At 46.4% G+C, this 69,711-nt stretch overlaps 3 protein-coding genes across 5 annotated transcripts; 2 read left to right on the top strand and 1 right to left on the bottom strand.

Annotated features, from left to right (window-relative positions):
- Positions 1 to 10,927: 10,927 nt before the first annotated feature.
- On the bottom strand, positions 10,928 to 30,282 carry ARFRP1 (ARF related protein 1). The gene is made up of 8 exons (XM_087720626.1): positions 30,148 to 30,282; positions 27,590 to 27,689; positions 26,006 to 26,093; positions 24,482 to 24,564; positions 22,451 to 22,532; positions 21,186 to 21,256; positions 12,956 to 13,056; positions 10,928 to 11,563 (listed from the first exon to the last, which is right to left on the bottom strand). The coding sequence occupies exons 2-8, from the start codon at positions 27,680 to 27,682 to the stop codon at positions 11,476 to 11,478; spliced, it is 606 nt and encodes a 201-aa protein (XP_087576752.1). The 5' UTR covers positions 27,683 to 27,689; positions 30,148 to 30,282; the 3' UTR covers positions 10,928 to 11,475.
- A 421-nt stretch (positions 30,283 to 30,703) lies between these two features.
- On the top strand, positions 30,704 to 41,121 carry ZGPAT (zinc finger CCCH-type and G-patch domain containing). Of its 2 annotated transcripts, none has more exons than XM_087720623.1 (7): positions 30,704 to 31,017; positions 32,578 to 33,332; positions 34,921 to 35,054; positions 37,545 to 37,706; positions 38,750 to 38,881; positions 39,005 to 39,425; positions 40,509 to 41,121. In XM_087720623.1, the coding sequence occupies exons 2-7, from the start codon at positions 32,716 to 32,718 to the stop codon at positions 40,645 to 40,647; spliced, it is 1,605 nt and encodes a 534-aa protein (XP_087576749.1). In that variant the 5' UTR covers positions 30,704 to 31,017; positions 32,578 to 32,715; the 3' UTR covers positions 40,648 to 41,121. The 2 variants fall into 2 exon arrangements, with proteins under 2 accessions (XP_087576749.1, XP_087576750.1); XM_087720624.1 differs by lacking the exon at positions 30,704 to 31,017 and adding an exon at positions 31,348 to 31,642.
- Positions 41,122 to 45,807: 4,686 nt separating this feature from the next.
- Positions 45,808 to 60,865, top strand: LOC148044773 (uncharacterized). 2 transcript variants are annotated; one of them, XM_087720622.1, is made up of 6 exons: positions 45,808 to 46,069; positions 49,050 to 49,191; positions 51,400 to 51,457; positions 52,909 to 52,996; positions 56,840 to 57,240; positions 60,075 to 60,865. In XM_087720622.1, exons 2-6 carry the CDS (start codon positions 49,085 to 49,087, stop codon positions 60,441 to 60,443), a joined length of 1,023 nt encoding a protein of 340 aa, XP_087576748.1. In that variant the 5' UTR covers positions 45,808 to 46,069; positions 49,050 to 49,084; the 3' UTR covers positions 60,444 to 60,865. The 2 variants fall into 2 exon arrangements, with proteins under 2 accessions (XP_087576748.1, XP_087576747.1); XM_087720621.1 differs by having other exon boundaries at positions 52,906 to 52,996.
- The last annotated feature ends 8,846 nt before the right edge of the window (positions 60,866 to 69,711 follow it).

Raw genomic sequence — 69,711 nt, 5'->3', positions numbered from 1 at the left:
TAAATAACTGGGCAGCGCCAGATAGTTGTTTAATAATTCTATCCTGCGCCTTCAAGCCTGGATTGAGAAATGATCTTTCTCAAGTATTCGTAATCCTTGCTCAGCGGTGACAGAAGAAAAAGTCGGACAGCCAAGGGAGCCTGACCTTGTTTGCGTGACTGGCTAAAAGTAGGACAGAGTGAGAAAGAAATTCTTGGTAATCCAAGTTGTTGACAAGCAGAGGCTGTGCTGCCTTTCTTGGTTTGGATTTTAGCAAAACTGTCTACTTTTGGGAAAATGGAAATGGAAAATATATTCCTGAAAGTCAAGAGGCAGCTAGAAGGAATAACAAAAATCCCTTAATCTCTCAACATACGAGCAATTCAACGGCAATTTCAGCCGGATAATATTATTTTACACCAGGCCAAATCTCACTCGGCTAAGGAATGTTTGAGAACTTCATCACTGGACAATTCAGTCCAGTGGTGGGTTTCAAAAATTTTTCGAACCTACTCTGTGGGTGTGGCCTCCTTTGTGGGAGTGGCTTGCCAGCCATGTGACCTGGTGGGAGTGGCTTGCCGGCCATGTGTTCTCTCTCTCTCTCTCTCTCTCTCTCTCTCTCTCTCTCTCTCTCTCTTTCCTTCCTTTTGTCTCTCTGTCCCTTTTTCTTTTTTTTCTTTCATCTCTCTCACTTTTTCTTTCTTTTTTCTTTATTTCTTTCTTCCTTTCTTTCTCTTTCTCTTTCTCTTTCTCTCTCTGTGTGAGTCTGTGTGTGTGTGTGTGTGTGTGTGTGTGTGTGTGTGTGTGTGTGTCAGTGGTGGATTTCAAAAATTTGACGAACCGTTTCTACCGAACTGGTGCGAACTGGTAGGAACCCACCTCTGATTCAGTCCCTGACAGATTTATAAATAGGATTAAAAATAAGATTTTGTGTGTGTGTGTGTGTGTGTGTGTGTGTGTGTGTGTGTTGTTTTTCAGAAGTGTCTTTGGCCTGGATTCCTTCCTAGGGATTGGTCCAAGGTCATCCAGCTGTGCCCAAAATAGGACTAGATTAGATTAGAATTCTTCTCTCAAATATTTCTTTTTATTCGACGTTTTCCAAACATTAAAGTCACAATTACACTTTTACAGCTCTCTGTTATCGGTATTTGTTTTTTCTGATTTCGGGTTTTCCATTTTCCATTCTATTATTTTGTACATATTCTTCTTTGTTTACTTTCTCATTTTTACAATGTATACATATCTACATTCAATATTTCCATCTCTATTGCTTTCTAAATATATGCCATCTCTTTTCATTGTGTTTGCTAGGTGTGCCTTATGCATTGATTTTACATCTCTTTTCAAGCCAGTTATACTACCTGTTCCATATCTTGTAGTACTCTGTTTCCTGTCTGTCTCTTAGTTCCAGTGACGTGCGGTGAGGTTTATGGCTGGTGAGGCAAAAAGAAAGAAAGCGGCTTTCAGCTGCCCCGGCACTATATCCGACATACCTTTTCCAGCTGTTTCACAATCACAGAGGATTTCAACTCTGCTCTTGCCTGCCATCATGAAAATGTAAAAAATGTAAAAGGAAAAAGGCAAGAGCTGCTGAGGTCAGGCTGGGCTAGCTGCTGCCAGAGTCCCCAATGGATGACTCTGCTTAACTGTTTAAAAAAGCCTCTAAAAAAACGCCCTCTACAGGAGGAGGCGAGAGAACCACGTGCCTCATCTACATAAGGAATTTTTCGGCTTTTAACCCTTGCTTAACTCTGCTCAAGTGATCATAAAGTCAGACTAAATGAGGCACGTGGTTCTCCCGCCTCCTCCTGTAGAGGGCGCTTTTTTAGAGGCTTTTTTAAACAGTTAAGCACTAAGCAGAGTCATCCACTGTGACTCTGGCAGCAACTAGCTCAGCCTTTTTCCTTTTACATTTATTTTTCTTTTCATCATGACAGTGGTGAGGCTCTGCCTTCCCTGCCTCCCCTGACTGCACGCCACTGCTTAGTTCCATTGTTAATTTGTCCATTTCTGAGCATTCTAACACCTTTTTAATGATTTTTTTAAATCATAAAAAAAATATTAGTAAGGATATCCAATATTTAATGCTTCATCTAATCACTGCTGCCAGAATTTCATATGCCCAAAGTTGGAAACTAAAAACCATTGCATCGAATGCAGAAATCGCAGATTAGAATTCTTTATTGGCCAAGGAATTCGTCTTTGATGCTCTCAGGGTAGAATAAAAAGACAAGATACGTTTGTCAAGCATCATAAGGTACAGCATTTAAGGATAGTCATTGGGTACAAATAAGCAATCAGGAAACAATCCATATCCATATAAATCCTAAGGATACAAGCAAGAAAGTTACAGTCCTGCAGTCATAAGTGGGAGGAGATGGGGGATAGGGACGATGGGAAGACTAATAGTAATGCAGACTTAGCAAACTGTTCTGACCCCACCCTTCTTCGCTCGTTCACAGACGACAGTCAGACAGACTTAAAAGGAAAGAACTTTTTTTTAATATAAATTTTTATTTCTCATATATACATTCACAGTTATATGATCTCATAACTGTTATTAATAATATGTGTTTGTTTGTAACAATTTTTCTCCCGTGCAATTGACAATATAATTGAAATTGTTTTCTTACCATCCCATAGACCCATCTTATTTTACAACAATCCTACTTCTTCTTCCTTCCTTCCCTCTTCTCTCCTTCCTTCCCTCCCTCCTTCCCCCTTCCCTCCCTCCATTCTTCTCTCCTTCTCTCCTTCCCTCCTTCCTTCCCTCCTTCCTTCCTTCCCTCCTTCCTTCCCTCCTTTCTTCTCTCCTTCTCTCCTTCCTTTCCTCCTTCCTTCCTTATTTTATTATTGCCATCATTGGTGGTAGAAGGGAATGGGGTGTATGGAGGAGGAGGAGGAGGAGGAGGAGGAGGAGGAGGATTGTGGGATTCTTGGCATTCTCTGACATTTTTTTTTAATTGAAGACGTTTCATGACCTGACTAGGTAACATCATCAGTGCTAGAAAGGAGTAGGGTTTGCTCTCTGTTTACATACACATGGCTTGCTCTGTCAGTGTTGGTGAGAGTATTCTTGGTGATTCCTTGATGAGGCTGTCATTTGCTTTAGATTGGTCGTTTCTTTCCTTTTTTAAAGTTTTTCTTATTTTGCCATTTTCATAACATGATATAATCCACATGTATAGTATTACATAGCCAACATCATATTATATTATTAAATGTTTACATCAATTCACCTTACCGTCAACTCCCAAAAGCAATTATTAGCTCTTCTGCTCTCCATACACCGTATTTGTACCTTATCCATCACTTTCTTCTCTCTCTCTCTCCTCTCCCTACCTCCCTCCTTTCTTCCCTCTGTCATCCTTCTCTACTTCCCCTTCCTCTCTCCTTCTCCTCTCCCCCTTTCCACTCCTCCTTTCTCTCCTCCCCTCCCTACCTCCTTTCTTCCGTCATCCTTCTCTTCTCTACTTCCCCTTCCTCTCTCCCCTTTCCACTCCTCCTCTTTCTCCTCCTCTCCCCCGGCTCTCTCTCCTATCCCTCTCTTCTTTCCTCTCTCTCCTCTACTTCCCATCCTTCATCTCCTTTACTGGGTATATTTCAGTTTCTGAGAGAGCTCCCTTTTATGTTGATGGTGTTTATAATTCCTTTTCAATATACATATTTAATTTTGACATTTATCTTCCTCCTTTTAAAAGAAAAGAGAACAAAAAAGTATACATATATAGTCATTGTACTTTAAAAAAAAAAACCAGGCTATTTTTGGCCGAGATGTAGACTTTGGTACATTTCCCAATTGTTCTCATCATTATATTTATATAATTATACATCCCTACACGCCCCCAATGTGTGATTCTGTCTTTAAATCTCAATAGTTTCCCATTGTAAGTATATTTCATGTTCCCTCTCCATTTTTCCATAGCTTTTTGGTCGTCTCTTGACTGGAATGTTGTTTAGTGCTTGGTTGTTGATCTAGCATTAATCTTAATGTTTATTTATCTGTTTATATGGGTGTTGATTGCAACCAAGGAAGAAATCGTACCTTAAGCCAAGAATTTCAAGGAAAATTGAAACTGATCCCAACCAAGTGACATGACAGTAACAGCAATAGCAATAGCAGTTAGACTTATATACCGCTTCATAGGGCTTTCAGCCCTCTCTAAGCGGTTTACAGAGTCAGCATATCGCCCCCACAATCTGGGTCCTCATTTTACCCACCTCAGAAGGATGGAAGGCTGAGTCAACCCTGAGCCGGTGAGATTTGAACCGCTGAACTGCTGAACTAGTAGTCAGCTGAAGTGGCCTGCAGTACTGCACTCTACCCACTGTGCCACCTCGGCTCACTCAGACTTATATACCACTTTACAGTGATTTATAGCCCTCTCTAAGCGGTTTTGATCGCAGTCTTCCAATATCTCAGGGGCTGCCACAAAGAAGAGGGAGTCAAGCTATTCTCCAAGGCACCAGAAGGCAGAACAAGAAGCAATGGATGGAAACTAATCAAGGAGAGAAGCAACCTAGAACTAAGGAGGAATTTCCTGACCTCGAGAACCATTAACCTGTGGAACAACCTGCCTCCAGAAGTTTGGGGTGCTCCATCACTGGAGGTTTTTAAGAGGAGACTGGTCTCCCTTCCCTAGCTTAAGAGCACAAAACATTTGCAGTAAACAGCCCAATTTTTTCCCATTACCTATTTCTGCAAAGCCTATTGAAGCATGGATTAAATTACACGCGGCAATACAATAACAATGACTAACACCATGATTAATGCATAATTATGATCAGGTGGAAAACACTCATTTGGGAAATTGCAGAACTGCATGCAATCTGAGATCACTGCGTTGGTCAGTCTCCCTGCTCTTGAGGCTGCAGATTTTCCTGGAACCTCATAGAAATCCTGCATCAGCTAAAAAAACCCACCTAATTTGGAATAAACAAGAGCACCAATGTGCTTCGGATATAATTCTCCTTTTATGGCCCTTCTGAAGTCCTTCGCTCAACAACTACCAGAACCTCTTGAAACTTTGGGGGAATTACATCTGTGAGCTTCCCTGGAATCTGAAACACAGAATTTTACATTCAGTCATTACCTGAAAAAAAATGGTCTTTTTCTTCCTTTGTATGCAGAAAATATGCTGAGAATTTGTAGCATTAATACACCTCCCGCTTTCCTTTTTTCCGCAGCCGGTGTCGGCCAAGCAGATTTCTTTAAAAAAAATTGCAAATTAGATTTTTGAATCAGAATAGAGCTGGAAGGGATCTTGGAGGTCTTCTAGTCCAATCCTCTGCTCAAGCAGGAGACAAGATCAAGGGAGGTACTAAGGCCACTCTATAAAGCCTTAATAAGACCACACCTAGAGTAATGCATCCAGTTTTGGTCACCGCACTATAAAAAAGATGTCGAGACTTTAGAAAAAGTGCAGAGAAGAGCAACCAGGATGATGAGGGAACCGGAGGCTCAAAGATACGTGGAAACAGAGGGAGAGAATCAAGATCAAGTGAAGTCTTAATACCACTTTATAAGGCCTTGGTAAGGTCACACTTGGAATCCTGCATTCAGTTTTGGTCACCACGATATAGAAAAGATGTGGAGACTCTAGAAAGAGTGCAGAGAAGAGCATCAAAGAGGATTAGGGGACTGGAGGCTGAAACATATGAAGAAAGGTTGCAGGAACTGGGTATGTCTAGTTTAATGAAAAGAAGGACTAGGGGAGACAGGATAGCATTGTTCCAATATCTCAGGGGTTGCCACAAAGAAGAGGGAGTCAAACTATTCTCCAAGGCATCTGAGGGCAGAACAAGAAGCAATGGGTGGAAACTAATCAAGGAGAGAAGCAACTTAGAACTGAGGAGAAATTTCCTGACAGTGAAAACAATTAATCAGTGGGACAGAAGTTGCCTCCAGAGGTTGTGAATGCCCCAATATTGGAAGTCTTTAAGAGGATGTTGGATAACCATTTGTCTGAAGTGGTGTAGGGTTTCCTGCTTGGGCAGGGGGTTGGAGTAGAAGACCTCCAAGGTCCCTTCCAACTTTGTTATTCTATTCTGGTCTTTTCTACTGAAAAGAAGGACTAGTCTTTGTTGCTCTTCTCTGCACTCTTTCTAGAGTCTCCACATCTTTTCTACATCGTGGAGACCAAAACTGGATGCAGTATTCCAAGTGTGACCTTCCCAAGGCCTTATAAAGTGGTATTAAGACTTCACGTGATCTTGATTCTCTCCCTCTGTTGATGCAGCCTAGAACTGTGTTGGCTTTTTTTGGCAGCTGCTGCACATGGCTGGCTCCTATTTAAATGGTTGTCCACTAGGACTCCAAGATCCCTCTCACAGTTACTACTGTTGAGGAAGGTACCACCTATACTGTACCTGTGCATTTCGTTTTTCTTGCCTAAATGTAGAACCTCACTTTTTTCACTGTTGAATCAGTGGTGAAATTCAATTTTTATTTACTACCGGTTTTGTGGGCGTGGCTTGGTGGGCGTGGCAAGGGAAGGATGCTGTAAGGTCTCCATTCCCTCCCCACTCCTGGGGAAGGATACTTCAAAATCCCCATTTCCTCCCGATCAGCTGGGACTCAGGAGGTAGAGAAGAGATGGGGCGGGGCCAGCCAGAGGTGGTATTCGCTGGTTCTCCGAACTTCTCAAAATTTCCGCTACCGGTTCTCCAGAACCTGTCAGAACCTGCTGAATTTCACCCCTGTGTTAAATTTCATTTTGTCAGATAGCTTATGCTGCCTGTCATCCAGATGACGCAAAAGGAGGAGAGGCATTTCTGTTTGCAACATAGTTCAGCATGATAAAATAAATCCGCTCAGATTGTGTAGGCTGGTTATTTATTGATGCCACCGGGGGGAAAAATGTCTTGGCAACAAATTAAAATTTCCACTATCATTCAGGTTTGCAGCCAAAAATTATTTCCACTTTCCAAACTTCCCCATTAGTACGGTATGACAGGAAAGGGGTTCCTTTGAACTGAGAAAAGTATTTTATTTTCTTCCAAAAATAAACTGAAAGGGAGCTAAATCTGGGGGGGAAAAAGGCTGACTCGCGCCAGATAAGGCTGAATGAAAATAGGTGATACACTCAGCCTAATTCGTATAAGGAAAGAAAAGGACATACTAATATTTAGTTTGACAAAGCCTGGATTGTAATTTTTTTTAATTGTCTGGAGCTTAGCGTCATTAAATCATTTTTAGTGTTATTTTTACGGGAAGAGATGCAAAATGTCAAGAGGACGTAATGGTGCTAAAATAAATCTGATTATATAATATGTTTCATTTGTTCTGCGATGTTTCATCAATGGAAAATTGCAGTGAAGTGATTCACCTTCATCATACCGTAAACTTCCCCCTTTCCTAGGCTGGAGATTTAATATTTTCAAGGGCACATTTTAGTCTCTTCTAAACAAGCCATACGAACAGTAGTATTTGTTTTAAATTAGGGACGGTCCTCGGCTTAACAAACATTCATCGTATGTTTTAGCCTCCAAAACCTAATCAGTGGTGGTATTCAGCCAGTTCGGACTGGTTCGGGCAAACTGGTAGCGGCAAACCGGTGCTATGCCATCCTATTTAGCCACATTTTCTAAGCCACGTGCGTGCGTGCAAGCTGCGGGCGTGAGCAAAACGCATGTGCGTGCTCACGTTTTCGGTGTGCGGTTGTGTGAAACCCACCTCTGCCCCTCATCATCCTGGTTGATCTTCTCTGCACTCTTTCTAGAGTCTCAACCTCTTTTTTTATAGTGTGGGGACCAAAACTGGATGCAGGATTCTAGCTGTGGCTTTATGGAGTGGTATTAGTACCTCCCTTGATCTTGATTGTTATGCCAATGCAATTTAGGATTGCATTGGCTTTTTTGGCTGCTGCCACACACGGCTGGCTCATGTTTAGCTGGTTGCCCACTAAGACTCCAAGATCCCTCTCCCAGTTACTTACTGCTATTATTAAGCCTGGTTTCACTCAGTCTATATGTGGACTTTTGGTTCTTCTTCCCTAAGTGTAAGACTTTACTTTCCTCTACATTGGATTCCGTTTTGATAGGGCCCAGAGTTCAACTCTGTCAAGGTGCGTCGGGAGCCGAGGTGGCGCAGTGGTTAGAGTGCAGTACTGCAGGCTACTTCAGCTGACTGCAGTTCTGCAGTTCAGCGGTTCAAATCTCACCGGCTCAAGGTTGACTCAGCCTTCCATCCTTTCGAGGTGGGTAAAATGAGTACCTGGATTGTTGGGGCCGATATGCTGACTCTGTAAACTGCTTAGAGAGGGCTGAAAGCCCCATGAAGCGGTATATAAGTCTAACTGCTATTGCTATTGCTATGAAAGCCTATCTTCTAGGGCCGTGATGGCAAACCTATGGCATGCGTGCCCCAGGTGGCAAGCGGAGCAATATCTGCCGGCACATGAGCCGTCAGCTCCAGCACGCATGTGTGTGCCAGCCAGCTGATATTCGGCCTTCCAGAGGGCCAGTGGAGGAGGGTGTTTTCACCCTCCTCAGACTTCAGGAAAAGCTCCGGAGCCTGAGCACCCCCCTCCCCCAGAAGCAGTGGTGGGATTCAGCCAGTTCGCACCTATTCGGGAGAACCAGTTGTTAACTTTCTAAGCAGTTCAGAGAACCGGTTGTTGGAAGAAATCTTTTGTTTTTTCCCACTTTACAGGGCTAATCCTGGAAGGAAAGAAGGAAGGAAGGAAGGAAGGAAGGAAGGAAGGAAGGAAGAAGGAAGGAAGGAAGGAAGGAAGGAAGGAAGGAAGGAAGGAAGGAAGGAAGGAAGGAAGGAAGGAAACATTCTGGTTTCTAGCCTAATCTTTATTGCCATTTACAGAAACTGCCTCTCCGGTTAGCCCTTATTACATTGTAACAGCTAAAGCGAAGCACGCATTGTTGTGAGTCATGTTGAGTTGGCCACGCCCACCCAGTCACATGACCACCGAGCCACGCCTACCCAGCTGGTCATTAGGGCAGAAAACCGGTTGTTAAATTATTTGAATCTCACCACTGCCCGGAAGCCAGAAACGAACCGTTTCCGAACTTCCGATAGGTTTGTTGGTCCCGTTTTCCGCTCTCCCCAAACTTTGGTGGGGAGGGCAAAAATGGCCTCCCCCAGCCCCCCCGGAAGAAATACCATGCTCAGCTCAGAGGCGAGCAGTGCGGCCCGCGTGGGAGGGGGTTTGTGCCTGGGGGGGGGGGGGCGCTCACACACACACTATTGTGCGTATATGCTCGCATTTTTTGCACCCAACAACAAAAAGATTAGCCATTACTGTTCTGGGTGGGGTATTAGCTATTCCTGGCAGCTTAGTATCCTCTGCAAATTTGATATGTTCCCCTTCTATCCCTTCATCTGTTTATGACGGTTGCACTTCTAAAACTGATGACGTTCCCCTGTTGGGTAATGAAACGTCTCCAAGAAAACGATCAAATTCCTCTTCTTCTTTCTGCCCTTTCCCTTCCTCCTACACTCCGCAAACACCATTCCTCTCTAAAACTGATGATGTGATTTTATGATGATGATCTCGGTTTCCGTTGGCCATTGGAGACTGGAGACTAAAACATAAGAACGGTTGCAGGAACTGGGTTTGTCTAGTTTAATGTAAAGAAGGACCAGGGGAGACATGATAGCAGTCTTCCAATATCTCAGGGGTTGCCACAAAGAAGAGGGAGTCAAGCTATTCTCCAAAGCACCTGAGGGCAGAACAAAAAGCAATGGGTGGAAACTAATCAAGGAGAGAAGCAACTTACAACGAAAGAGGAATTTCCTGGCAGTTAGAACAGTTAAGCGGTGGAACAGAAGTTGCCTCCAGAAGTTGTGGATGCCCCAACACTGGAAGCCTTTAAGAGGATGTTGGATAGAAACGGCATAGGGTTTCCTGCCTAGGCAGGGGGTTGGACTAGAAGACCTCCAAGGTCCCTTCCAACTCTGCTATTGTATTGTACTGTATTACATTATGCCAGGCTGACCATCTCCACTGCACAGAATGGGAGAGAGCTACAAATCCCGATCAGGTTCAGCACTGGACGAAGCTTCATCGGACCGTAATCTTTTTACAATCTCTTCAGATGTTGGAGCCTGGCAACATCTGGCCTTCCCCCGTTTATAAACTGGTTCCCAGTTAAGACTTTTTCCTCATTTAACCAGGATGACCAGAGAGGTCTTGGACCACTGGGCGGGACCAACTTGCTGCGGGACCAGAATTTGCATCGATACCGAAGAAACGGCAGGATAGGAGCGTGAAAGAAAGGATGCAAAAAATGAAAACGGGAGGGACCAAAATTAGAATTGTTTAAATTATTTTTCAACAATTCAACTGAATCGCTGAATTGTCCGGAGGCCAGTTGGCCGAGGCGAGTTGTCCCATTCTGCGACGAGAGCCAGAATGTTTCAACGTGTCCTTCACTAGCACTTGGCTTTTTTTTTCCCCTATTCACACCGTAGAGAAAAACAACAGAGCAGAAAAGAACAAGAAATCAGTTTTAATCCTCTGCACAAATATAGGAACCGAGATGAAAAAAGGACATAGAACTCCGGCAGTGATATCTCTCTCTTTCCTTCTTTCTTTCTCTCTCTCCTTCTCTCTCTTCTTTCTTTCTCTCCTCTCTTTCTCTCTTCTCTCCTCTTTCTCTCTCTCCTCTCACTCTTTCTCTCTCCTCTCACTTTCTCTTTTCTCTCTTTCTCTCTCCTTTCTTTCTTTTTCTCTCCTCTCACTCTTTCCCTCTTTTCTCTTTCTTTCTTTCTCTCTCTCTTTCTTTCTCCCTCTCCTTCTCTCTTCTCTTTCTTTCTTTCCTCTCACACTTTCTCTCTTTTCTCTCTCTCTCTCTCCGCTCACTCTCTCTCTCTCCTTCTCTCCTCTTTCTTTCTTTCTCTCTCCTCTCACTTTTTATCTCTCCTCTCTCACTTTCTCTCTTTTCTCTTTCTTTCCCTCTCTCCTCTCTCTTTTTCTTTTCTCTCTCTCTCTCTCTCTCTCTCTCTCACTGCAGCATTCGTGAGGTGTACATTTGCTATAAAAGAAGAGTCCACCCCACCCCACCACTGCCGATCGCTCCTTTTCCACACAAGTGCAAAACCAGATTTATGGAACGGCCCAGAAAAATCACTGGGAAACCGGATTTCTCCCCACTCCCCCACTTCCCCGTATTCCCAGTTTGATCAAGTAGCCCCAGAAGTCTTCAACTCCCGACAGGTTTAGAGTTTTGTAAAAAAAAAAAAAAGAGGGACATGTCCTGTAGATATTCGGAACATCGATCCCACTCCATGCTCCAGGAGGCGGGACAGAGCAGGAAGGAAAGGAGGACCCCTCCCAGTTCTTCTCGGAGGTTGAGGCCTCTTGTAAGACGCCGCGAGAGGACAAACGTCTCTTTGATTCAGGGAAGAGTGGGAGGTCGCAGGAATCTCCTTGAGGGACAGAGAGAGGGGGAAGGAGAAACGAGGAAGAGGAGGAGGAGGAGGAGAAGAGTCTCTGGAGGGACCAAGGTGTCTGGCGTGGCGATCCCTTGGTGGTCCCCCTATGTGATGTCCTTCTGCCTCGGGGGACGATGAATGTTCCTCACCACGGACCTGACCATCCACTCAATGCCTTCGTTGACGCCTTTCCTGTAGAGAGAGAGACACAGATGGGTGCAGCGAGGCTTCCAAATCACCTGTGGGATGGTCCTAGTCTTTTAAGAGAGAGGCCACCTCCATTTTGGGGGGATTCTAGATATTCGGCCTTCCCTGACGAGACTGTTGTTGTGGCCCACAGATGCGGCAGCAGATTCAGACAGTGAGGAGGTTGGGGAGGAAGATGGGCCCGTCCTGGATTCTGGGGAAGGCTCTGATGAGGGCTCTGGGTCGGAGGCAGAGAGGGGGCCAGGGCCGTCCCAACAGTTATCAGTGGGGCAGAAAAACAGCTGGAGCCTGTTCCCAGTGTGCGCATGCGCAGAGCGGCCAGGAGGAGGGAACAGCTAAGGAACAAGGGCCGACTCTGGAGTAAAGCCACAGGTGGATGGTGAATGGCCCCTCCCAGAGGGAATAAAAGAGGAGCGAAAGGGGAGTGGAGTTTGCAGGAGACCATGAGTTCAATTCATTAGGGTGAAAATCTGTTCCTGACTCTTTGCCAAGTAATTGCTACTACAGCGTGGAGTTTAGAAGATACCGGCCTGCCAGCTCTCCAAGCCTGATAAAAGTCTGTTGTTGTGAAATCTCTTGAAAGACTGTCGGCCAGGACTTTGCTGGAGAGGAATTCACTTTAAAACTAAATAAAAGGGGTTTTATCGGGACGAGGGGCTGGCTTCGTGGGAATCCTGGGTCAGAACGACTGTCTGGTTTTCTATGTCTACATTCAAATTTCCGGTAAGCTGCCCAGAGTTACTTTAGATAGTCCTCGACTTACGACTACACTGGAGCCCCCAATTTCTGCTGCTCAGTGAGACATTGGTTAAGTGAACCGTGCCCCATTTGGGTGACCTTCCTTGCCACTGTTATTAACTGAATCACTGCAGTTTAGTCACCCGGTTGTTAAGTGAAGCCGGCTTCCCCGTCGACTTTGCTCGTCGGAAGATCGCAAAAGGGGATCATCGGACCCCAGGACACTCCAACCGTCATAAATATGAGTCAGTTGCCACGTGTCCTGAGTTTTGTTCACGTGACGAGGGATGCTGCAACCGTCATTAAGTGTGAAAACGATCATCACTTCCTTTTCAGTGCTGTTGAAACTTTGGTCATTAAATGGACTGTTGTAAGGCGAGGACTACCTGTAACGGATTTTCGTCCCCTACTTAACAGCAATCAGATGGTCGTTTGTCGGGGTGCTGCAGGGGCGTATTCCTGCCGTGGGCTGGACTAGAGGACCTCTAAAGCCCCTTGCAAGTCTTACATTCTTGGATTCTAGGTTCTTCCAGAATCCAGGCCAATACTATTTGAGTAGGGGTCCCAAAAGAGTGAGTTGTCCGCCTTTGGATCAGGCCTCCCCAGCATCTCCCCATGTTCTCCTCCCCCGATACCTACCCAGTGAGGGCCGAGCAACTTTGAGTCAAGCAGTCCCTCTTGCCAATTTTGTTGATGCAGTCGCTGAACGCCGTCTTGATGTCGGGGATCGAGAGGCAGTTCTGGAGGAGGAGGAAGAGAAAGGAAGAGTTAGTGACGCCTTGGGAAATCTATTCAACCAACCTCTCTGAACACGTTGGACGCTTGGAAGACCTCCGACACTCCGCTCCCTGTTGGGAAAGATGGAGGGTAGACTCCGGTAGGCCTGGACCAGTAGTGGGATTCAGCCGGTTTGCACCTATTCGGGAGAACCGGTTGTTAACTTCCTAAGCAGTCCGGAGAACCGATTGTTGGAAGAAATCTCCATGTTTTTTCCCCCGACTTTACAGGGCTAATCCTGTAAGGAAGGCAGGAAGGAAACATTCTGGTGTTGTTTCTAGCTTGATCTTTATTGCCCTGCTTACAGAAACTGCCTCTCTGATTAGCTTTTATTACACTGTAACAGCTAAGGTGAAGCGCCCATCGACCTGAGTGACATTGAGTTGGTCATGCCCACCCAGTCACATGACCACTGAGCCAAGACTATCCAGCTGGTCATTAGGGCAGAGAACCAGTTGTTAAATTATTTGAATCCCATCACTGGACCTACAACTGCAATTGCAATGGAACCTACCCGTTGCAGGTACTCCTCGACTTACAACTGATAGTGTTCCGACGACGGATGCCCAAATTGAATCATGAGCCTCGAGCCGAGCTTCAAAAGAAATCCAGTTCTTTATTAGGAGCTTCACATCGGCACATTCCCAAGTGAAGCCAGCTCTGACCCCACGTAATTTACGGCCAAGTTATGACCCTGTTTCCCCCTCCTCCCCCTCCCAAGGTGTATCACCAATCATGGGGCAATTTCTGGGTTGTACAGATCACTCCCCTCCGGGCCTAAGTAAGCCTGGGATACAGCCTTGAGGGAGATAAGTCTGGAATGTGCACCTGACTTTTGCTGCCCTGCTGTTTCATCAGTTTCCCACCCACCCCTTTCCGATGGCAACTCGAGAGCAGACCAGCAGATGGACCAGCCAGAAGTGGCACGCACAGCCCTCTCTGCGGGCGTGCATGCTGTCGCCAGCTGCTCTTCTGGTTCCCGGCGTGCCAGCCAGCTGGTCTTCATGGGCAGCAGAGTGCCAAGAAATAGTCAGAAAATGGCCCGGAAAACCATCCCCAAACCCGGCCATTTTCAGTGCTGTTTTTGGAACTGCTTTCAGACTGTTTTTCAGCCATTTTCAGGCTGGTTTTTTTGGGACCGTTTTTGCTCCGAAAAATGGCCAAGGAATAGGCATGCTGATCTTCATGCGCGCCAGCGCACTAAAAACCCTAAAGACCTGCTGGCTGTTGTGTGCGCATGGACGCACATTTCGGTTTGGATACTCGGTGCCGAAAAGGTTCGTCATCACTGATTTAGCCCATTCTGTGTAGAGCAGAGGTTGTCCAAACTTGGGAACTTTTAAGACTTGTGGACTTCAACTCCCAGAATTCCCCAGCCAGCTATGCTGGCTGGGGAATTCTGGGAGTTGAAATCCACAAGTCTTAAAAGTTCCCAAGTTTGGACACCCCTGGTGTAGAGCAAGACACATTGATCCTAACTCGGGAGCCATTAATTTAACTTTCTTGCTGCTTTGGTGACATTGAAGCTGGGATCTGTCTCATCGTTTCCATCCTCAAATAACTTCCAAGTATCGAGACGTCACGCTGGGACGCAAACTACTCGTGGCTTCACCTCAAACAACTACTTAAGCCTCTGAAAGTAGGTTTACTGCCTGGCACAGAGCAAAGAAACACGGAGGCACGGAAACCAAAAGCAAATAAATGCCAGAATTGGCACAAGTCTTTTGACGTCAAGGTCGAGAACAGAGGCGGTTTTACTGCCAACTCAGAAGATGCTCTCAGAAACCGTCTGACTTCTAAGAAACGGCAACAGAAAGCAAAACCTTCCCGAAATGAATGCGGGCAAGTCCTCGACTTATGACCATTAGAGAGCCCGACCTTTTTGGGGTTAAGGGAGACCTTTCCTGGCCCCCGTGGCTGTTGAGTGAAATCACTGCAGTTGATAAAAGTTGGTTAATCTGGTCGTTAAGCCTCCCCCGTTAACTTTAGCAATAGCAATAGCAGTTAGACTTATATACAGCTTCATAGGGCTTTCAGCCCTCTCTAAGCGGTTTACAGAGTCAGAATATTGCCCCCAACAACAATCCGGGTCCTCATTTTACCCACCTCGGAAGGATGGAAGGCTGAGTCAACCCTGAGCCGGTGAGATTTGAACAGCCGAACTGCAGAACTGCAGTCAGCTGAAGTAGCCTGCAGTGCTGCATTTAACCACTGCGCCACCTCGGCTCTTTGCTGGTCAGAAGGTCGCAAAAGGGGACAGCAGGATCTGGGCACACCACCGTTGTAAGTGTGAACTGTTGTAAATCAAGGATCATCCCTATATTGCCATTGTGTTTTTAACCCATTAATGATCTTAATCCACTCTTGACTGGTTTGCCTGTTATTTAAACATTAAAATACAAGGGAAAAGGGCAGAATTAAGTAATGAGTAAGGTAAAGGTTCCCCACACACATATGTGTAGCTGTTCGCGACTCTAGGGGACGGTGCTCATCTCCGTTTCAAAGCCGAAGAGCCAGCGCTGTCCGAAGACGTCTCCATGATCATGTGACCAGCATGACTAAGTGCCGAAGGCGCACTGAACGCTGTTCCCTTCCCACCAAATATGGTTCCTATTTTCCTACTTGCATTTTTTATGTGCTTTCGAATTGCTAGTTTTGCAGAAGCTGGGACGAGTAACGGGAGCTCACTCCATTACGCGGCACTAGGGATTCGAACTGCTGAACTTCCTGACCGACAAGCTCAGCGTCTTAGTCACTGAGCCGCCGGGCCACAAGTAATAAACCGCACTGGAAGGAAAGAAACATGAAAAGGGAGAATGGATTCATCTAGAAATGTCACCGTGAGCAAGAACGTGACTCACAATTAATTACGTTTACACAACATAGCAACAAGGGCCAAGCTGAACTTGAAACCCAGCGACGTTTCCTAAGGCACTGGCTGGACGGCAACGTTACACGACTCTGAAATCCTTTAGTAACCGAATTTCTGTTTCCAAAACATTCGTGCTGAATTAGGTAACAAATGTTTAAAGCATGGGTAACCAGGCACGAAAGCAGTTTTACTCATCAATCGGTGGAAAGCAGATTACGCCCATCTTTTTATTCAAGGTCCAGGAACGATCTCTTTAAGTTGCGTTTTGAAGTAAAGTCTTGCTTAAAAAAAAAAAAAGAGAGAGAGAGAGAGAGAGAGAGAAAGGGAATTTTGGGACTTTCTTGGGGTATTTTTTCCCTTGAAGAGGTTCCGCTTCTCAGATCTAAGATGGTTGCAGCATCCTTCTCCTCGCCACCCCACCCCACCGGCTCTCTCCTTCCTTGGATTTTTCCCTTGAAAAAGTTTCGCTTCTCATCCAAGAAGCTTCTTCGGTTCTGACTGAATGGCGGCAAATGGAAGGATTCGCTGTGTATTCCTTGCAGTCTTCTGGTTGTTAGTACTCTCTTTGAGAGTCGCTGAGGCCCCTTGGAGGTTTGTCTGTGCCAGAGGTTGGTTCCTACCAGCTCGGCCGAGTAGATAGTAACTCGGCCGCTCACGGACCCAAACCGGTTTTATTGTCAGCGGCGCCATCTTGATTTTTGGAATAATCTCCATTGCAGAAATGTAGTTTTCTCCCCCTTTTGTAACATTCTGCGCAAGTGCGGGCCTTTTGTGGTGTAAATGCGCATGCATTTTTGCACTGAACTGGCGGTAATGTTGGTAGCAACCCAACCCAATCTGGAACGATCTCCCCGTTGAGATCCGGACCCTCACTAACCCTTCCGGCCTTCCGCAAAGCGACCAAGACCTGGCTGTTCCGGCAGGCCTGGGGCTGTTGAATCGTCCAGCCCCACCCTCAGTTGTGAATGTTGTGTTTTTTTAACGTTGTGTTGTTTTTATATGTCCCTCCCTCCCCCTTTTTTTATTGTAAGCCGCCCTGAGTCTCTTTGAGAGTGGGCTCCCGAGCTCCACTTTCGGCTGCGACAGCCTCCTGCAACTGTCTGCCAGTGAAAACGGGCTCCCGAGCTCCATTTTCAGTTGTGACAGCCTCCTGCAACCGTCTGCCAGTGAAAACGGGCTCCCGAGCTCCATTTTCAGTTGTGACAGCCTCCTGCAACCGTCTGCCAGTGAGAACGGGGTACCGAGCTCCATTCAATCAATCAATCAATCAATCAATCAATCAATCAACCCTGGTCTGTGCCCTCAGGGTCACCTGAATCAGAGTGCGGATCGACTGGGACACCTTCTTGGAACTGCTGAAAGGACCCTGTAGTAGACAGGAGATAGTGGCGGGGGTTCATATCCCTCCCCCCCCATTGAGAGAGGGACGTTGGATCTAAACGTGAACAGCCTCCTGGACCCCTCTTTCCAACCAGTTGTCATCTCAGTCCAGAGTGTGGTCAAAGCAGACATCTATGTTAAAATTGAACAGCTCTCTCTCCACAGAGGAGGAGGAGGAGGATACAACCCCACCAGGGGTGGTGGTCACTTACCTTCCCTACTGGTTTGCAGATGTGCATGCGCTTTTGGTGGGGGGAAAAAACGGCCTAAATGGGATGCCGTAGAGCCGGGGTGGGTGGTCAGGGCAACCTGCGATTTCTGCAACCGGTTCGGTCAAACCGATCCGAACCGGTTGAATACTACCTCTAGGCCCCCACCTATCTCCGGTTTACAACACAGTCCTTTCAGCAGTTCCAAGGAGGTTTCCCACCCATTTGCACTCTGATTCAGGTGACCCCCGAGGGCACAGACGAACCTCCAAGCGGCCTCAACGACTCTCAGAGAGAGTACTAACGACCAGAGGACTACAAATAATACACCGTGAATCCTTCCATTCTCCACTATTCAGTCAGAACCGAAGAAGCTTCTTGGATGAGAAGCGAAACTTTTTCCAAGGGAAGAATCCAAGGAAGGAGAGAGCCGGTGGGGTGGGGGTGGCGAGGAGAAGGATGCTGCAACCATCTTAAATGTGAAAAGCAGTCCTAAGTCATTTCTTTCAATGCCTTTGCAACGTTGGTCACTAAATGAATTACCTATACATGCTGTTTGCTAAGCGACTGAATTTTGATCACGTGGCCTTAGGGATGCGACGATGGCCGTTAAGCGCGAGGACCGGTCGTAAGTCACGGCGTTCAAATGCCCCTGTAACTTTGTTCGCTAAACAAACGCTTGAAAGTCAAAGGCTATCTGTACACAACATGAAACATGCTTTGACGCACACTTTGTGGTTTGTGGCTTTTCCAGATCAATTGAAAAGGAGTTCCTAGAGTTCGCCGAGGATGGGTGGGTGGGTGGGATTTTTTAAAAACACAACTACCACTGTAAACACAACACAGTCTTAAACGTAAATAAAAGGTGAGTCATGTGTCTGGTGCGTTGTGCAACATCCTGAGTTTATTAATAGTGGTGCGTTTGATGTTTAAATATTTGGAAACGGCAGGGCCTCCTTCCTTTTTTCACATATGTTTGGTGGTACACAAAGAATACAACTCTTTGGAGCCGGAACGGTGCAAGAGGGTGTGAAGAGCCAGACGCAACAGCCAACTCTATGGCATCAAACGGTAACGTTCCTTTGCAACAGAGGGCCGGCGCCCCCTGGGGGACAGCACCCGCTACTGCAGCTGTTAAGTGCACAGTAAAGGCGCATAAGGTTCAAAATTGGCAACATCTCGTCATCTTTGCAACAGGGTCAAGTTTACACTCTGGACAGAGAGGGCCTCGGGTTCGAAAGAGGGGTCAAAGAGGGCGCTTGGGTTAAAACTGAACGGGTTTCTCTCCACAGAAGGGGAGGGATGCAACATCGCCTGGCTCTTGTTTAAAACCCAGTCCTCTCAGCAAATGTCGATGGAGAGTCACCCAGGTCACGGGTTGTCCCAGTGGTGCTTTTTTGGCAAGAGGCAACAGGACTCACCATGGCGCATCACACCAGCCATTACGTCAACTTTGCTGGCTGGAGAATTCTGGGAGTTGAAGTCCACAAGTCTTAAAGTTGCCAAGTTTGGGAACCACTGCCCTAGACCAGTGGGCCTCAACCTTCCTAATGCTGCGACCCTTATAATACAGTTGCTCATGTTGTGGTGACCCCACAACCATAAAATTATTTGATGTTTTCTGTATTTTTTTCGAAAATATGTCTTTTCCGATGGTCTCAGGCGATCCTTGTGAAAGGGTCGTTCGACCCCCAAAGGGGTCGTGACCCACAGGTTGAGGACCGCTTCTCTAGACTGTGATCAAGGGGTATCCATAGAAACATTGGGATGTAATCAGTGGTGGGTTTCAAAAATTGTTCGAACCTACTCTGTGGGTGTGGCCTCCTTTGTGGGAGTGGCTTGCCACCCATGTGACCGGATGGGAGTGGCTTGCCGCCCATGTGACCGGATACGAAGATGCTGACGACACTTGTCAGAACCACCTTAAATTATCTCACACACAGCACTGGCATGCATAAGAATATGATGTAAACTTGTTTTTTAAAAGGCATCTTTGGTTTGCGTTAAAACAACTTCAACACACGCAACGTTCTGATTGCACCACAAACGCAGTAGTCATCCTTACCTTTCACAGAGGCACTGAGTTTTATAAATAGGAGCATGATAGTGTAGAATAATCACATCCAAGGACCACTGGTGGGTTTCAAAAAATGTTTGGAACCTCTTCTGTAGGTGTGGCCTGCTTTCCGGGTCCACTGGTGGAACCTCTTCTAACTGGTTCGGTAGATTTGACGAACCAGTTCTACCGAATAGGTGCGAACTGGTAGGAACCCACCTCTGGATGTAATGCAGAATCCGTGAGAGAAAAACTTTTTTTTTTTTTTACTATTGTAAAACAAGGAACTCTCTTCAGTGATTTCTACATTAAAGCAACCACCGGCTATGAATCAATATCTTAAGAAAACCACCAGAAAAATGAGGTTACTTTAGTTAATTCCATAGAAAGCTGTTTGGTTTCTGCTTCAACTTTTTCATTTGTGTTAGTTGTGAAGTCGTATCCGACACATCGCGACCCCATGGACCACGTTCCTCCAGGCCTTCCTGCCCTCTACCATCCTCTGGAGTCCATTGAAGCTCACGCCGGCTGCTTCGGTGACTCCATCCAGCCACTTCCTTCTCTGCTGTCCCCTTCTTCTTCTTTTGCCCTCCAGCATGAGGCTCTTCTCCAGGGAGTCCTTCTTCCTTCTCATGAGGTGGCCAAAGTCTTTGAGTTTCCTCTTCAGGATCCGGCCTTCTAAAGAGCAGTCAGGGTGGATCTCCTCTAGGACTGACCGGTTGGATGTCCTTGCAGTCCAAGGGACTCAATGCAGGCGCCTTCTCCAGCACCAGAGTTCAAAGGCCTCCATTCTTTCTTATGCTCACCCTTCCTTATGGTCCAACTTTCACAGCCACACATTGCAAATGGGAAAGCCATAAGCCTTGACTAGACGCACTTTTGTTGGCAGGGTGTGTAATCATTACTTCTGTTTTAAAAAAAAAAAACCCTCATAGAGCCATCCTTTACAGAGATGGGTGGCATATAAAATTTAAAAATAAAGATGTGTGTGTGTTAATTATGCACACACACATCCATCCATCCATCCATGATGCTCTCCTTGTTTGTAGACGGAAAAGCAACCTGGATCTATTAAAATAAATACAGGTAAGGTAAAGGTTCCCCTCGCACACATGTGCTAGTCGTTCCAGACTCTAGGGGGCGATGCTCACCTCCGTTTCAAAGCCGAAGAGCCGGCGCTGTCCGAAGACGTCTCCGTGGTCATGTGGCCAGCATGACTCAATGCTGAAGGCGCACAGAACATTGTTCTCTTCCCACCAAAGGTGGCTCCTATTTTTCTACTTGCATTTTTACGTGCTTTCAAACTCCTAGGTTGGCAGAAGCTGGGACAAGTCATGGGAGCTCACTCCGTTACGCGGCGCTAGGGATTCAAACTGCCAAACTGCCGACCTTTCTGATCGACAAGCTCAGCGTCTTAGCCTCTGAGCCACTGCGTCCCTAAATACAGGTACCTTTTAGAAAATAATAATTTTTGTATACTATTTGTAACCAACTGATACACTTTCTATAGCATGTAAAGAAGGATGTTTTAATAAAAAATAATAATAATAATTTTTGTAAAAAAAAAAATCACACCTCTATATCTTGTTTGTTAGCGAGAACCAACAAAGGGACGCCTTCCAGAACCTCATTGGTTATCATCTTTTCTGCAAAGAAGCAAAAGAGAGAGAGAAACATCAAAAATCCAGGCTGGATTTGTCCAAATAGGTTCTGAAAATAAGGTTTATTGATTCTGATCCCACCTTTATTACTATATAATTTGAGTCAAGGCAGAGGACAGACATAGTACTTTTTCCGCCTGCTGTTTTCTCCACAACAATCCTGTGAGGTGGACTGAGCTGAGAGGGGACAACTGGCCCAAAGTTACCCATGCAGCTTTCATGACTGAGAAGGGACTAGAACTCACCATCTCCTGGTGATTGGCACTAAAGTCACTCAGCCGGCTTTCATGCCTAAGGCGGGACTAGAACTCATAGTCTCCTGGTGATTGGCACAAAGTCACCGAGCCAGTTCTCATGCCTAACTAAAGAGGATTAGAACTCATCACTCCTGGTGATTGGCCCAAGGTCAACCAGCCAGCTGTCATGCCTAAGGCAAGACTAGAACTCACCATCTCCTTGCTTTGTTCAATTGAATTCCCTCACTGCAGGGAGGAAAGCATTAATAGCTGGACACATGTCAAACCCTAAAGGTCTGGATTTCTTGCTTAAGTGTGTTTTCTCTGCTAGCAAAGTCTCTCTCTCTCTCCCTCTCCTCCCTCTCCTCTCTCTCTCCTCCCTCTCTCTCTCTCTCCCCTCTCTCTCTCCCTCTCCTCTTTCTCCCTCTCCTCCCTCTCCTCTCTCTCTCCTCCCTCTCTCTCTCTCCCCTCTCTCTCTCCCTCTCCTCTCTCTCTATCCCCCCTCTCTCTCTATCCCCCCTCTCTCTCCTCCTTCTCTCTCCTCTTTCTCCCTTTCCTCTCTCCCCCCTCTCTCTCCCTCTCTCTCCTTTCTCCCTTTCCTCTCTCCCCCTCTCTGTCCTCTCTCTCTCTCTCCTCCCTCTCTCCCCCCTCTCTCTCCTCTCTCTCTCCTTTCTCCCTCTCCTCTCTTCCCCCTCTCTCTCCTCTTTCTCTCTCTCCTCTCTCTCTCCCTCTCTCCTCCCTCTCTCCTCCCTCTCCTCTCTCTCTCCTCTTTCTCTCCTCTCTCCTCTCTCCCCCTCTCTCTCCCCCTCTCTCCTCTTTCTCCCTCTCCTCTCTCCCCCCTCTCTCCTTCCTCTCTCTCCTTCCTCTCTCTCTCCCCACCTCTCTCTCCTCTCTCTGTCTCTCCTCTCTCTCTCTCTCTCCTCTCTCTTTCTCACGCACTTACCAAAAGCTCGCTTGGATTCCGACAACCTTTCCTCGTCGGTGGAATCGATAATGTAAATGACCCCATGGGATTCTGCATAATACTGAGACCACATAAAAAGGAAAACAAATCAATTATAAAACCCCAAGTAATACCACAAAGGGTACGTTTTGAATGTTTAAAGTTAAATGTATGCTGAATTTTTGAACGGTGTGACTGTAAGCTGCCTAGAAGCATCTCGGCAAAATGAGCAGCATAGACAGACAGACAGATGGAGGAGAGAGAGAGAGAAGAAAGACAGATAGATTCAAAGAAAGAGTAGAGCCATCAGCATTCAAAATATCTTAGAACAGGGGGGGTCCAGCCCTGTCAACGTCAAGACTTATGGACTTCAACTCCCAGAATTCCCCATGCTAGACAGGGAATTCTGGGAGTTGAAGTCCACAGCTCTTAAAGTTGCCATGGTTGGAAAAGATATTCCCTACTTACAAGAACTTCTAATATTAAAATATTGTTAGATCAACACTCCACATATCAGCAATATGGAATAACCCCCGGAATATGGTGAGTATCCGAAGAAGGAATGGTAAAATTAATTAATCACAACAGAGCTGGAAGGGACCTTGGAGGTCTTCTAGTCCAACCCCCTGCTCAAGCAGGAGACCCCACACCATTTCAGACCTCTAAGTAATAACTTAAACTCATTAGCTTATTAACATAATTAACATTAACTAAGCCAGGGGTAGTCAACCTTTTTATACCTACCGCCCACTTTTGTATCTCTGTTAGTAGTACAATTTTCTGACCGGCCACCAGTTCCACAGTAATGATGATTTATAAAGTAGGGAAGTAACTTTACTTTATAAAATTTACAAAGCTGAGTTACAGCAAACCCCCACCCACCCCCACCATGAAAACTGGAACGCCCACTAGTGGGCGGTAGGGACCAGGTTGATTACGGTTCCACCACAAAACCGCGTTCGACTAAAGCGTGCTCGACGAAACCACGTAGCTGACGTCATCAACAGGGCGACAACAGCGCGGAGACAGAAGCACGCTGTAAACGCTAAACCTAAAATTAACCCCTAAACCTAAACCTAACCCTTAACCTAACCCTAATCCTAACCCTTAACCTAACCCTAAACCTAATCCTAACCCTTAACCTAACCCTAAAGCTAACCCTAAACCTAACCTTTACCTTAAGTTGAATCGGCTTGCTTTCAAAGCGCTATTTAAAGCGCCCTTCTTTCTCCGTGCTGGCTGTTGTCGCCCTGTTGATGATGTCAGCGACGCGGTTTAATCGGGCGCGGCTTAGTCGAGCGCGGTTTTGTCGTGCCACGGTTGATTACCACTGAACTAAGCTATGCCAACATATCTGGAGAATATCGCAATAGCTAACAGCCTGGAAAAAGTCAACATTTCAATGCCTCTAAAGGGAACTATACAGAGAGATCCTTGACTTACAACTGGCTGTTTAGTGACCATTTGAAGTTCTGATGGGGTCTAGCTGGATTTGGATTCAACGTTCCAACGTTCACGCCCCTCCCACTGTGGTCATGTGACTTCTTGAAGCGCATTTTATGATGTTTTTAAACCCAAACTGATATTTTACGTCCGGTTTCAGAGCTTGTAGGTCTGCATATATTCTCCCCTTATTAGAGAGATTGCCAGGGAGGGCAGACAATGTTTATCTAGGCTTTCTCCTCCTCCTAACCTGGTTACCATGTATGCAGTGGCAAAGTTCTGTGCTGCTGCAATGTCCATACGAAAAAAATTGGCTACAGAAGTATAGTACCATCTTGTACCAATTATCTGGACATACCTTTAACAATCTTTGGACCATAATGTTGTTATCCACTTTTAATGTCAATACTTTTAATTATATTTTAATGTTAGTATTTTTAATATATAGTGTAAAGACAAATGTATTTTGCTGGTCTTTGACCGTAATAAAGATCTTACTATGTCCGGTTTCAGCAAAATTGCCTCCGTAATGCATTGTTGATTTGTTTAAGGACCGTGTAATTCCGCGGTCGTATCTCTCCACCCTACCTTGTCCCAAAGAGACTGAAGTTCGTCCTGACCTCCGAGATCCCAAAACATCAACCGAGCTTTTCCAGCGTCTATGGTCCCAACTAGGAGACACAAGCAGACAATTCAAAATGTGCACGTATTTTTTTTTCTTCTGCAATACAACTAATTTAACTTCTTTGGGGTCGACCCACTCTACGACAGAGGCATGCGACAGAACGTCTAAAGAGCTTTGGAGATAACAGATAGTCCTCGACTTACAAACGGTTGGTTTAGTGACAATTCAAAGTTCCAAAACGAATTGGAAAGGACCAGGGAAAATTCTGCTGGGACTTTAGGCTTACTACCACCAGAGGGCGCATGAAAGCCTTAAGTAACTTGAAGATGTGTGGACTTCAATTCCCAGAATTCACCAGCCAGCCACGGATGTAGTAACTTTCTTTATATCAATCTGCAGGGCTTAAGCGTAATTTAAATCGTTGACCACCTAACCCTTAAAAGGGATAGAAAGTAGGGATGTAAGAGTGCGTGGTGTTGTGGTCCGCCAGTGGCCAGCAGAGCTGGCAGCAGATTCGGACAGTGAGAAGGTTGGGGAGGAAGATGGGCCAGTCCTGGAGTCTGGGGAAGGCTCTGTGTCGGAGGCAGAGGGGGGGGGGGGCAGCTGCCTTCGGAGTCAAACATCAGTGAGGCAGAAGAACAGCTGGAGCCTGTTCCCAGTGTGCGCATGTGCAGAGTTGACAGACAAAGGGAACAGCTAAAGAACAGGGATCAACTTGGGAGGAAGGCCACAGGTGGACAGTGAATGGCCCCTCCCAGAGGAGATAAAAGAGGAGCGAAAGGGGAGTGGAGTTTGCAGGAGACCATTAGTTCGCTTCATTGGTTTGTTAAATGCCGACTATAAAATTTCCCTCTCTTTCTTTCTATTTTTCCCTTATTTAAAATACTTCCATAATTTATTTTTTAAAATCTCTTATTGTGTCCTTTTTCGAAGGAACGATCAGTTCAGACAAACGAAGAGTAAGCCATAGCACAGTCAAGCAACCACGAAGAGCATTCCCAATAACATGACTGGAAAAGCCACTTGTATATAAACAGACAGCAAACCCCACTCCCCTGTAGCACTGATAATATTACCTAGTTGGGTCATGAAATGTCTGCAAGAAAACAACCAAGCTCAGAGGGAGCACCAAGGACCTCACAATCTTCCTCCTCCTCGCACTTCTTTCTAGCCCTGATGATGTTACCTAGTTGGGCCATGAAACATCTGCAAGAAAACAACCAAGCTCATGGAGCACCAAGGACCCCACAGTTCTCCTCCTCCTCCTCTCTGTAAACTCCACTCCCTTTTAGCACTGATGACATTACCAAGTTGGGTCATGAAACGTCTGCAAGAGAGCAACCAAGCTCAGAGAGTACCACAGTATTGATGGGGTTAATTTTTTGTCTCCTCATCATCTGTCGGATGACCACCAGAGCTTTGGGCAACACCAATCCAAGGCAAATGTCACCCACTTGTATTCTCCCACTCTTGGGCATTCGACTTACTGTTCAAACCGACAGTGGTTGTGATTTTGGATAAGCTCATCCCTTTGTAGTTCTTGTTGAATCTCGTTTTTGTCTGTTCAAGAAAAGTCTGGGGGGAAAAAAGGAAACATAAAAGAAAACTTGGGCATTTTTTATATTTGTTGATTGCTACGAAACCGAGACCAAAATTACTGCAAATTCTGGATCTTGAGATTAAGCAAAGAGAATCTTGCTTCTGTGGCCCCGCCAGCATCCAGCAGAGCTGGCACAGATTCGAACAGTGAGGAGGTTGGGGAGGAACCTGGGCCAGTCCTGGAGTGTGGGGAAGCCTCCGATGAGGGCTCTCGGTCGGAGGCGGGGGGGGGGCAAAGCCGTATGCCAGTTATCAGCTGCCTTCAGAGCCAGACATCAGTGAGGCAGATGAACTTCGGGAACCTGTGTGCGCATGCGTATAGTTGCCAGATGAAAGGAACAGCTAAAGAACAGGGGTTGACTTGGGAGTAAGGCCACAGGTGGACGGTGAATGGCCCCTCCCAGAGGATGTAAAAGAGGGGCGAAAGGGAAGTGGAGTTTGCAGGAGACCGTTAGTTCCCTTAATGGGTTCGTGACTCCGAGACTCCTTGCCAAGTTTTGCAGATATCGGCCTGGCAGCTCTCCAAGCCAGATAAGGTCTGTGACTGTAAATCCTCCCTTGAAAGACTTTGATAGACGTGAATGAGCAGAATTCAGAGTCAATTAATAAAAGGTTTTTTTTGTTGGGACAGGGAGTTTGCTTCATGCTTTTGGGAAGCCTCGGTCAGAATATGCACTACATAAACATGACGAAATAAATACATCCATACAAAACTATGCATATACCCACATATATTCTATGACACAGAGAAACATCACGGTCTAGTTCGGATGTATACATGTACATGGCGAGAAAAATGAATCTTGTGAGTTTTATCAGATGGATGGCACAGGGAACAAGAATCTGGTAGTCCTGCTAGAAATACTTGGAAATCTTCACCCAGAAGGGAGCACCACAAACACACCGTAAATTGGGTGCATGGGGGTCTCTAACAATGCTTCAAGTCTCTAAGTGCATAGCGCTTATAAGCAGCCTCCTGAATAAGGGAGCTTCCTGTAATCTTCTCCGCTGTCCTCACCACTCTCTGTCTGGACTTTCTATCTGCTGTCCTCACCATTCTCTATATGGACCTTCTCTCTCTGAGGCGCTGCTGCCACCAAACCAAACAGTGATGCCGTTTGTTAGAACGCTCTCAAGTTGTGTCTCTGGTCAGGAGAGAAGGGGAAAGATGTGCTCTCCTCATCCGGCACAGGAAATGCAGATGCTGGTTTGCACACAGTCAATGAAGTCTCATGAAGTCTTGGCAATTTAAACATTTTTTTTATTATTGTAAAATTTTCATTTGAGGCCCTTAGTGGGACAGCCTCTTTACCTGCAGGTGACACCCCCTAATGGAATTAGAGATGGGAGAAATTTATCTCATGCAGGAGTTGGAGATTTCTACTTTGTGACTCGGAATAAACCAATACAAGCACAGAGAGGGGGGAGAAGTGGAGATTTTCCCGTTTCTACGGACAAGCCAAGATACACACCGTTTTTCCAGCATTGTCCAACCCCAGGATTAAGATGCAGTATTCATCTCGCCGGAACATATACTTGTAGAGCCCCGAAAGCAGTGTGTACATTGTGCTCCTGTAAACAAACACAACAACATTGGCAAAAAGGATCCTTGTTTCCCCCCGATACTGCAGGAATTTCCCTCGTAAATGAAAAGAAACAGAAGTTTTTTTGAGGTTCACCAATTGATATAATAGTTATTTTCCCAAGATTTTCTAAAATGATGAAACTGCGTGAGCATAGTATTATGGTAATTTATATTTATTTACTTATTTGTATCCCACCTTCATTATTTAACTGAAGGCAGCAAATATATCCAACACACCTTCCTCCTATTTTACTGACAACGACCCTGTGAGGTAGGGCTGAGAGAGTGAGTGACTGGCTCAGAGATGGCTTTCAGGCCTAAGGTGGGACTAGAACTCACAGTTGCCTGGTGATTGGCCCAAACACCCTGCTGGCTTTCATGTCTAAGGCAGAACTAGAACTCCCAGTCTCCTGGTGATTGGCCCAAAGTCAGCCAGATGGCTTTCATGTCTAAGGCAGAACTAGAACTCCCAGTCTCCTGGTGATTGGCCCAAAGTCACCCTGCTAGCTTTCATGTCTAAGGCAGGACTAGAACTCCCAGTCTCCTGGTGATTGGCCCAAAGTCACCCAGATGGCTTTCATGTCTAAGGCAGGACTAGAACTCCCAGTCTCCCGGTGATTGGCCCAAACACTCGGCTGGCTTTCATGTTTGAGGCAGAACTAGAACTCACAGTCTGCTGGTTGAATTGGCCCAAAGTCATCCAGCAACTTTCATACCTAGAGTGGGACTAGAACTCACCGTCTCCCACTTTCTGGTGCCTTTAACCACTTGGTCTAGGCAGAAATGGTTGTACCAGTATTATAACTTACAACCCGTAACTTAGAAAGGTAGTAAAACTGGGTGCATCTCACTTAACAACTGCCTCCCTGGGCAACGGAAATTCTGGTCCCAGAATCAAGGACTCCCTGTAATCTCGCCCTTCAAAGAGATCTTCCTTTTTCACACTAGAAAAATCCCACCTTGCTTTCACGGAAACGACACAGACCTTTCCACTACTGCAATGCGCTCTACATGGGGCAGCCCTTGAAGAGCATTCGGAGACTTCAACTCGTCCAGAATGCAGCCGCGCGAGCGATTGTGGGTGCACCTCGGTACACCCACGTTACACCTATCCTCCGCGAGCTGCACTGGCTACCGATCGGTCTCCGGATACGCTTCAAAGTGCTAGTCGTAACTTATAAAGCCCTTCATGGTATTGGACCTGGGTACTTGAGAGACCGCCTGATGCCAATTACCTCCCAAAGACCCGTCAGATCTCACAGGGTCGGCCTCCTCCGGGTTCCGTCCACCAGCCAATGCTATCTGGCTACTACCCGGGGGAGGGCCTTCTCTGTAGCAGCTCCGGCCCTTTGGAACGAACTCCCCGCGGAGATCCGGACCCTCACCTCTCTCCAGGCCTTCTGGAAAGCCGTCAAAACCTGGCTGTGCCGGCAGGCCTGGGGTTGATGAGTTCCCCTCCCCTCTCGACTGGTATGGCTGTGTGATTTTCGTGTATTTTAATTATGTGTACTGTTGTTTATGTTCCCTTTCCCCTTTGAGTTGTTCGCCGCCCTGAGTCCCTCCTGGAGAAGGGTGGCATACAAATAAACCAAATACAAATACAAAATACACTAAGTGCGCAATCGAACTGGAGGGAGATGTTGCGTATATATACAATCAGAGCGCTGTATACATCGAAGCAGGCACAATGGGCAGCGGGAGCATCCCATTTTCAACTGCCGTGTCCTGGGATCCTGGGATCCGCATTGGCCAGCAGAGTCGATGGGGAAAGCCAGATCCACTTCACAACCAGGTTACTAACTTAACAACTGCGGCGATTCACTTAACAACGGAGGCAAGAAAGGTTGTAAAATGGGGCAAAACCCGCTTAACCAAAGTCTCGCCTAGCAATGCCCTCCCCCCATTGTGGATGTAAGTCGAGGACTGCTTGTACAATAGGAACAAATATATATTATCCCAGCAAGAGCCGAGGTGGCGCAGTGGTTAAATGCAGCACTGCAGGCTACTTTAGCTGACTGCAGTTCTGCAGTTCGGCTGTTCAAATCTCAAGGGCTCAGGGTTGACTCAGCCTTCCATCCTTCCGAGGTGGGTAAAATGAGGACCCGGATTGTTGTTGGGAGCAATATGCTGACTCTGTAAACCGCTTAGAGAGGGCGGAAAGCCCTAGGAAGCGGTATATAAGTCTAACTGCTATTGCTATAGCAAGGAATTTCCTGCTATTGGCTGTATTATGCATGCAAATGTCTTGGTCTTTCAACGTCCTCTGGGAAGTTTCAAGAGGGCGCCTGAGCATGCACAGAGTGGTTTCCTTTGCCCCAAGCTGCTTCTGGATCCCTCCCACCCAGGTGCCTTTCCCACCTGCCAGATGGGGATTGTAGTCCCGCCTTCCCCGCTAGGGTCCGTGAGCCCCGCCGAGGCGGGAGGGCGGCGCCGGAGGAGACTTACCGGGCACTTTACAAAGAGGGGGCGAATTCGGTTAACGGCTCCTGCTCGCCTTCCTTACGGGTTCCTTCCTCAGTCCGCCCCGCTCGTGCGAGGCACCCTGGGAAATGGAGTCCCGTCCCCGCCGGCGACGGCGTCCCGCGGGCTGTAAAAAACCACGATCCCCGGGAGCCTCTGCGCCTCCACGCCACGCCCTCTCCCGCATCGCCGGCCACGAACCATAGACAAGGAAGGAAAGAGGGTGGCGGAGCCACTTCCGCTCGGCTTCGCCGGGCACGAACCATAGACAGAGAAGGAATCAAGAGGGAGAAGGAGCCATTTCCGATCGGATTCGCCGGGTAGGAACCATAGACAGGGAAGGAAAGAACGGAGGAGGAACAATTTCCGGTCGACTTCGCCGGGCACGAACCATAGACAGAGAAGGAAACAAGAGGGAGAAGGAACCATTTTCGGTCGGATTCGCCGGGCGCGAACCATAGACAGGGAAGGAAGGAACGAAGGAAGGAGGGGCCATTTCCGGTCCTATTCGCCGGCCACGAATCATAGACGGGGAAGGAAAGAAGAGGGAGGAGAAGGAAGCCATTTCCGGTCGGTTTCTCTCTATGGTCATGAAGGCCTCTACAGGAAACCAGAAGCGGAGGTGGATCCCGAGAGCCGTCATGGCGGACGTTGGATACTGAAAGGGGAAAAGCCGACCGTCGTTGAGGCGGGGACGTCGTGCCGGTGGACCGCTTTCCCCTCGCTTGGCGTGGCGCGCGACGCTGATCTCCGGTCGGACCCCGTCCAGGAACCCAGGACTACAAAGCTCATCCCCCTCCCTCCTTAGTGGACCCATATGGCTGTGGATGATGGGAGACGAATCCATCGTCCTGGGTGGGCTGAGACTTCCCTCTTTCTTGGTCTGAGTGAACAGCAAAGGAAAGGAAGGTCTAGCTTGGAACGAGGCCTCTTCCTATCTGCTCGCAAATTCATTTATTTATTCATTTATTTATTTGCTGGGGCGTTTCCTGTTGAATTTCTGCCTGGCTCACAAGGCAGAAGCTGCCAGCCCTGAAGAATAAAAGGGAGGGAAAAGTCATATTTCTTTTCTCTGCCCAGAGAAACCAGCTGGAGTTGCCACCTTTTCTTTCCTGCCTCTGCCCTTAATATCAGCTGCAGAGATTTAATTTATTAAGAGAGTAAGAAATATCAACTGCAGAAATATGAATCATATCAGCATTTTTTACCCCTGTTGAATTTCTGCCTGGCTCACAAGGCAGAAGCTGCCAGCTCTGAAGAATAAAAGAATATTTCTTTTCTCTGCTTGAAGACCAGCTGGAGTTGCAACTTTTCCTTTCCTGCCATTAAATATCACCTAGGAAAAAATTAATTTATGAAGAAGTATCAACTGCAGAAATTTTAATCCCTTCGTATCAGGAATTATTTCATTGGCTTGTTCGTTAAAAGGCACACACCGTTAGCAGCAGAAGAGAGGGGGGAAACTATAACTTGGTTCCAGGTGTTTGGATTTTCTAACCTGGTTTCCTGACAAAAATGGTTTCCTGACTTGGTTTTTCCTTAGAAATTTTGATCTGTTTTTCCTGAAAAGCCACTTATTTCCCGAGTCGTAATACTGGGACAAAGTTTACTGCAAATTTTCTGCCACTTGAGAAGATAGAATAAATATCTTGGTGCTTTTTAGATGCATAATTTCCCAATGTAGGTTGTCCTGGATTTACAATCATTTGTTTAGTGGCCGCTGGGAGTTACAACAGCACTAGGGGAAAAAAAAGACTCGTGAACAGGTTTCACACTTATGACCGTTGCAGCATCCCCAGGGTCAGGTGGGCGCTTGGCAACTGGCATGTATTTATGACAGTTGCACTGTCCTAGTCTCACATCACACACACACACACACACACTCCCTTTGTAACCTTCCCTTCTGAGATTCGAACCCTCACCACCCTCCAGGCCTTCCGCAAAGCCCTTAAAACCTGGCTCTTCCGACAGGCCTGGGGCTAAAGAGCTGTTGCCCCTGTCTCGAATGGTATGACTGTCGTGTGTTTTAAATTATGCATTGTTATGTTTCGTTTTTTAATTTTTTTTGTCTGTATCCCCCTTCCCTGGTTTGAGTTGTGAGCTGCCCTGAGTCCCCTTCGGGGGAAAAGGGCGGCATATAAATATAATAAGAAAGAAAGAACAAGCAAAATCAATGGGGGAAGCCCGATTTGCTTAACAACCGCAGGATTCACTTAACAAATGTGGCAAAAGAGGTAAAATGAGGTGCAATTAATTTAGCCTTGCTCTGCAACAGAACCGTTGAGCTTAATTGTGATCGTAAGTTGAGGACGACCTGTAATATTGTTTTGTAACCCACTCAAATGTGCAGAATTTTGAAAGGTTTTCCTGGAAAGTACTATAAACCTACTGACAATTATCTCTTGTTTCTTGTAGCGCGATGAGCTTGGATTGAAAACAGCAGCCGCCATGAACTCGAGTGTGTGGTCCTTATTGTTGGATGACTATCGTTATTTCTCTCTGGCCTGCTAAGCTGAAAATGCGCTGAGTTCTCAACAGAAAAGAAGAGCAGCCATGGACGAGGTGAGCTTGGAAGCCGCCATTCAGACCTACAATGCTCAGTTACAGCAGGTGGACCTGGCTCTGGGAGCCGGATTGGACCCAACACAACAGGCCGATCTAATCCAGCTGCAGGCCGATTTAAGGCAGCTGATAGAACTGACCGAAGCCAGCCTCCTCTCTGTGAAAAAAAGCAAGCTTTGTTCAGTTTTGGACACCGAAGCGTTTTCCACGCCCTCATCCCTCCATCCTCAGCAGAGCGGTGGGGAAGCAGCTGGCCGCCCGAACGCCGATGACGAATATGCTGCTTTTAAGGAAGCCATTGAAGAAATAGGGGAAGAGGATGGCCCGTTAAGGACTCAGGAGGACAGAGACGGGATGGGTGATGAAGAGGAAGAACAGGAGGAAGAGGAGGAGGAAGAAGAAGAAATAGCCAGCGGGATGAAAGTGAAAGCTCCTTACTACAGTTCCTGGGGAACCCTGGAGTATCACAATGCTATGATCGTAGGTAGTGAGTGCTTGGAAGATGGAGGGCAGGGAGTTAGGGTGCTCTACCTCTACCCAACTCACAAGTCTCTGAAGCCTTGTCCCTTTTTCCTGGATGACAAATGTCGATTTAAGGAGAATTGTCGGTAAGTAGATCGACTGGTTGGGGAGGGCGGGGTACCCTGGTACGCACCTCTTTCATTTTGCGGAAAGAACCTATGTCGCGTCAAGGCCCGCGGCCTGTTTTCAGCCTCCCTGGCCTCCAGCCTCCTTGTGGCCAGCAAAGTGCTGCAGGAGGCTGGGTAGGCCGAAAACGGGCTGTGTGGGGGCCACACACCCCAGTGCAGCTTGTTTTCGGCCAGCAGAGTGCTGCAAAAGGACTGGATTGGACTGGATTTCAATTATGAGGCCTCAAATAAGTGCCTTATCTGGATAGAAAACAAGCCACCTCCTATGTTAATACTACAGTTTAATGCCGGATTTTACACACTGTAGGACCATTTAATCTACAATCACCCACCTATAATTGATAGCCGTTTCTATTTGCCATCCTGGAAATTGACCTCTGCTGTTAGAGCTTGCATTATCGCGTTATATATGCTGTTGTATTTTTATTCTTAGTTGAACAATAAGAATACAATAGTATAAGTGGCTTTTCTGCCTGGAAAAGCAGTTTACTATAAATTTAGAAATAAAAGAGCCGAGGTGGCGCAGTGGTTAGGGTGCAGTACTGCAGGCCACTTCAGCTGACTGTTATCTGCAGTTCAGCGGTTCTAATCTCACCGGCTCAAGGTTGACTCAGCCTTCCATCCTTCCGAGGTGGGTAAAATGAGGACCCAGACCGTGGGGGGCGATATGCTGACTCTGTAAACCGCTTAGAGAGGGCTGAAAGCCCTATGAAGCGGTATATAAGTCTAACTGCTATTGCTAAAAAGTTTAGCGGAGTGTGAAGAATAAGTAGTAATGTTGACCAGGAATATCTGGTAGAAGAGAGAGGGAAATGGTAATAGTGAAGAACTCTGGAAAGAAAGAAGAGAAGGGAAAATAATGCATCTTTAGCCTGTGTCAAATGTCCACCATGCCCACCCCTGGCCACACCCCCATGCCACCGCATCCCCACACCCCCCCCCCCCCCGTCCTCCAAGGTCAAACATAACCCTGATGCGGTTCTCAAATTGGTTTTGACACCCCTGATCTTCATGATAAGATTGCTCTTTTCCTGCTTAGGGAATCTCTGTTGAGGTAATGCTCGACTTATGACCACAGTGGAGGCCCAAATTTCTTTTGCCCAGCAAAAAGGGTTGTTAAGTGAATTTTGCTCCATTTTACATCATTTCTTGCCACAATTATTTAAGTGAATCACTGCAGTTGTTAAGTTAATTACCTGGTTGTTAAGTGAATCTGGCTTCCCCATTGATCTTGCTTGTCAGAAGGTCGCAAAAGGTGGTGATATGACTTGGGATATTATGACCGTCGTCATTACAAGTCAGTTTCCAAGCATCCAAATTTTGATCATATGCGGGACGCTGCCAATGGCCAATTTTCCGAGGAGGCGGGGAATGGACATTCATCAGCTCTCCAAATCTGGGTCATGTGTTCCGCCAGAGAGGTCTGTCGTAACCTTCAATGGTTGCTTAGGGTCTGGTCGTAGGTCGAGGACTTCCTGTATAAAGCTACGGTGTTTGGAAACCAAGGCACTTACAATGGACTCTCCCTTTGTGGTCTTCATGGCAGGTTTTCCCATGGGCAAGTAGTATCCATTGAGGAGCTGCGCCCCTTCGAAGAGCCTGACCTCAGTTGTCTAGCTGTGGGATCAGCCTGCCTGGGGAGGCACCAGGATGGGATCTGGTATGCTGCTAAAATCACAGGTGAGGTCGTTTTCGGCATGCCCCATGGGTTTCATTGTATGAAGAATCTATGTTGTGGCCTGCCAGACTCAGACGATGAGGAGATTGAGGAGGAACTTGGGCCAGTGCTGGAGTCTGGGGAAGGCTCTGATGGATGCTCTCTGTTGGGCGCAGAGATAGATCCAGGGCAATTCCAACATTTCCCAGCCACCGGAGAGGCAGCTGTCTTAGGAGGCTGATTTGAGTGAGGAGGAAGAACAGCTGGAGCCTGTTCCAGATGCATGCATGCGCAGGGCTGTTAGGAGAGGAGAACAGCGGAGGACAAGGAGACGACTCGAGAAGCAAAGCAAAATGCAAAATCCCCCTGACTGGGGAATAAATAGAAGGAAAGGGAAGTGGTGGTTGTAGGAGACAACAGTTAGTATTTCTGAAGATTTTGCTCATTGTGTTATGTGCCTCAGAGACTGCCTGGACTTTTTGGTGGGTGAATGCCATTAATTCACAGGAGATAAATAAAGAGGCAAGGAGTCTGTTTCTTGTTTCTGCTAAGGCTGCATCAGAACAGTCTAGGACGCTGGCAACCACACCTGGGACAGGTAGAACTCTGGCCTAGAACTGAGCACCCCTTAATTGCATCCAGATTTGGTGGATTATTTGCTCTTTTAGGAAATCCAGAGGTAACTTTTTCCCCCTAGCTTTGCTATTGTATTCCAAGTTTGTTTTTTTCTTTAACGTTTCCTTGGCTCATTGATTAAGAAGCTTTTGGAGACCTGAGGCAGCCCATTTCTTTGCCATCCTTTTAACTCAGGGTTTCTCAAACTCAGCAACTTTGAAGTCTTTTAAAATCCCAGAATTCCCCAGCCAGCCAATCCCCTGGAGAGTTTTGAGTTCTATCCTGCCTTAGGCCCAAAAGCCAGCGGGGTGACTTTGGGCCAATCGCTCTCTTTCAGCCCAATACACCTTGCAGTGTTGTTCTTATTGTAGAGAAAATAGGAAGAGAAGGAAGAAGTATTAGATATGGTACCTCAGTACTCGTCGTTTATTGGTTTATTGAGTTACAAAAACAATGAGTACCAAACACATTTTCCCATAAGGAATAATGGAGTGAGTCACAAGACAGCCAAACGCCAACAAGCTCTAAATTGTGCGTCGAGTATCAAACAAACAATGAGTACCGGGACAAAAAATTTGCATCAAATTGCATTGAGTAGCAAATTTGATGTGTTTTCAAGCAATTGAGTAACAAGGTACATTTGTATATGCGCCACCCTGAGTTACTTATAGAAATCATTTAAGGTGTTAAACGGACCAATGACGATGTAATGAACAATTGATATACATATCAATTGATATACAATCAATATACAAGAGCCAAGGTGGTTAAATGCAGCACTGCAGGCTACTGCTAGATCAGCAGGTCAGCGGTTCAAATCTCACCGGCTCAGGGTTGACTCAGCCTTCCATCCTTCCGAGGTGGGTAAAATGAGGACCCGGATTGTTGTTGGGGGCAATATGCTGACTCTCTGTAAACCGCTTAGAGAGGCCTGAAAGGCCTATGAAGCGGTATATAAGTCTACTGCTATTGCTATATGATCTGAAATACTTAACCACTATATGGACTAATAATGAATAATGGAAAACTATTTTTGGAACTCTGGATGATTGGTGACATTATGGTCAATTGAAAATATGAATGTATATTATAAATTAATGGGAATTCTTTGTTTTAATCTCCGCCTTTTCTCCTTGGAGATAGGTGATATTATAATACTTTAAAGACTCCTTGTTATTTGATAGATAAATATGAATTCAAGGAAATAAGGATTGTTACAAATGAAAGAATATTAATGGTAATTTGAACACATAATGCTCAATAACAGTGAAATATCCACTTACGTTTAATGCAAAACCAGTGATGTTAATCTTAATCTTAAGAATTGATGCACAAAAACTTGTAACCAAACGACATGCTGGATAAAATGGAGAAAAGTTGTTTTTTTTCCTTCTCTTGCTTTGTTTTGTATGTGTTGTTTTGTTTAAAAAGAATAAAAATATATTTTAAAAAAAGAAATCATTAAGATGGAATATAAATAATGTGAATAATCTTCATTCTCGTCCCAAAGGTGCTTTTTTCAAGAGGCCACTGGGCTTTCTGATTTTTCTTTGAAGATGTTTCGTTTCTCATCCGAGAAGCTTCTTCAGAGCTGAAGAAGAGAAGGATCTGAAGAAGCTTCTCGGAGGAGAAGCGAAACGTCTTCGAAGAAAAACCGGAAAGCCCAATGGCCTCTTGAAAAAAGCACCTTGGGGGACAGCCACAACTTGGATGACGGAGAAGTTCCATCGACCAGTGTTTCTCAACCTTGGCGACTTTCAGTCCTTTGGACTTCAACTCCCAGAATTCCCCCAGCCAGCTATGCTGGCTGGGGGATTCTGGGAGTTGAAGTCCACAGGACTGAAAGTCGCCAAGGTTGAGAAACACTGCCATAGACCATTTTCGTTCTCCTTTCTCAGACATTGACAGCGGTTATTACACAGTGAAGTTTGACTCGCTGCTCCTGAAGGAAGCGGTAGTGGAAGGGGATGGCATCATCCCTCCACTCCGTAGCGAGGAGACCTCTTCTTCCTCCTCCGAGTCCGAAGGCGATGAATTGGATAGCTCTGCGTACGCTAAAGGTAAAAGATAAATGGGACTCTGCTTTCCTGACTTTCCCACTGCCCAGTAATTACTTGTGTCAAATTTCCTAACAATGCCTTAATTAATTCATAATTATTGAGTTTTAAATACAAAACCAGTGATTTCTTAGGTGTTCTGTTAGGTAAACTCCCCGTTGGGAGAGCGAGTGCGTTCAGTGAAGCGTTGTGAGAGTTGTGCTGGAGAACACACAAACCAGCATACAGAGACACTGCAGTTTAAATAGGCTTTTTACTTTCGTGGAAATAGAGGTATCAGAGTCCATCAAACAATCCAAGTCATACATGGATAAGACAGTCAGTCATCAATGTCTTTCAGTTAAGGGATAATCCAAATAACATAGTCCAGTATCATATAATCAGTTCGGTACACAAAGTTTGCTAGCAGTTGCAAAACTTACAATAGCTCACAGCACTTCCAGCTTCCAAAAACACTCAGATCAGCCCAGCATCTAACGAAACAGAGAGCTAACAGTCATTCTGGCTCCCTCTTATGGCCGATTGAGGAAACCGCAACCAATCACATTTTACAGTATGATTTAAAGAAACAGGTACAACCTTGTGACATGATTTATATATTGCCAACCCAACCGTTAGATTCTATTCCTAATATTCCTAGCTCTGCATACGCTAAGGGTAAAAGATAATGGGACTCTGCCTCTGCTTTTCTGACTTTCCCACTGCCCAGTAATTACTGTGTCAAATTTCCTAACGATGCCCTAATTAATTCATAATTATTGAGCCAAATTCCTCAGCCAGCATCTTTTAAGATGGGTGGACTTCAACTCCCAGAGTTCCCCAGCCAGCGTCCTTTAAGACGGGTGGACTTCAACACCCAGAATTCCCCAGCCAGTGTCTTTTAAGATGGGTGGACTTCAACTCCCAGAATTCGCTAACTAGCATCCTTTAAGTTGGGGGCACGTCAACTCCCAGAATTCCCTGGCCAGCATCCTTTAAGATGGGTGGACTTCAACTCCCAGAATGCCACTTTCTGCCTCTAATCTCTCTCTCCCTCCTTTCTCCAGTCATTGATGGCAGCATTCCAGAGAATGGAGAAGGCACATCGACCTGTCTTTCATCCTTCGGCAGCTGGGAAGCCCATACGCGCGGCATTGGCTCCAAACTTATGGCCCAGATGGGTTACGAGCTTGGTAAAGGTAAGTGTGGGTTGGGGTGGGGGATGAGGTGTACACCCCCACAGAGGCCCTGCCCTCCAATGGATACCCCAGGTGCGATTCTTCTTGTACACACGCACGCCCGTCTCCCTCTTTCCCTTCCAGGCCTGGGCAAAAATTCAGAGGGTCGGATCGAGCCAGTATTAGCCGTCGTGCTCCCCAAGGGGAAGTCGCTGGACCAATGCGCGGAGATCTTGCAGAAGAAGAGGGAGGGGAAGCTGGATCCATCCAAGCCCAGGAAACGGAGGGCGAAAGGGAAGACCGCGGCCCGACTCCGCCAGCAGATCCCGAAACCCCGACGGAACGTGTTTGATTTTCTAAACGAGAAGCTGCAGAGCCAGGACTCTGGGGGGCAGCCGGGAGGGACGCTGCCTCCGCTGGAGAGGAGCAGCAAGGAGATCTACCACGCCAGCAAGAGCACCAAGAAGGCGCTGAACGTCCGCCTCTTCCAAACCGTGGAACAAATCGAGCAGACTCAGAGGGACATCCGAGGGATTCGCGAGGCCTTGGCGCGCAACGTCGGGCGGTAAGGAGCGCGCCTGCTGGGCGGGAGAGGGGTCGTTCGGCTGACCTCCGCTGATCCTGCGGCAGGGAATTAACACCCATCTCTCGGGTCTTCCCGCGTTGGATAGGCAGGCGTGCAGGGACCTGCTCCTGGCAGGACAAGTGGTGGTAGTTGCCACAGACGTCTCTGCCTTTAATCAAAAGGGCCTTTAAACCCAGGTCAAACCAAGGTCCAGATTTTCCCCAACTGGCAGACTCTGCTTGTGGCTCGCTCAGATGAAGGTTTTATGTGGGTTAGCCGGGTGTGGAGCTCCAGATCTGTTGGGTTAGTTCGTGATTTGGTATATCGTGCAAACTAGAGACTACCGTATTTTTTTGGACTATAAGACCCACTGCTGTATAAGACGCACCAAGATTTCGAAGCGGTAAATTAGAAAAAAAAAGTTTTTGTCCTCCCCGGCCCCCAGGAGCACTATGAAGGCTTCAGCAGGGCTAGAGGAAGGGGGAAACGCTTCTGTTTTTGCAAAAGACGGCCCGTTTTTACCCATTTTTCACAAAAATGGGGCGCGGGGGCAGGGCTTCAGGAGGCCAAAAATAGCTGTATTTGGTGTATGATGAAGTGGATGTTAATTTTACATCTGGTTCGCCGAACCGGTAGTTGCAAGGACTGGCTGGCCACGCCCACCCTGCCCTTCCAGGAGTCTCCACGCAGCTCTGGGAGGGCAAAAAACAGACCTTCCAGAAGTCCAGAAACGAGCCCGTTTTCGGCTTCCGGAGCTCGGGGGAGGCCGTTTTCACACTCCCGGAGGCTCAAGAAAAGCCTCCAGAGCCTGGGGAGGACGAAAATGCCCCTCTCCCCCGCCGTGGTGCATGAGGCTGAGTAGGCCACACCCACCATGACCACGCCCACCCAGCAACCGCGGAGAGAACTGGTTGCTAACATTTTTCAGTCCCACCTCTGGGCCCATCCGTCAGAACTTTGAATCCCGGTCGTAAGTCCTCTTTCTTAGGTCCGTCCCACATTTGAACAGTTGTTGCAAAGTGGCCAGTTGTAACTCGAGGCCTACCTGTCCCAATCTCTCTCTCTCTCTCTCACGATTTCTAGGCACACCATCGCCACCGCGAAGCTGGAAGAGAAGCTGTCGGGCGCCCACAAGAAACTGGGCGAGCTGCGGGCTTTGGAGGCGAGTCTCCAGCAGGAGCAGAAGAAAGCAGACACGCACAAAAAAATGACCGAGTTCTAGGTTTTTCTCCGTGTCACACAAAAAAAAGGATATTTCAGTTTCAAGATGGCTGCTGAGGAGCTGCTGCAGTGGAAAGCAATTCCTTTCTTCCGGCTTTCTTTGCTCCCGTTGGACAAGCGGGCTGGATTTGAACTGGGAGCTTCAGAGAAATCTTCCCCCCAAATAATAGCCCCAGCAGATTCAGAACTGGCCTGATTCAGGATGGTTTTCGGTTAGGACAGCTTTACAACCTATGGACTTCAACTCCCAGAATTCCTGAGCCAGCGTTGCTGGCTCAGGAATTCTGGGAGTTGAAGTCCACGGGGTCCTAGAGTTGCCTACTCCTATGTTATATTCTGCCTATCTCTTTGATACTTGGTTTCTCCAGGATTTCTCTATGGTTGCTTGGGGACAGATGGCCTCTTTCCCCCCCATTTTCGCAGACAGGAGCACTACTATGGAGAACGGAGAAAAAATAAAATGAGAAAAACCCTCTCTTTTTTTTTTGGTACTAACATTAATCTGTTTGACCAGCAGGAGGCGCAATGATATTCTTGCACAAAGCAGTCCTTGGGTTGTGTTCTGATCTAGGCTTCCCAAGATCATGAAGCCGACTCCTCGTCCCGATAAAACCCCTTTTATTTAATTTAAAGGGAATTCCTCTCCAGCAAAGGCCCGGCCGACAGTCTTTCAAGAGATTTCACAACAACAGACCTTGATCAGGCTTGGAGAGCTGCCAGGCTGATATCTTGCAAACTCCACGCTGTAGCAGCAATTACTTGGTAAGAAGTCAGGAAGAGATCTTCACCCTAATGAATGGAACTAATGGTCTCCTGCAAACTCCACTCCCCTTTCGCTCCTCTTTTATTCCCTCTGGGAGGGGCCATTCACCATCCACCTGTGCCTTTACTTCCAAGTCGGCCCTTGTTCCTTAGCTGTTCCCTTCTCCTGGCAGCTCTGTGCATGCCCATATTGGGAACAGGCTCCAGCTGTTCTTCTGCCTCACTGATCTCCAACTCCGAAGGCAGCTGTTGGACGGCCCTGGCCCCCTCTCTGCCTCCGATACAGAGCCTTCCCCAGACTCCAGGACTGGCCCATCTTCCTCCCCAACCTCCTCACTGTCCGAATCTGCTGCCAGATCCGCTGGCAGGCCACACAACAGGTTGTGTCGTTTTTCACTTCATTTATTTATTTGTTTACATCCCGCCTTCATTATTTTTTACAAATGAGATAGTGAATGTATCCAATGCATGCCTTCCTCTTCCTGTTTTCCCCACAACGGTCCTGTGAGGTAGGTTGGGCGGAGAGAGAGGAGTGGGCCAAAGTCACCCAGCCGGCTTTCATGCCTAAGGCGGGACTAGAATTCACCGTCTTCTCTTGATCGTCCCAAACTCACCCAGTTGACCCAGGCAACCCTTTTTGTGACAGTCATTAAGCAAATGATGCTGATGATGAAGTGACCAGTGGAGTCACTAAATTTCCTAGCAGAACAAGGGGCCAGTGGAACAGCTTGCCTCCAGAAATTGTGGTTGCTCCATCACTCGAGGTCTTTAAGAAGAGATTGGACAGTCACTTGTCTGAAATGGTGTAGGGTCTCCTGCTTGAGCAAGGGGGTGGACTAGAAGACCCCCAAGGTCCCTTCCATCTCTATTCTGAGGTTTATCTGGGACACCTGAATCAAGAGTTCAAATGGGTGGGGCCTTCTTGGAACAGCTGAAAGAACTGTTTGACCTCTCATTCAAACCAGGGGTCCTCTCTGTCCAGAATGGGGCCAAAGCAGCCATCTACATTAAAATTTAACAGCCCTCTCTCAACAGAGGGAATAGAATTAGGATTAGAAAAGAATGGAATGGAATAAAATAGAATAAGGAATGAGATGGAATGGAAAGGAAAAGAATAGGAATTGAATGGAATAGAATAGAATAGAATAAGGAATGGAATAGAATAGAATATGGAATAGAATAGAATAAGGAATGGAATTAGAATAGAATAAAGAATGGAATAGGATAGAATAAGGAATAGAATAGAATATGGAATGGAATAGAATAAGGAATGAAATGGAATAGGATAGAATAAGGAATGGAATTAGAATAGAATAAGGAATGGAATAGAATAAGGAATGGAATAAAATATGGAATATAATAGAATATGGAATGGAATATGGAATAGAATAAGGAATAGAGTAGAATAAGGAATGGAATAGACTAGAATAAGGAATAGAATGGAATAAGGAATGGAATTAGAATAGAATAAGGAATGGAATAAAATATGGAATATAATAGAATATGGAATGGAATAAGGAATGGAATAGAATAAGGAATAGAATAGAATAAGGAATGGAATTAGAATAGAATAAGGAATGGAATAGACTAGAATAAGGAATGGAATGGAATAAGGAATGGAATATGGAATGGAATAGAATAAGGAATAGAGTAGAATAAGGAATGGAATAGACTAGAATAAGGAATAGAATGGAATAAGGAATGGAATTAGAATAGAATAAGGAATGGAATAAAATATGGAATATAATAGAATAAGGAATGGAATAGAATAAGGAATAGAATAGAATAAGGAATGGAATTAGAATAGAATAAGGAATGGAATAGACTAGAATAAGGAATGGAATGGAATAAGGAATTGAATAAGGAATGGAACAGAACAGTAGAATAGAATAAGGAATGGAATAGAATAGAGTTGGACCTTGGAGGTCTTCTAGTTCAACCCCCTGCTCAGGCAGGAAACCATATCCCATTTCAAATAAATGGTTGTCCAAGCTCTTCTTAAAAACCTCCAGTGTTGGAGCAACCACAATTTCTGGAGGGAAGTTGTTCCACTGATTATTTGAAAAGAGGGGTGGGGGAATAAGACGCCACCTCTCCCCTGCCTACAACACGGTCCTTTCAGCAGTTGCGTGAAGATCACTCTTCAGGTGACCGAGGGCACAGATACACCAAGTGCCCTCAATGGCTCAAGAGAGAGCACTAACGACCAGATGTGACTTCAAAAGAAAATATACAGTAAATCCTTCCATCCTTCCACCATTCAGTCAGAACGGAAGAAGCTCCTTGCAGGAGAAGCGAAATCTCTTCTAGCAAAACAAGACAGTCTGGTTGCCTTTTGAAAAAGCAAAAAATAGCACTTTACAGAAAACCACTGGTTGTTTTTTTTTGACTTTGACTCAGCAGAGGCAATGATGGCAAGCGAACAAGCCGCTAGACCACAGCGAGAGAATCAGCAGCCTGCTCCCGGGGCGCACACCAAGAGCTGCGGTGAAGAGATGGGACCACAGTAACTCTGTTTATCGCCCGTATTTCCTGTGCACATTTTCTCGCGCATCACCCCAGTGGAAAATAATGAACTCCTGTGGCCTCCCGCCTTTCATCTTTGCAAGCAAAGTTTTTTTTTTCCAAATTCAGACTCCATCACAAACTGCTAAACAAGCAGCTAGTCCTCTTGTGAAATGCAGTTTTTCTTCGCTGTTCTAATTCCCCAAATTGGGAAGCTTCTCATTTTGGATATAATAATGCCCCCTTAATATCAGGGAAGGTTTCCATTTTCCTTCTTTCATTTATATTATACATTGGCAATACAGAAAAAAACAAGACGCATCAACGATCAGATGCTGAGGGAAATAGCTGGGAACACAGCTAGTCCCCGACTTACGACTGTTCGTTTAGTGACCGAAGTTACAACGGCACTGAAGATCACCATTTTCCACATTTAGGACTGTGGCAGCGGTGGACACACGATCAAAATTCAGACGCTTGGCAAATGGTTCATACTTACGACCGTTGTTGCAGTGTCCCGGGGCTGCGTGATCCCCTTTTGCGACCGTCTGATGAGCCAAGTCAATGGGGGAAGCCAGATTCACTTAACAACCATGTTACTCATTTAACAACTGCAGGGATTCACTTAACAAATGTGGCAAGAAAAGTCATAATAATATGGGCCAAAACCAGTGGAGGGATTTCAAATATTTTCCTACCGGTTGTATGAGAGGGGGCTTTGCGCGCGTGCTCGCAACACTCAAAGACCGCCCTCGGTGTCAGCGCTGGTGCACTGAGCTAAAAAAACAAGGGAATATAGGACAGGGATAAACAGGAGGGAGGGCGTGGCCAGCCAGAGGTAGTATTTGCCAGTTCTCCAAACTACTCAAAATTTCCACTACTGTTTCACCTGAGCCTGTCCGAAACAGCTGAATACCACTTCTGGCCAAAACATAAACTTTGTCAGTATTCGAAAACATCATCCAGAATTAAATCAGAGCCCAAGGCATAGCTTTCATCAAAGTTCCAATTTAATAAGAGAGACATGTCGGTACATCTGTGGGAAACCTGAATCTGAAAGCTTCCCGGTTTTCCCCACCCAGTTGAAAGTTCAAGATCTTGCCCCCCACGCCCACAAGTCCATCCCATGGTCCAGTCTCCCACTGCCACGCTGGCAGCTTCCACCCATCCAGTTCCGGTCAGGTGCAGAGGTGCAGAGACAAAGGATGACCTTGACCCTCTAGGAAGAATGTTGTTATGGCTACATCGCATCTTACTCCTACAATCCCCCCTTCCCATTTTCCCACAATAGAAAATGCACAGTAGAATAATAGAAAGTGTGGCAGGCCAAAGATCCAAAAGAAAAGATGGCGGCAGGCCTGACATGAGATTTGCCCCATTTTATGACCTTTGTTGCCATCGTTGTTAAGTGAATTGCCGCAAGGAGAACCTTTACCTAGGGAAGGCAAGTTAATACCAGCCCTGAACGGCACTGAAAAAACTGACTTATGACCATTTTTCACACTTAACAACTGTTCCAGCATCCCCACGCTCAAAATCCAGGCGTTTAGCAACTGACTTGTAGTTATGACGGTTGCGGTGCCCGGTGGGTCACGTGATCCCCTTTTGTGACCCGACGTGCAAAGTTAACAGGAGAGAATCCGGACTCACTTAACAACCGTGTCCCTAACCGACCGACTGCAGGGATTCACTTCCCCCCCAAAAAATGGGCCAAAACTCACTCCACCGAAGTTTCACTGAGCAACAGAAATTCCGACCTCGACGCTGGTCGTAAGTCAAGGACTACCTGTAGACGATTCCCTCCTCTCTCCCCCCCCCCTCCCGCCTGCCTGTCAGAACTGCCTGCTTTTGAGTTGTTTGGTTTCAAACAGCCGCTTTGTAAGTGGGTCGCCTGGGCAGGAAACCAAAGCTTTCTCTTCGGCTGTGCGCATGTTTGGCTGATGCGCTCCACACCTTCTGGGGGAAACGGCTGCGGGAGAGAGAGAGCTGGGGGTGTCTCCAGCAGCAGAAAAGGGCATCCAAAGCAGGAGTTAAGAGTTGTGGCTTGAAGGACGGCCTCGAGAAGGTCCAACCTGCGAGAAGATCCACGAGAAAACGGGCACGTGGGAAAGATTGTCACCATGACCTTGGCTTCCTCCTGTTCTTGAACGAGTGAAGTAAGTTGTTTCTTTGAACACTGAAAACTCGGCTATTCTCTTTCCTTTCTGTGAAGCCCCCTTGGTCCTTTTCTAAGCCAAACCTGGTTGGGTTTGTGATACAATATAATACAATAGCAGAGTTGGAAGGGACCTTGGAGGTCTTCTAGTCCAACCCCCTGCCTAGGCAGGAAACCCTATACCGTTCCAGACAAATGGCTATCCGGCATCTTCTTTAAAACTTCCAGTGTTGGAGCATCCACAACTTCTGGAGGGAAGTTGTTCCATTGATTAATTGTTCCAACTCTCAGGAAATTTCTCCTCAGTTCTAAATTGCTTCTCTCCTTGATTAGTTTCCACCCATTGTTTCTTGTTCTGCCCTCAGGTGCCTTGGAGAACAGTTTGACTCCCTCTTCTTTGTGGCAGCTCCTGAGATATTGGAAGACTGCTATCATGTCTCCCCTGGTCCTTCTTTCTATTAAACTAGACATACCCAGTTCCTGCAACCGTTCTTCGTATGTTTTAGCCTCCAGTCCCCTCATCGTCTTTGTTGCTCTTCTCTGCACTCTTTCTAGAGTCTCCACATCTTTTCTACATCGTGGCCACTAAAGCTGAATGCAGTTGGATCTGGATCTTGGAGTCCTAGTAGACAATCGCTTAAAATTATAGGAGCCAGCGTTATGCTGCAGGCAGCAGTTCAGTGGTTTGAATCCCTAGCGCCGCGTAACGGAGTGAGCTCCCATTACTTGTCCCAGCTTCTGCCAACTTAGCAGTTCGAAAGCACGTAAAAAATGCAAGTAGAAAAATAGGGACCACCTTTGGTGGGAAGGGAACAGCGTTCCGTGCGCCTTCGGCATTGAGTCATGCTGGCCACATGACCACAGAGGCGTCTTCGGACAGCGCTGGCTCTTTGGCTTTGAAACGGAGATGAGCACCGCCCCCTAGAGTCGGGAACGACTAGCATATGTGTGCGAGGGGAAATTTAATAAAAAGAAGGACTACTAGTGATGTGATAACAGTCTTACAATATTTGAGGGGCTGCCACAGAGAAAAGTGGCTCAACCTATTCTCTAAAGCACCTGAAGGCAGGACAAGAAGCAACGGATGGAAACTAATCAAGGAGAGAAGTAACTTGGAACTAAAGAGGAATTTCCTGACAGTGAGGACAATTTACCAGTGGAACTACTTGCCTCCAGAGGTTGTGGGCGCTCCAACACTGGAGCTTTTTAATAAGAGATTAGACAGCCATTTGTCTGAAATGGTGTAGGGTTTCCTGCCTGAGCAGGGGGTTGGACTAGAAGACCTCCAAGGTCCCTTCCAGTTCTGTTATTATCTTATTCTGTGGAACCTGGAGCTCAGATGTGGTTCCAGAGAAGAGATAGATATTGAGAATTGGCTTGCTTAGATGTAGGGAAGAAGGGAAGAAGAAGAAGTGACATGGTGAAGACTAACCAACTGATCAAGCTGGAACAGGGGTCCCCGTACTTGGCAACTTTAAGACTTGTGGACTTCAACTCCCAGAATTCTCCAGCAGAGAAGGCTGGAGAACTCTGGGAGTTGAAGTCCACAGGACTTAAAGTTGCCAAGTTTGAAGACCTGTGTTCTGGAAGATAGTGGTTCCATCAGCTATGTTGGTTAAACATTGTTTAGAATGCTTATTTATTGGAATCCCTATATGTGTGTGTGTGTGTGTGTGTGTGTGTGTGCGCGCGCGCGCGCGCACATGCGTGTGTTGTATTTATGCTGATAAATAAATAAAGGGAGATTAGTATAGATCTATTTCAAGCTATTTAGCTCTCATCAGCTAGCCATACCCTTACTGGGATTAGAACCTGTGCTGTATTGCATCTTAGGCAGATGTGTTAACCATTAAGCCACAGAGTTCTTCTCCTTATCAGCTGAGCCAGGGAGAAAGGTATATATTTAAAGTCACAACCCCTGGTATGCCCAAATATGGGAGGAAGTTCACTGCTTCCCAGCTACCCAGTAAGGGTATGGCTAGCTGATGAGAGCTAAATAGCTTCAAATAGATCTATACTAGTCTCCCTTTATTTATTTATCAGCACAAATAAAATACACACACACACACGTGTGTGTGTGTGTGTGTGTGTGTGTGTGTGTGTGTGTTATAGATGACACTAAATATATACCTTCCTCCCTGGTTTCAGCTGATAAGGAGGAGACCTGTGGCTTAATGGCTAAGACGTCTGCCTAAGATGTAATATAGCACAGGTTCGAATCCCAGTAAGGGTATGGCTAGCTGATGAGAGCTAAATAGCTTGAAATAGGTCTAATCTAGTCTCCCTTTATTTATTTATCAGCACAAATACAACACTAATGTAACAAAGGCAACAGTAAAAATATTGGGTTTCTGTCTGGATGGTCTCTTGTGACGAGCCGATGGACAGAGAATGGAAGCATATATAGGAATCCCTATATATATTCTAATTTGGCATATGATGGGCAATTACTTAAGGCCCCAAGCTTGATTTCTGAAAAGAATGATTGCAATCGGCAAATACAGGTAGTCCTCAACTTACAATGATTCACTTAGTGACCGTTCAAAGTTACGGGGCTGAAAAAAAGAGACTTAGGATTATTTTTCACACTTACAACCTATGTAGCAGCCCTAGAATCAAACACTCAGATGCTTGAAGACTGTCTCGTATTTATGACGCTTTGATCACAATTCAGATGCATGAAGACTGACTCGTATGGGTCATGCGATCCCCTTTTGCGACCTTCTGACGAACAAAATTCAAGGGGGAAGCCAGATTCACTTAGCAACCGGGTTATTAAGTGAACACTGCGGTGGTTCACTATGGCAAGAAAGGTCGTGAAACAAGGCGGAATTCGCTTAACCCATGTCTCGCTGAGCGACAGAAATTTGCGCCTCCGTTGTGGTTGTAAGTCGAGGACTATCTGTGTTTCAGTAGCTGATTTCTCTCTCTCTCTTTCTCTGTCTCTCTCTCTGTCTCTCTCTCTCTCTCTCTCCTTACAGCTTCCTGGGCCAAGCAGCTTTTCGGCCTCCGTTTTATGGCGTCCGTCTTTGAGGGAGGACCGGTGGGAGGGTTCCCCTTCTTCATCGCTGGGGTGTCCCTGCTGTCCGCCTGTTTCGTGGCTTTCTGTACAGCCTGCAAAAGGTAATCATGGGAGCAATTTTTGGGCCAGTGTCCCCCCTCTAAAGCAGTGGTTCCCAAACTTGGCAACTTTAAGACTTGTGGACTTCAACTCCCAGAATTCTCCAGCCAGCTCTGCAGAGCTGGCTGGAGAATTCTGGGAGTTGAAGTCCACAAGTCTTAAAGTTGCCAAGTTTGGGAGCCACTGCCTTAAAGGAACTCAGCATCTGGGCATACCTACTTTTAAAATTAACCAGAGCTGGTGGCAGATTCAGACAGTGAGGAGGTTGAGGAGGAAGATGGGCCAGTCCTGGAGTCTGAGGAGGGCTCTGCGTTGGAGGCAGAGAGGGGGCCAGAGCCGTCTGACAGTCATCAGCTGCCTTCAGAGTCAGACATCAAACAAACAAACAATAACAGCCTAATTAAAGAAAAAAAATCAACCACCATCCTTACCAACACTGAAAGGGAAGTCACTTATATAATAAAGAGAGAGCAAAACCCGATCTCTTGTAGTACTGATGATATTACGTAATTGGGCAATGAAACGCCCACAAGAAAGCAATCGAGCCCAGAAGGCAGCAAAGGCTCCTGTTGTGACCCGCCAGTGGCCCAGCGGAGCAGTGAGGCAGAAGAACAACTGGAGCCTGTTCCCAGTGTGTGCATGTGCAGAGTTGCCAGACGAAGGGAACAGCTGAAGAACAGGGGTCGACTTGGGACTAAAGCCACAGGTGGATGGTGAATGGCCCCTCCCAGAGGTAACAAAAGAGGAGCGAAAGGGGAGTGGAGTTTGCAGGAGACCATTAGTTCACTTCATTGTTTTGTGACTTTCTGAGACTCCTTGCCAAGTTTTGCAGAGATCGGCCTGGCAGCTCTCCAAGCCTGATAAAGTCTGTGACTGTAAATCCTCTCTTGAAAGACTTTGCTGGATGCGAATGAGCAGAATTCACAGTCAATTAATAAAAGGTTTTTTTTGTCGGGACAAGGGGAGTGGAGTTTGCAGGAGACAATTAGTTCACTTTATTGGTTTGTGACTCTCCAAGACTTCTTGCAGAGATCGGCCTGGCAGCTCTCCAAGCCAGAGAAGGTCTGTGACTGTAAATCCTCCCTTGAAAGACTTTGCCATCACAGTAAATTAATAAAAGGTGTTTTTGTCGGGACAAGGGGAGTGGAGTTTGCAGGAGACAATTAGTTCACTTTATTGGTTCGTGACTCTCCGAGACTCCTGGCCAAGTTCTGCAGATATCGGCCTGGCAGCTCTCCAAGCCAGATAAGGTCTGTGACCGTAAATCCTCCCTCGAAAGACTTTGCTGGATGTGAATGAGCAGAATTCACAGCAAATTAATAAAAGGGTTTTTTGTTGGGACAAGGAGTTTGCTTCAGGCTCTTGGGAAGCCTCGGTCAGAACAGCTCAATACAATAATGTTTAGATAGACAAATAATTTAAAAACTTGTCCAAAACAACATGGTGGCTCATTTTGGGCACGGTGATATTACGATGTATAAAACGGAGAGTCAACAATGATGAAATTGATTTGTTTTTTTGGTCCCAGCAAAGAGAACATCTGGCTGGTTTTATTAAGCTTGGCAGCTCAACCGAGCTGGGCTTGGTTAATCTTTGAATAGGAGACCACAAGGAAATCCAAGGATCAGAAACTTTCATTTCCCACAGGTAAAGGTAAAGATTCCCCTTGCACACATGTGCCAGTCGTTCCCGGCTCTAGGGGGCGCTGCTCACCTCCGTTTCAAAGCCGAAGAGCCAGCGCTGTCCGAAGACGTCTCCGTGGTCATGTGGCCGGCATGATTCAACACCAAAGGCACACGGAACGCTGTTCCCTTCCCACCAAAGGTGGTTCCTATTTTCCTACTTGCATTTCTTACGTGCTTTCGAACTGCTAGGTTGGCAGAAGCTGGGACAAGTCACGGGAGCTCACTCCGTTATGCGACGCTAGGGATTCGAACCGCCGAACCACCGATCTTTCTGATCGACAAGCTCAGTGTCTTAACCCCTGAGCCACCGCCTTATAAACGTTAGGAAAAGTCAGGTTAGCTGGAAAATGCCCAAATGTGGACACTGTTTTGGGACTTGTGAATGTGGAGTCATTGATTGTGTCCACTTTAATTGAATGGATATTTTAGTGTTACTTTTCCGGAGCAAGTTAACAAAATTCGCTTAATATACACAAAGCGATTAACCTCTCCAGGGATTAATTTTGCCCCTTTTGTATTATTTAGGAAAGATGAGAGCAAGCTGTCTTCCCTGGTGGATGACCAGGTGTCGTGTGATGAGCCCGTGAGTGCAGTTCTTCTCCTAATACATTCTCCCGGTGTTCATGAGGACTAGAACTCTCCTTAGTCAAATGCCCTGCTGGTTTCGGTCCCTGTGCCTGATTGTAGGTGTGAGAGACAAACAAAGGGCTTTGAAAAGCGAAAACAGACCACGTGAGCTTGGTCCAAAGGCTTAGAAAATAAAGAGAGAGGGGGCTGCAGCATTGTTTGACGTAGGGTCTCTTGCCTGAGCAGGGGTTGGACTGGAAGACCTCCAGGGACCCTTCCAATTCTGTTATTCTCTATTCTGTATATGTATGCTCATTCATTCATTCACCTATGATCTACCCACCATATATCCTCTCTCTCTCTCTCATCTATCCTGTCTATCATCTATCTGTCTGTCTGTCTCTTTCTCTGTGTCTATCATCTACCCTGTCTGTCTGTCCATCCGTCTATCTATATGTGTCTGTCGGACTGTCTGTCTATCAATCTATAACATCTATCTGTTTCTCTCTCTCTCTCTATCATCTATCCTGTCTGTCTGTCTGTCTGTCTATCTATCTATCTATCTATCTATCTATCTATCTATCTATCTATCTATCTATCTATCTATTTATCTATCCTATCTGTCTGTCTGTCTGTGTGTCTCTCTGTCTATCTATAACATATATCTGTCTCTCTCTGTCTATCATCTATCCTGTCTGTCTATCTTCTATCTATCTATCTATCTATCTATCTATCTATCTATCTATCTATCTATCTATCTATCTATCTCTCTGTCTGTCTGTCTGTCTGTCTGTCTATCATCTATCCTTCTGTCTGTCTGTCTGTCTGTCTGTCTGTCTGTCTGTCTGTCTATCTATCTATCTATCTATCTATCTATCTATCTAATATAATATCTCTCTCTCTCGTCTGTCTGTCTGTCATCTATATCTGTCATCTATGTATGCATGTATGTATGTATGCATCTATATCTCTGTCTATCATCTATCTGGGTCTGTCATCTATGTCTGTCTGTCTATCCTTCCTTCCTTTCTTCCTTCCTTCCTTTCTATCATCTATCTATCTATCTATCTATCTATCTATCTATCTATCTATCTATCTAATCTCTTATCTCTGTCTATCACCTATCCTGTCTGTCTGTCTGTCTGTCTGTCTGTCTCTATCCACATCTCACCTGTAAGTACAGAACAGAAAATGTTAGAACAGAGAGATCTGGGTTCTAATCTTCCCATAGACATAGAAGCTAACCCTGGAAAAATTCACACCCGCCCCTCCCTTCCTCCCTCCCTCCCTCCCTCTCCCTCTCTCTCTCTCCAGCCTACCTTACTGGGTTGTTGTTGCAGAGAAAAATAGGAGGGGGGGGGGAAGCACCTGAAAGGACATGTGCACAGAATTCCAGGCCCAGATAGATTCCCTTTGGGGTTCCTGCTTCTGAACCTCCCATCACCGGCTTTCCTTGTCCTTTAGCAGGCTGTGCCAGGACCGGTGGCACCCTTGGCATTCGGAGGATCGCTGCCCAGTCTGCAGCACAGCAGTGAGAGAGATCCAGGGGATGCAAGTAAGTGTCCAGATGTTTTCTCATCAGAATTGGGGGTGGGGAGGCCCATTGGAATTTGAGAATGGAATTATGGAGCTCCCCGACTTTTCCATGAAATCATCATCCTCTTTTAACGACCCCAAAATCCCTTGCGGGGTGGAATCTGGGCAACTGAATGGAGCGGAGTATTTACTGGCCCGATGCCCTTCTTGTTGCCGATGAGGAGTTTTGTTCAGCGGATCATATTCTCATTGTGCCCAGAGAGAGAAATATCTGCCTCTACCTAGGATCGAACTCACAGCCTCCGGATTGCGAGGCGAGAGCTCCACCTCTAGGCCACCTCACCACTCCCAATTTTTCCATGAAATGGGATTCCCCCGTCAGGTTTCCCACAGGTGGTCCTCAGCGCATGGCCACGAATGGAATCTGAATTTCTTTTGTGAAGCAAGCCTGTTGTTAAGCGAATCACGCCCGATTGTGTACAACCTTTTGGCCAGGGTTGTTCAGAAAAATAAACACGGCAGTTGTTGAGTGCATCTTGCCGTCGTTAAGCGAATCTGTTTGCTATGCTTACCGGAGGTCATCTGACATAGTCACGAACGAGGAAAACGTGAACTCGGGATGCTACAACCATTATCAATACATGTGGTTGCCGAGGGTCTGAATTTTCCTCACGTGACTTGACTGCTAGGGTCGTAAGTGCGAGGACCGGTCATAAGTCACCTTTTCCAGTGCCGTTGTACCTTTGAATGGTCATTAAACAGGGAATTGTAAGTTGAAAACAATCTCTATTGTGCTAGGGGTGGGGGTGGGGGCAGGTGAATGAAGGAATCATTGTTTTAAAAACTTTGTTAAAATTCTGTTTTAAGTTTTGTGGGTTTCCTGCCTCTCTGGCAGATGTGAATGTGAGGGGGCGGGTTTTGTTTTTTTAAAACTCGGTCAGGTTTCGGTTAATTGTGGTGGGTTTCCTGTCTCATCAGCCAGTCATTGTAAGATGAGAGCTCTGGAAAACAACAGGTTGCTGAACCTCAGCATTTAAGCCACTCCGAGACCCGTTTTAGGAACCCCAAAAGTCCTTGTCCTAAACCAGGAACCGCCAAAGTCGACAACTTTAAGACTTGGGACTTCAACTCCCAGAATTCCTCAGCCAGCCATTTTAAGACTTGGGACTTCGACTCCCAGAATTCCTCAGCCAGTCGAAGTCCCATGTCTTAAAATGGCTGGCTGAGGAATTCTGGGAGTCGAAGTCCCAAGTCTTAAAATGGCTGGCTGAGGAATTCTGGGAGTCGATGCCCCAAGTCTTAAAATGGCTGGCTGAGGAATTCTGGGAGTCGAAGTCCCAAGTCTTAAAATGGCTGGCTGAGGAATTCTGGGAGTCGAAGTCCCAAGTCTGAAAATGGCTGGCTGAGGAATTCTGGGGGTCGAAGTCCCAAGTCTTAAAATGGCTGGCTGAGGAATTCTGGGAGTCGAAGTCCCAAGTCTTAAAATGGCTGGCTGAGGAATTCTGGGAGTCGATGCCCCAAGTCTTAAAATGGCTGGCTAAGGAATTCTGGGAATCGAAGTCCCAAGTCTTAAAATGGCTGGCTGAGGAATTCTGGGAGTCGAAGTCCGAAGTCTTAAAATGACTGGCTGAGGAGTTCTGGGAGTCGATGTCCCAAGTCTTAAAATGGCTGGCTGAGGAATTGTGGGAGTCGAAGTCCCAAATCTTAAAATGGCTGGCTGAGGAATTCTGGGAGTCGATGCGGCGATGCCCCAAGTCTTAAAATGGCTGGCTGAGGAATTATGGGAGTCGAAGTCCCAAGTCTTAAAATGGCTGGCTGAGGAATTGTGGGAGTCGAAGTCCCAAATCTTAAAATGGCTGGCTGAGGAATTCTGGGAGTCGATGCGGCGATGCCCCAAGTCTTAAAATGGCTGGCTGAGGAATTATGGGAGTCGAAGTCCCAAGTCTTAAAATGGCTGGCTGAGGAATTATGGGAGTCGATGCCCCAAGTCTTAAAATGGCTGGCTGAGGAATTCTGGGAGTCGATGCGGCGATGCCCCAAGTCTTAAAATGGCTGGCTGAGGAATTATGGGAGTCGATGATGCCCCAAGTCTTAAAATGGCTGGCTGAGGAATTCTGGGAGTTGAAGTTGCAAAAAGTTTTATATCCAAATATGTTTTATTCTTTAATTTATACTGTCTTCATCTTCCCTCAAAAAAAAAAAAAACCAACCATGGAGAAAAATCTTTTACCCAAACTTCCTCAAACCCCCAAATAAATTACTCAGACCTAATCCCAGAGGTGGTATTCGGCTAGTTTGCACTGGTTCGGCCGAACCATTAGTGATGGCGGCCCTGATGTCATCACCAGTTCGGCTGAGTCGGTAGTGGCGGCCAAGCTGACTGTAAAGTTTCCTAACTGTTGAGGATTCAGAAAATCCTCCACTTACAACCGGGAGGACAGCAACAGTGTAGGCTGCGCCCTGATTGGCTGAGGCGCAGCATAGCCTGTTGCTAGCCAGCCGGGACAACCTGATTGGCCGGGGTACTGCGTCAGCAGTTGCTAGACGCTCTTAGGCCTGTGATTGGTCCCCCTGTTCAATCTCTGTATATAAATACCTTGGCGGGGAAAAGTTACGTTTGAATCGCTGTCACTGCTCTTTCTGAATAAACCTTGTTCTTGTTGTGAAGTCCTGGCTCTCGCGTCGTCTCTACCCTCGATCCATTAAACTAACGATGCCGTAACTAACTCATAATAAGAGCCAATGTTTTAATACAGAAACCAGTGATTTATTAACAGCTTTACTAGGCATTATTCATTAGGCAAGATTTATTCGCAGCCATTCCTTTGCTGGGTTTATCTGCTTCTGAACTTTGCCCCTCTTCCTTTCCTCCCCTCACTCTGTGTCATAAATCACGTTTCCCAATAGATACACCAATCTCAAAGCAGCTACTGTAATCTGAGATCCCGCTCCGCCGACGGTATGCGTGGAATGTCAACACGGAGAGTTGACACTGACATCATCAGGCATGCGCAGAAGGTCTTGCTGCACATGCCCAGAAGTGTGTGCGTTCCCACTACCGAACCGGTAGCGATGAATATAGGTGTTCATGCCTGCCTAATCCACATATCAAAGGAGAAGGTCTATAAACACCAGCAGAGTTAATTATGTCTCCCAGCGAACTGCGTTTTCAGGTTCCACCACAAAACCGCGAAGCCCTTATCAGCGCCGACATAAGTGCAGAGGGCAAATCCGCGCCGTCCGAAGCGCTAAGGAAAAACGTGACCCTACCGCGATGACATAACCACGGAGGGCAAATCCGCGCCTTCCGAAGCACTCAGCACCCTAAACCTAACCCTAACCCTAACCCTAACCCTAACCCTAACCCTAACCCTAACCCTAACCCTAACCTAACCCTAACCCTAACCCTAAACCTAACCCTAAACCTAACCCTAAAGCAAACCCCTAAACCTAATCCTAACCCTTACCTTAATTTAAATCGGCTTTCTGCCGCCGCGCTGTTTTAAAGCGCCCTTCAGTTGCCGCGCTGTTGTCGCGGCAGTGATGACGCGCGGTGATGACGTCGCGGCTTTAGCGACGCGGTTTTATCACCGCTATTTTGACGAGCGTGGTTTTGTCGTGCCACGGCGTTTTCATATGAATAAACATCACAGATGACACATACCTACACGCTGCCATGCCCCTCGAGTGTCAACCCTAAAAATCAGCATGGGGAAACTCCCCTATAAAACTGTGTCACTGTACCCCGTTTTTCTACGGCTGAAGGCAAACGTTTTGTTTTAAGGAATAAATACAGGTGGTCCTTTGCTTGCTATGGGTGCATTAATTGGAACCCTGACAATTGGTGTGTCTCCCTCTGCAGACATCGCACCAGCCCTGCTGACTCTTCCTCACCCGTCGAACGAAGGCGACAACGCGGTGGGCAGCTGCAGCTTCCTCATCCTCCCTCAGAGGGACCTGCCCAACGTCCCGTCTTCTCCAGACATGACCTACTCCAACCTCAGCTTCCCAAAACGAGGCGAGGTGACGCTATGCGAATCCCAGAGAGTGGAGGGAGAAGAAAGCCGGGACGTTCATCCTGTGGCAGATAAGATCGTGGAGGACGTCCCTGGCCACCACCATGCCCAGCCAGGCGGACCCAGCTATGCCTGTGTTGTGAAGAAGAAGACGGCGGCCGATGGCAAACAAACCTGGGTGGAGGTGGATAAACCTCCACAGATGTCTCTTCTCACCGGCACGGGGTTATCTCTGCCGGCAAAAGAGGTAGGAGGTGTTTTTAAGGGGCCTTCAAGAGAAACGTTCTTGTTCTGTTCAAGAATGGTGGCTTCCATTGTTAGATCTCCCCTCCTAAGCCCCATAGATCAGTGTTTCTCAACCTTGGCAACTTGAAGATGTCTGGACTTCAACTCCCAGAATTCCCCAGCCAGCATTTGCTGGCTGGGGAATTCTGGGAGTTGAAGTCCAGACATCTTCAAGTTGCCAAGGTTGAGAAACACTGCCATAGATAGACCATTCTTTTAGCGACCGTGGGAAATGTATTGATTGGTTTATTAAATGTGCAGGGAGTCCTCGCCCTTGGTTCTGCTACCAACTGTGGTCGTAAGTTGAAGGCATGCTGGCTGGGGGATTCTAAGTGTTGAACGTAACTTAAAAGTTGCCAAGGTTGAGAAACTTAGATGCCAAGCCTTAGCTGATTTGCCTGTTTTGAATTCTGGAGAGCATCCCAATAGTTTCATCAAGGCTCCACCCAGATAAACGGAACAGGATATCCTTGGGACCTTGAAGGTCTTCTAGTCCAACCCTCTGCTCAAAGCAGGAGAGCCTATATATCATTCCAGACAAATGGCTATCCAACATCTTCTTAAAGACTTCCAGTGTTGGGGCATTCACAACTTCTGGAGGCAATTTCTGTTCCACTGATTAATTGTTCTCACTGTCAGGAAATTCCTCCTCAGTTCTAAGTTGCTTCTTTCCTTGATTAGTTTCCACCCATTGCTTCTTGTTCTACCTTTGGGTGCCTTGGAGAATAGTTTGACCCCCCCCTCTTCTTTGTGGCAGCCCCTCAAGCATTGGAAGACCCCTATGTATTCCCCTTCATCTTAGTTTGTTAACTATTTGCCTGTTTCTTCCGACGACTGTAGCTGAGTTGAAGGATTATAGATCCATTGTGCTTGATTTTCTAGGGCAGGGGTCCCTAAAGTTGGCAACTTTAAGATTTGGGGCCTTCTATTCCCAGAATTCCCCAGTCAGAATGGCTAGCTGAGGAATTATGGAAGTTGAATTTGGGGCCTTCAATTCCCAGAATTCCCCAGACAGATCGGCTGACCGGCTGAGGAATTCGAAAAGATAACCTTGCAGACTCCAATTCCCAGAATTCCCCAGCCAAACCGGCTGACCGGCTGACCGGCTGAGGAATTCGGAAACTTGAACTTGCGGACTTCAATTCCCAGAATTCCCAAGCCAGACCGGCTGACGAGCTGAGGAATTCGGGAAGTTGAACTTGCCAAATTCAATTCACAGAATTCCCCAGCCAGACCAGCTGACCGGCTGAGGAATTTGGGAAGTTGAACTTGCAGAATTCAATTCCCAGAATTCCCCAGCCAGACCGGCTGACGAGCTGAGGAATTCGGGAAGTTGAACTTGCGGACTTCAATTCCCAGAATTCCCCAGCCAGACCGGCTGACCGGCTGAGGAATTCGGGAAGTTGAACTTGCCAAATTCAATTCACAGAATTCTCCAGCCAGACCGGCTGACCGGCTGAGGAATTTGGGAAGTTGAACTTGCGGACTTCAATTCACAGAATTCTCCAGCCAGACCGGCTGACCAGCTTAGGAATTCGGGAAGTTGAACTTGCAGACTTCAGTTCCCAGAATTCCCCAGCGAGACCGGCTGACCGGCTGAGGAATTCGGGAAGTTGAACTTGCGGACTTCAATTCACAGAATTCCCCAGCCAGACCGGCTGACTGGCTGAGGAATTCGGGAAGTTGAACTTGCGGACTTCAATTCCCAGAATTCCCCAGCCAGACCAGCTGACTGGCTGAGGAATTCAGGAAGCTGAAATTGCGGACTTCAATTCCCAGAATTCCCCAGCCAGACCGGCTGACTGGCTGAGGAATTTGAGAAGTTGAACTTGCGGACTTCAATTCACAGAATTCTCCAGCCAGACCGGCTGACTGGCTGAGGAATTTGAGAAGTTGAACTTGCGGACTTCAATTCACAGAATTCTCCAGCCAGATCGGCTGACTGGCTGAGGAATTCGGGAAGTTGAACTTGCGGACTTCAATTCACAGAATTCTCCAGCCAGACCGGCTGACTGGCTGAGGAATTTGAGAAGTTGAACTTGCGGACTTCAATTCCCAGAATTCCCCAGCCAGACCGGCTGACTGGCTGAGGAATTCCAGAAGTTGAACTTGCGGACTTCAATTCACAGAATTCTCCAGCCAGACCGGCTGACTGGCTGAGGAATTTGAGAAGTTGAACTTGCGGACTTCAATTCACAGAATTCCCCAGCCAGACCGGCTGACTGGCTGAGGAATTCGGGAAGTTGAACTTGCGGACTTCAATTCACAGAATTCTCCAGCCAGACCGGCTGACTGGCTGAGGAATTTGAGAAGTTAAACTTGCGGACTTCAATTCCCAGAATTCCCCAGCCAGACCGGCTGACTGGCTGAGGAATTCGGGAAGTTGAACTTGCGGACTTCAATTCACAGAATTCCCCAGCCAGACCGGCTGACTGGCTGAGGAATTCAGGAAGCTGAACTTGCAGACTTCAATTCACAGAATTCTCCAGCCAGACCAGCTGACTGGCTGAGGAATTTGAGAAGTTGAACTTGCGGACTTCAATTCCCAGAATTCCCCAGCCAGCATGAAGTCCACAAATCTTACAGTTGCCAAATTTGGAGACCCCTGTCCTAAAGCATTGTTGAGACCAGTGTGAAGATCTTTTTCAGGTCTGTAAAGCAGAACAAAAAGGCTGAAGTAAAATGATAAGATGGCGGAGTTTCACTTCACCACGGAATTGACATTCCCAGCTGTGGTCGCTAAGCAAGGACTACCTGTACGGCTGCTTCGGCCCCTAACAACTCTTTCTTTTACAGATAGAAGAAATGTACTCGGTGGTGTGCAAAGATAAAAAGAAGAAGAAAGCCCAGCGTCCTGAAGGGGATGGCGAAGAGGCAGCGCCCCAAGCAAAGGGAAATCCAGGGCATTGCCAGGAGATTAGGGTCAGTCTGGAATCCAACGGCATTGCAAGTTACCAGCCCTCATCGCTCCCCACCGCCATGGAGCCTTACTATGATACCGTGCCTTGTGAACCCTGGACTAAAGTTGCAAGTCAGCCAGTGGCTGAGCCGGCTTATGAGTCCGTGGACACTTACTGGAACAAGGTGAAAAAGAAATCAAAAGTACAGAAGAAGAAAATGACGCCCGAAAATTTGTACGAAAGCATCGACCAAGTGGCCATTTAGGGCCGAGGCCGAACATCAGAACTGGAAAGCTGACTCTTTCTGTGGCCTTTTTACGGGTTCCACAACCCAGGTTCAACCGGTAAAGGGAAGTACAAACAGAGAGTCTTCAGCTTACAACCAACCAATCCATCAGTCGATGAATCAATCGATCGATTAATCAATTAGGACACAGGCAGTCCTCAACGTATGACCACAATTGGCCCAAAGTTAACATTGCTAAGGGAGGCATTTGTCAAGTAAGACGTCAGGGTTCCAAATAGCATCTAAAAGTAAATCAGAGTCCGAGGCAAAGTATTGCTCAAAATTCTAATTGATGAAGAGAGACATGTTGGCACATCTGGGGAAACCCGAATCTGAAAGCTTTCCGGTTTTTCCCATCCAGTTGAAAGTTCAAGATCTTGCCCCCACATCCACAAGTCCATCCCATGGTCCATTCTACCGCTGCCATTCTGGCAGTTTCCACCCATCCAGTTCCGGTCAGGTGCAGAGGTGCAAAGACAAAGGGTGACCTTGGCTTTCTAGAAAGAATGTTGTTATGGCTACATCGCATCTAACTCCGTACAATCCCCCCTCCCGTTTTCCCACAATAGAAAATGCATAGTAGAAGAATAAAAAGGGTGGCAGGCCAAAGACCCAAAAGAAAAGATGGCGGCAGGCCTGACATGAGATTTGCCCCATTTTATGACCCTTGTTGCCACCGTTGTTAAGCGAATTACCGCTGTTGTCAAGCGAGTAACATGGCCGTTAAGTGAGTCCATGACTTTGCTTGTCAGAAGGTGGCAAAAAGGGATCACAATGACCCTCCCTGGGACACTGCGACCGTCATAAATATGAACCAGTTGCCAAGCATCCTCATGTAACTGTGAAGAGGCTGCAATGGTCATAAGTGTGAAAAGCGGTCATAACTCGCTTTTTCCAGTACTGATGTAACTTCAAACGGTCACTAAATGACCTGTTGTAAGTCGAGGACTACCTGTGGCTCACTTATCAACTGACTTGCTTAGCAATGGAAATTGTAGTCCCAATTGTGGTCGTAAATCGAGGACTATGTGTTTTATCTTAAACTTATAAGCTTACGGTCAATAAAATTCAACTCCCAATGGCAGGACATGCCATGAAGAGGCCATTAACTATATGTGACCAGACCTGAGAACGGTTAATGCGCTTCTGATAAGCTGCCCACCTGTATATTTGCCCTCCTTTTGGTAGCCTCTGTGATTTGGGCATCCACTTGGCCCATCTCAACCCAGCCCTCCTTGTATCTGGTGGGTGGGGAGGATGGGTAGTGTGGTCCAAATGCTTGTAGAAGGTGCCAGCTCAGACCGGTTGCTCCAAAACCTTTTGCTTTGTCTGCTTCTACAAATGTTGTTTTCTTCGCCAGCTCTGATATATAAAGGAAATCTGCACACTTCCTGCCATTGTGTGCATTTGTGGGGGTATCGCGGTGGATAGAATGCAGCATTGCAGGCCAACTCTGCCCACAGCCAGCAGTTCAATCCTGACTATCTTAAGGTTGACTCAGCCTTCCATCCTTCCGAGGTGGGTAAAATGAGGACCCAGATTGTTGGGGGCAGGATGGATGACTCTGTAAACTGCTTAGAGAGGGCTGGAAAGCACTGTGAAGAGGTATATGTCTAAGTGCTATTGCTGACTATCTATCTATCTATCTATCTATCTATCTATCTATCTATCTATCTATCTATCTAATCTATCTATCTATCTATCTATCTATCTATCTATTATCTAATCTATCTATCTATCTATCTATCTTTTATCTATCTATCTATCTATCTATTATCTTATCTATCTATCTATCTATCTATCTATCTATCATCTATATCTATCTATCTATCTATCTATCTATCTATCTATCTATCTATCTATCTATCATCTATCTATCTATTTAGCATCTATCTATCTTTATCCATCTATCTATCATCTGTCTATCTGTCTCATCTCTCTCTCTATCCCTCCCTCCCTATCATCTATCTCCATCCATCCACCCACCCATCCACCCACTATCCATTCCTTTCCATCTGTCCATCCATCTATCCACCCACCCATCCATCCCTTTCTGTCTGTCCATCTATCCATCCATCCATCCATCCATACTATCTATTACAATGCAACAGTGCAGGCTAATGCAGCTCACCGACAGCAGTTCGATCCTGACTGGCTCAAGGTTGTCTCAGCCTTCCATCCTTCCAAGGTCAGTCAAATGAGGACCCAGATTGTTGGGGGCAACAGGCTGACTCTGTAAACCACTTAAAGAGGGGCTGTAAAGCACTGTGAAGTGGTATATGTGCTATTACTATTCCTTCCTCCCTCCCTCCCTCCCTTCCTTCCTTCCTTCCTTCCTTCCTTCCTTCCTTCCAACCTCCCTCCTCTTCCTTCCTTCAAACGCAGTATAGTAGGCTAACTCTGCCCACTGCCAGCAATTCGATCCTGACCACCTCAAGGTTGACTCAACCTTCCATCCTTCCGAGGTGGGTAAAATGAGAACCCGGATTGTTGCGGGCAAGAGGCTGGCTCTGTAAACCGCTAAGAAAGGGGTCTAAAAGCACCGTGAAGCGGTAGATAAGCCTAGGAGCTATTCCTTTTTCCTCAAATAAATATTCAATTGCAGATTGATGGGAAGTCCAGCAAGGGATGGAGGGCGAAGGCAGGGGGATGCAGCCAGCTGAAAAGCTGAATAGCCATTTTGGGGATAAAAGGGGAAGCAGGTGTTAAGCTGAAATACCACTGAGTGAAACCCGGGTGCCAAATGACAGTCATGGTGCTGGAAAGTTTGCAGACGGAGATGCGATAACCTGCACAGCTCTAACAGTATTTTTGGCCTTGAGTGTTTCCAACAACACTGTGCAGTTACGCCTGTCTCGAAAAAGAGACACCCAGGAGTTCAAAGGCTGAAACAGCAGCCAAGAAGAATTAGGAGAGAAGGTGTAATTTTCCTTTCCTTTATTTTCCTTTTCCTTTCCTTTATTTTCCTTTTCCTTCTTTTATTTTCCTTTTCCTTCCATTATTTTTCTTTTCCTTTCCTTTATTTTCCTTTTCCTTTCCTTTATTTTCCTTTTCCTTTCCTTTCTTTTCCTTTTCCTTTCCTTTATTTTCCTTTTCCTTCCTTTATTTTCCTTTTTCTTTCCTTTATTTTCCTTTTTCTTTTCCTTCCTTTATTTTCCTTTTCCTTTCCTTTATTTTCCTTTTTCTTTCCTTTATTTTCCTTTTCCTTCCATTATTTTCCTTTTCCTTTCCTTTATTTTCCTTTTCCTTTCCTTTATTTTCCTTTTCCTTCCTTTATTTTCCTTTTCCTTCCTTTATTTTCCTTTTCCTTCCATTATTTTCCTTTTCCTTTCCTTTATTTTCCTTTTTCTTTCCTTTATTTTCCTTTTTCTTTCCTTTATTTTCCTTTTCCTTTATTTTCCATGACTCACAACCGTTCGTTTACTGATGGTTCGAAGTTACAACGGCCCTGAAAAAAGCAACTTATGGCCATTTTTCACACTTATCGACCATTGCAGCATCCCCATGGCCACGGGATTCAAAATTCAGATGCAAGGCAACTGACTCACACTTATGACGGCTGCAGTGTACCAGGTTCACATGCTCCCCTCTTGCGACCCCCTGACAAGCAAAGCCAGGTTCACTTTACAAGCGTGCTACTAAAAACTGCAGCGATTCACTTAACAACCACAATAAGAACAGGTGGTAAAATGGAGCACAACTCACTTAAGAACCGTCTTGCTTAGCGATAGTAGTTTTGGGCTCAGTTGGAGTCGTAAGTTGAGGACTAATTGAATTTCTCTAATTAAAATAGCTGCCCATCTCAGCAAAGTCAATTCTAGGCAGCATAAAACCAAGATAAAGATAAAGGTCAAAGATAAAGATAAACAGTAAGTAAATACATGTAATCTTTGAGAACTGCGTGAATTGAATTATAATCCTAAAAATTAAGGAGAAAAGGATGTACTCATTACTCAGAGCTATCAATTGAGGGTGTCTGGCGCCCCCTGGCGGTGGTTAGCTTGACATACCTGCAGAGATTTCTGTTTTAAAAACAGATAATAGAATGGGATAGAAGAGAGGAGAAGAGTTCAGTTCAGTTCAGTTCAGTTTATTATATTTATATGCCGCCCTTTCCCCCTGAAGGGGACTCAGGGCGGCTCACAACTCGAACCGGGGAAGGGGGATACAGACAAATTTTTTTAAAAAAACAAGCATAACAATGTATAATTTAAAAGAGGAGAATAACAGAGTTGGAAGGGACCTTGGAGGTCTTCCAGTCCAACCCCCTGCCTAGGCAGGAAACCCTACACCGTTTCAGACAAACGGTTGTCCAACATCTTCTTTAAAACTTTCAGTGTTGGAGCATTCACAACTTCTGAAACAGAGGTGGTATTTAGCAGGTTCTGACCAGTTCTGGAGAACCGGCAGCGGAAATTTTGAGTAGTTCGGAGAACTGGTAAATACCACCTCTGACTGGCCCCGCCCCCATCTATTCTCTGGCCCCCGAGTCCCAGCTGATCGGGAGGAAATGGGGATTTTACAGTATCCTTCCCCTTCCACTACGCCCATCAAACCACACCCACCAAGCTACGGCCAACTGGTAGCAAAAAACTTTGAATCCCACCACTGTTCTGAAGGCAAATTGTTCCACTGATTAATTGTTATAACTGTCAGGAAATTTCTCCTCAGTTCTAAGTTGCTTCTGTCCTTGATTAGTTTCCACCCATTGCTTCTTGTCCTACCCTTTAGAGAATAGCTTGACTCCCTCTTCTTTGTGGCAACCCCTGAGATATTGGAAGACTGCTATCATGTCTCCCCTGGTCCTTCTTTCTATTAAACTAGACATACCCAGTTCCTGCAACTGTTCCTCGTATGTTTTAGTCTCCAGTCCCCTAATCATCTTTGTTCCATACAATATCTCTGCTTTGAAGTTTGTTTCCAGGTGCAACTGAAATCCTTGTTGTTCCCTTTAAAGGATTGCACACCTCAAAGATCTGGATATTTACAGAATCCCATTTTCCCTGTGGTGTCTGGCTGGAGAATTCTGGGAACCACACTTCTTAAAGCTGTGGATGACAAGAGACACGACGGCTTCTAATTTGATCCAGGGGGCTAAGGGATTGCATGCAATCCCAAATTTGGGGGAAAGGAACAGTGAACATTCTTCAGGCACTTTAGGCTTGCTACCACCAGAGGGCGCATGAAAGTCCTAAAACTGTTTCTCAACCTTGAAGATGCGCGGACTTCAATTCCCAGAATTCCCCAGCCAGCCACAGACGTAGTACTTTCTTTGTACCAATCTGCAGGGCTTAAGCAATTCTGCATAATTCAAACTGTTGTCATCTAACCCTTAAAAAAGGATAACAAGTGGGGGATGTAAGGGTGGGTGGTATTGTGGCCCACCAGTGGCCAGCAGAGCTGACAGTAGATTTGGACAGTGAGGGGGTTGGGGACGAAGATGGGCCAGTCCTGGAGTCTGGGGAAAGCTCGGATGAGGGCTCTGTGTCGGGGGCAGAGAGGGGGCCAGAGCCGTATGCCAGTTCTCCACTGCCTTCGGAATCAGACGTCAGTGAGGCAGAAGAACAGCTGGAGCCTGTTCCCGGTGTGTGGATGTGCAGAGCTGCCAGACGAAGGGAACAGCTAAAGAACAGGGGCCGACTTGGGAGTAAGGCCACAGGTGGATGGTGAATGGCCCCTCCCAGAGGGAATAAAAGAGGAGCGAAAGGGGAGTGGAGTTTGCAGGAGACCATTAGTTTGCTTAATTGGTTCGTGACTCTCCGAGGCTCCTGGTCAAGTTCTGCAGATATCGGCCTGGCAGCTCTCCAAGCCAGATAAGGTCTGTGACTGTAAATCCTCCCTTGAAAGACTTTGCTGGATGCGAATGTGCAGAATTCACAGTCAATTAATAAAAGGGGGTTTTGTCGGGACAAGGGGAGTGGAGTTTGCAGGAGACAATTAGTTCACTTTATTGGTTCGTGACTCTCTGAGACTCCTTGCCAAGTTCTGCAGATATCAGCCTGGCAGCTCTCCAAGCCAGATAAGGTCTGTGAGTGTAAATCCTCCCTTGAAAGACTCTGCTGGATGGGAATGAGCAGAATTCACAGTCAATTAATAAAAGGGTTTTTTGTCGGGACCAGAAGTTTGCATCCTGTTCTTGGGAAGCCTCGGTCAGAACAGGTGGGTGGAAATGTAGAGAAGCGATAGTAGAGCTACGCCTCGATATACAACCAGAATTGAGCCTGACATTTCTGTTGCTAAGTGAGACAGTGGTTAAGTGAGTTTGGCCCCGTTTTTACGACCTTCCTTGCCACGGTTGTTAAACGAGTCGCCGCCATTGTGAAGTTAGTAACATGGTTGTTAAGGGGAGCTGGCTTCCCCGTCGACTTTGCCTGTCCGAAGGTTGCAAAAGGGGGACTCGCAGAAACAACCGTCGTAAATGCAATCCAGTTGCCACGCCTCCAAATTCTCATCACTGCTGGGCATGCTAAAACGGTCGTAAGTGTGGGAAACGGTCATAAGTCACTTTTTTTCAGGGCCATTGTACCTTAGGATGGTTGTAAGTTGAGGATTGTAAGTCGAGAACCACCTGTGAAAATACAGTAAAAAGTTACAATTCTATATGTGCCTGCCTAATGCAAATATTATTCCAGGATTTATTTGCAATACATTACACAACTCTTTTTTTTTTAACCTACTGTGCAAAGTATAAATGAGCCCCACATTTTTATTATATTTGTCTCGGCAAAATCTATGTCTCCAGGCAGTTCACTCCTAGGTTACAATCAGATCTTCACACTGCTGAGTAAATGAAACTATAGACTTATCTTTTCAGCGCTTAAGCAGAGCAAACCGTCGCTTTGCTTAAGAATCATGGTGGCCACTTGGAGTGCTGCGTCCAGTTTTACTTTTACACCACGGTGTAAAAAAGATGCGGAGACTCTAGAAAGAGTGCAGAGAAGAGCAACAATGCAATACAATACAATACAATACAATACAATAGCAGAGTTGGAGGGACCTTGGAGGTCTTCTAGTCCAACCCCTTGCCTAGGCAGGAAACCCTATACCACTTCAGACAAATGGCTATCCAACATCTTCTTAAAGACTTCCAGTGTTGGAGCATTCACAACTTCCGGAGGCAACTTCTGTTCTACTCATTAATTGTTTTCACTGTCAGGAAATTTCTCCCTGGTTCTAAATTGCTTCTCTCCTGGATTAGTTTCCACCCATTGCTTCTTGTCCTGCCCTCAGGTGCCTTGGAGAATAGCTTGACTCCCTCTTCTTTGTGGCAACCCCTGAGATATTGGAAAACTGCTATCGTGTCTCCCCTGGTCCTTCTTTTCATTCAACTAGACACACCCAGTTCCTGCAACTGTTCTTCATATGTTCTTCATATGTTTGGCAGCGTGTAGGTATTGGATTTGGACTTCAAAAACCATCTCACGAGCCCACGGAATGATCCTCCTTCCTTCACACTGTAGTCAACCCTGCACTGGATGGGGGGCTGGACTGGATGACCTCGGGGGGACCCCTTCGGATTCTGTGGAATAAATGAACGGGTGAAACAGCTTTCAAAGTGATGCCTGTGCCATCCACTTAATAGAAAAGGAGTGCATGAAAAACCCACAACAGTTGTGTGGCTCTAAGATCTGAAGTCAGGCTTCTCACAAAGATTTTAAAAGAGAAAGGAATAATAACGATATTATTTATCTTCATTTTTTTTCCCCCAGCAAGAACTGTGGTCCACATTACAGGTAGTCCTCGACTTACGACCACAAAACTGACCCCAAAATTTAGGTCGCTAAACGAGACACTTGAGTTGTGTCCCGCTTTGCGACCTTTCTTGCCATAATTGTCGCGGTACAACCACAATTGAGCCCCAAATCTATGTTGCTAAGTGAGAAATATCTTAAGGGAGTTTGGCCCCATTTTTCTAGCCGTCGTTGTTACGTGAATCACGGCAGTTGTTTAAGCGGGTAACACGGTTGTTAAGTGAATCATGGTCATTATTAACTTTGTCAAACTGTTGCGGGGTGAATCTGGCTTCCCCATTGAATTTGCCGGTCAGGAGGTCGCAAAAGGGGATCAGGTGACTTCCCCGCCCCCCCCACCGAGACACGATGACCGTCATAAGTACGAGTCAGTTGCCCAGCGTCTGAATTTTGATCGCGGGGATGTTGCAACGGTGGTAAAGTGTGAATGACGGAAGACACTTTTTTTTCAGTGCTGTCGTAACTTTCGAATGGCCACTAACTGAACCTGTCGTAAGTCGAGGATTGCCCGTGTAGGGGAAGGCGAGAGAGGGAGCGCGTGGGGAAAACACCCAGCCTGGAGGGGATGAGCCGAGAAAAGTTGTGTCGAATCTGAACAGCTTTGCATTGGAGAGGCTCTTGCGAAATTCTTGTATTTGCTATTGTGTAATATTTAATTATATTTTTTCAAAGCAAAAAAGCCGGATCAGCATTTTTATGTCAAATATTAAACAAGAGAAAAGCAGGCAGGCTCAGAGCTTAAAGGGGAAAGGAAGAGGGAGTGTGGAAGGCGGGGGAATAAACGAGGAAAACCCACAGAAGGTCTTGGTTTTCCGGTGGTGGGGAAAGAAAATTAATTCTGCCTTTTTAATTTCCTTGGCAAATAAATTCCTGGCTTGCTGGCTGATTGCTCTGTTTGTTTGCTCTTCTCTTTCCCTTCCTCCTTCCCTCCCTCCCTCCCTCCCTCCCTCCCTCGCTGGGAATCACTCAGCCTTTCCTCCTGATATTAAGCGCAGGGAAATGTTTGTACAACCTTCAAATCCCAAAAATAAAACTCTTGTAAAAAGTCAGTGAAGGTTCGGGATGAGGGGAAGACCGGTGAGGTCAGAACTGCCTCCTAAGTCTCTCTCTCTCCCCCAGTTTCTCTCTCTCTTTCTGTCTCTTTCTATCTCTCCCTCTTCCTCTTTCTCTCTCTATCGCTCCCTCAATTTTTCTCCCTTTCTGTCTCTCTAGCTTCGTCTCTTTCTTTCTCTCTCTCCTTCTGTTTCTTTCTCTATCTCTCTTCTCTTCTCTGTCTCTCTGTCTCTCTCTTTTTCTTTGTGTGTGTGTTGACAACTTGACATCTCTTTCTTTCTCTCTCCCTTCTATCTTTTCCTCTACCTCTCTCTTTCTCTCTCCCTGTCTCTCTCTCTTTGTCCCTCTCTTTCTCTATCTCCCTCTATCTTTCTATCTCTCCCTCTCTTTCTCTCCCTTTCTGTCTCTCTGCCTCGCTTTCTCTCTGTTTCTCTTTCTCTCTC

Source organism: Thamnophis sirtalis, unplaced genomic scaffold, assembly GCF_051295495.1.
Source record: "Thamnophis sirtalis isolate CommonGarterSnake01/CBP01778 unplaced genomic scaffold, rThaSir2_p1.2 scaffold_7, whole genome shotgun sequence".
NCBI lineage: Eukaryota > Metazoa > Chordata > Lepidosauria > Squamata > Natricidae > Thamnophis > Thamnophis sirtalis.
Note: the sequence above shows the minus strand (reverse complement) of the source record. Positions and strands in the feature narration are given on the sequence as shown.

What these genes read in the sequence shown, in the direction of transcription:
- LOC148044773 (XM_087720621.1), top strand. Translation starts at nt 49,085, where the DNA reads ATGGCGTCCGTCTTTGAGGGAGGACCGGTGGGAGGGTTCCCCTTCTTC. An exon ending in TTCTGTACAGCCTGCAAAAG is followed by an intron (nt 49,192 to 51,399) that starts GTAATCATGGGA and finishes TGTATTATTTAG; the next exon opens with GAAAGATGAGAGCAAGCTGT. An exon ending in TATCTCTGCCGGCAAAAGAG is followed by an intron (nt 57,241 to 60,074) that starts GTAGGAGGTGTT and finishes TTTCTTTTACAG; the next exon opens with ATAGAAGAAATGTACTCGGT.
- ARFRP1 (XM_087720626.1), bottom strand. Translation starts at nt 27,682, where the DNA reads ATGTACACACTGCTTTCGGGGCTCTACAAGTATATGTTCCGGCGAGAT. An exon ending in GGAATCCAAGCGAGCTTTTG is followed by an intron (nt 21,257 to 22,450) that starts GTAAGTGCGTGA and finishes GCTTCTTTGCAG; the next exon opens with AAAAGATGATAACCAATGAG. An exon ending in CTAACAAACAAGATATAGAG is followed by an intron (nt 13,057 to 21,185) that starts GTGTGATTTTTT and finishes CTCCTCCTCCAG; the next exon opens with AACTGCCTCTCGATCCCCGA.
- ZGPAT (XM_087720623.1), top strand. Translation starts at nt 32,716, where the DNA reads ATGGACGAGGTGAGCTTGGAAGCCGCCATTCAGACCTACAATGCTCAG. An exon ending in CGATTTAAGGAGAATTGTCG is followed by an intron (nt 33,333 to 34,920) that starts GTAAGTAGATCG and finishes TCTTCATGGCAG; the next exon opens with GTTTTCCCATGGGCAAGTAG. An exon ending in TTGGCGCGCAACGTCGGGCG is followed by an intron (nt 39,426 to 40,508) that starts GTAAGGAGCGCG and finishes CACGATTTCTAG; the next exon opens with GCACACCATCGCCACCGCGA.